This window comes from Calliopsis andreniformis, chromosome 9 (assembly GCF_051401765.1).
Source record: "Calliopsis andreniformis isolate RMS-2024a chromosome 9, iyCalAndr_principal, whole genome shotgun sequence".
In the NCBI taxonomy this organism is placed as follows: Eukaryota; Metazoa; Arthropoda; class Insecta; order Hymenoptera; family Andrenidae; genus Calliopsis; species Calliopsis andreniformis.
In genome coordinates, this window is record NC_135070.1 from 20,066,859 (window position 1) to 20,133,945 (window position 67,087).

At 46.4% G+C, this 67,087-nt stretch overlaps 3 protein-coding genes across 3 annotated transcripts; 2 read left to right on the plus strand and 1 right to left on the minus strand.

Moving 5' to 3' along the window:
- Positions 1–6,603: 6,603 nt before the first annotated feature.
- LOC143182840 (uncharacterized) lies at positions 6,604–58,541 on the minus strand. The gene is made up of 7 exons (XM_076384120.1): positions 58,156–58,541; positions 53,773–53,872; positions 50,654–50,816; positions 15,057–15,245; positions 8,310–8,499; positions 7,752–8,044; positions 6,604–7,673 (listed from the first exon to the last, which is right to left on the minus strand). The coding sequence occupies exons 1-7, from the start codon at positions 58,394–58,396 to the stop codon at positions 7,131–7,133; spliced, it is 1,719 nt and encodes a 572-aa protein (XP_076240235.1). The 5' UTR covers positions 58,397–58,541; the 3' UTR covers positions 6,604–7,130.
- Positions 45,271–50,224, plus strand: LOC143182841 (uncharacterized). The gene is made up of 3 exons (XM_076384121.1): positions 45,271–45,798; positions 47,741–48,170; positions 49,352–50,224. Exons 1-2 carry the CDS (start codon positions 45,681–45,683, stop codon positions 48,001–48,003), a joined length of 381 nt encoding a protein of 126 aa, XP_076240236.1. The 5' UTR covers positions 45,271–45,680; the 3' UTR covers positions 48,004–48,170; positions 49,352–50,224.
- On the plus strand, positions 54,357–56,455 carry LOC143184154 (uncharacterized). The gene is made up of 2 exons (XM_076386187.1): positions 54,357–54,740; positions 56,162–56,455. The coding sequence occupies exons 1-2, from the start codon at positions 54,357–54,359 to the stop codon at positions 56,453–56,455; spliced, it is 678 nt and encodes a 225-aa protein (XP_076242302.1).
- Positions 58,542–67,087: the final 8,546 nt, after the last annotated feature.

Here is a 67,087-nt window from a genome sequence, read left to right on the forward strand (position 1 = left end):
CACTTTTTCCCCTATTTTTTTTTAATCGTCTCTCCCTTTGGGATACTTTCTCTGTCGCGCATCGATCAAAATCCAGCTGACCGGATTAATCGATTTGGCCGCCGTGGCTCTCGTCCCAATTTACTCTCCGTTTCGACCGCTACAAATTGTATGATTCAGAGCTCCACTCGCACCGATTTCGGCCTCTGCCAGAGAACCGAACGAGGACCTTTTCAGACGAGACAGTTCACTGGCTGCCATCAGAGGTAATTTCACTTAGGGGAGGAGTGTTTTTGATGTCATTTCATCGTATCCTTCGGTTTTTAATCGACTAATTTGGAGAGGAAAGGCGATACCTGTACGAAAACATGATATAGGGATACATTGAAACCCTCGTTTTCTACAACTGTAGGAAAGCAGTCTCGATAAGTGTAAGAAGAAAGAGATGTTTTCAAATTCTAGCATGCCTGATTAGAATAGACCTAATGAACTCTGGTCGTGAATTTGAGAAAAGTGTTCTGTGTAACCAGAGAATTTCTACAGGGATTTTCTCGAGCGGTTCGAAGAGATAGAGCGCGATAAACAACCGCTGGTAACGTGTTCCGAGTATCAGCGGCTCGCGCGAAAAGGCCCCGGAGAGGCGTCCCGCGGCAGCGAAGCATCCAAAGCCGTCGACGAGGACGGATCGCGGCGTCAAAAGGCATTCTCGCGGCGATGCGAGCGAAACGCGTCGTGCCCGCGACGAGGCTGAGCAGCGGCGGTAACGGGTGCTCATCATACTTTTCACCCGGCTGAATCGTTCCTCCGGCACCCTCGCGGCCACCCCCGCGCCACCCTTTCCGTGGCCGTCCTCTTACGACGCCCCTCTGCCGATTTCCCGCCACCGACAGCGCCACACCGACCTCCCTCTTCACTCTTTCTCTCTTCTCTGCTCTCTCCTCTATGTTCCGGGATGCGAGCGTGCCGCCCCCACCGGCGGCCTCCCCACAATGCGATGGTGGTATTGATTTAAAAGTACATTCGTGTTTTCATAATGCCGTATCTGTACCGAGCTCACCCTCTCCCTCCGCCCCCTCCGCCCCCCGCGGCCCCTCCGCCCATCCGCCCCCGCGGCCCCCGACGCCCTTCCTTCTCTCGCGGCCGCGCCGTTCCGTCTCTTCCTTTCCCGTCTCCGCTGCTTCCTTCTCGCTCCCACTGTCGTTCACCCTTAACCTCCTCTTCAGCCCCGGCTCTCTCTCGTCACCCACGCGTAGATATCACGCTACCCGCCCTTCGCCACCCCCTTTTTCCCTTCTATTTTCCTATCTCCGCCGGTGCGCGTTTCCTTCCATCCTCGTCCACCGCGACTCGCAACCCCGCGCTCTGTCCTCCTTCGCAACGGCGGCGAGGACACGAGCGGGCGCGATTAAATCCGCGTTAATCGCCGCCGCCCGATAATTCGATTCCACGGGTAAAAATAATTGGCCAAGAGCGCGGTGGACGCGCGTCGGTGGGCCGTCCCCGTACGCTCCATTCGACGCGGCCGCGTGAAACTTCGCCTAGCGCGAGTTCGTCGCACCGCGCCACGGGGGATCGAGGGGGCGATTTTTCCGCGAGCACACGCCTAGTTGGACGAGGCCGCCGTGCCCCGAACGCCCGATTCTGCTCGGCCGATCATGGTCGGCGTGCCTGTTGCAGCCGCTTCTGCGTTTCATCTGGGGTCAGGGAATTAGCCGAGGAGCTGATTAAAATAAAACCGCTCCAAGAGTCTGTAGATGCGGCTATGCACTGTCGACGGTTTGGCGACGCGATCTGCACGCAGCACCTGCCCGGTTTTTGCAATCGTCTTTAATAAACCCCAATTACGTTCGCCTGCACAGCGTGCGGACCTCTGCTCACGAGCGGAATCTTTCGGGACGTAATTGGGCTTGGCTTGGAAAAATTGTCGGCTGCTTGTGCATCCACGCGATTCTGGAAGCCTTGAAACCTTTGGGGAATGATCTCGCTAATGTTCTCCGTGCTGTCGTTTGCAGGAGATTTGTGCCCCTTTCTCTCCTGCGGATTTCATGCCTGTCGTTGGGCTACTGCTGATTCATGCTTGAATGAGAGTGTATCGTGGTATTTTTTGGGGAGATGTCGATTGCTGGAGTAGCCACTCCATTTTTTGGCTTTGCAGATTTTCAGGAGGGGTCTCTTCCCTAATGTCTGTACTTGGAGTAGATTTCAGGCATTGATGCTTCTTGGGGCTCTGATAATTCAAGGCTGCGTGAGATTGCAGATGATTATTTCTTAAGACATATGTGGATTTTAAGTACTTCCACTCGGTTTTATAGGTTTGATATTGGCAAGGGAAAGACTGCCTATTATTGTTGTATTTTTGTTGAAAGTCGATTTGTTTTCTGCGACAATGCAGGTTAATGAATGTGGAGAATTATATGCAACATTGGATTCTAACGGTGCAAGAATATCAGTAACGCAGACTTCGATGTCTTTGTCAGGTTATAAATAGATTCAAATAAATTCACACAGAAAACTTTTTAGGTCAACCCAGTTATCTCTATATCGAATCCGTATTAGTTAAAAACAGTAATTAAAATGAATATTTAAAACCAAGCTTTACGAAAATATTCTGATAACGAACTGATCCAAGGGCTAAGTGATCTACTTACCGGAATATCTTAAAACGTGCAAGGAAATAAATCTAACATGCACTCGAAATCTCGCATAGAAAGGTAAAGATAGAACAGACCTTTTAAAGTACCTACAGGAATTCTTCAAAAGATAACTCCATTATCATATCTACAAAATTAGTTCAACGTAATAAAGCCTCCGTTAATAAAGCGCCTTTCATGCAACAAAAAAACATTTAGATATCATCAATAGTTGAAAAAATAATTGCGTTAGTTAATAACTGCATTATTATCGTCATTATTGCTGCCTTCATCGAATGTCTGCATTTCGTTCGCGCGATTCCCAGTCCCGTTCGACGTATTAGGGAAATAAAAAAAGCGGGGGGGAGAGCTCGAAATCCCCCGGGTCGATCGCGAAAATACAGAGTCGCCGTTTCGCGGCTCCTCCCATCGCGAGATCGCGAAGGGTTGCCAGCCAGTTTGGCATTGGTGAATCCGGAATAGCGGAAAAATGGTGGGGATATATTAGCGGTTTTTACTATTGATTACCGAATTAAAAACGCGCATGTATAATTCAGCGATATTTCGCGTTCCACTGGATCCGACGTTAGCGCCATCCACGCGCTTCCAACCCCTTCTGTGCCACCCCCATGACCCTTTACCGCAAGAGCTTCGTAGTATTATTCTCTATCGCGCCCTTATTTCTAGATGGCGTGCCTCGCCAATGGTTCGAGGGGTGGTTCAACCCCCTCTTTTGTCGATGGATATAGTTCTCGCGTGTTGGGGGTGTGTACCCTCGGAAAAACGATGGGGAAGTTACTGATCGAGTCGTATTACCGACACGGTTTTATCTTCGGTAGTTAATTGTGGAGAAATCTGAGGAAAATCAATGAAAATAAATTGCCAACGAAAGGGAATCGGAGTTGGTGAAGTGGAAGAAAATGAATAAGTTGGTATCGAGTAGAAAATGAACAGTCGTAGGGGTTTCGAGAATTCATGGGGACTCAGAGCTCGTGTCCAATAGTTTATTTTGCAAAATAAATTGACATATACAATGTGGTACCTTAGCGAAAATGAACGTCCACGCGTCTGTACGAAAAGAGTCGCAGCTATGACAGAGCGCGATGGACAAAGTTGCTTACTTTCGGACTTCGATTCGTTTCGACACAGCCCCCGAAGGAGGGAGCCGGTGGAGCAACAAAGGGAGGATATTTTGGAACTTAGACGAACGCGAAGGAAAACGTAATTCACAATGGAAAGCTCAATATATCGCCTCCAAGCCCAAGTTTATTCAACTGCACTCTCTCTCCCTCTCACCCTTTTGCTTAATCGCTACGATTCGAATTTAATTGATCATATGGAACGGTTGTGTGCCGGGATCCCCCGCTGAAGGGACCCGCTTAATCTTACTTCGACGAGTCTCTACGTGTAATTATCCCTAAAAGTGTCCTTACGTGAACTCGTGATGCGCGACGAGCTAGAATAGCGTTACGTCAAAGAACAGAGAATGGTTTCCTCTTACAAAGTGTAACACAACCTCTCGTCGATCTCGAGACGCTTCCCTCGTACGTGAGATCCCTTTCAAGAGCCTTCCCCTCCCTCCTATCAAGGATTTCCCTAATTCCTACGAGGCAGGCTGTGTTTCGAGCGCCCGAAATCGCCGCGAGGACGATCTAATTTCGGCCGATGGATCGACCGCTACGCAACCAGCTACTTGTGATGAGAATATCTCTAGAAATACGCAAGACACTCGTGTCATATAGAAAATTTACACCTGACCACAGTTAGACCCTCTAATATCGGCTAGCAACAGTCACACGAGAATCGCTAAACCTGAAAACTAGAATTACGCGTTTCTAGCTGCGTGAAAAGCGGGACTGGAACGTAGGGATGACTGAAATGAATATCGACGTCTGTGGATCGAGTGTACGACTAGATTCTTAAGGTGGTTACTTAAATCCTAGATGCGCTATTATCTATATTATCTTACGACGAATACTTTTCGATGAGTGTGCTGTGGTGATCGCTTTCGGCAGCTTTTGCCTCTATGGTGGTTCTTACGCGACATGTGCAACTTGAAAATAGCATCTTGTCGCTTCGTTGTAACCAAGGAATGTTTCAGATTTCCAGCCTGCACAAACTTATGTCCGTGTCTTAAGTTTCTTTAGACTCTGCGTGATCTCGCCAATTTTGCAGGAATTTCGCTTTACCCAAAGAATCGACAAGACTTATTTCCAAAATATGGCCAAATGGCTTTCATTCTCACCAAACTGGCATGTGGCGTGAAGAACGAGGACGCGGAGGAAAGGCCACGGGATCCATGGTCTGAGATATCGCGTCCTCATCCCCTTCGTACCCACACGCAATAGCACCATATCGATAACAACGTTCGCACTATTCAACGGAAGCGTATAAAATCTGAAATATTGGTAACGCAGCATCTGCCCGGAAACGTAATAATTAGAAGATCGTCGAGCACGACCTGCTCGACGCGAGTTCGTCGAGCCGCCCTCGAGAAACCTTAAGGAACTATTTTGGCACTAGAATCCACTTCGTAGCGTTATTAAACTTTTAAGCCGCCTCGAGTCGCGGATCTCGCGCTGTAATTACATCTGTTTCATTACGATTACTGTACGATAATCTAGGATCTGTTTACTGGTTCTGATTACCTGGAAGTTAAATCGTGGATCGAGCTGCTAGAACGATCGGTGACCCTCGAGACTCGAACCACGGCTCGGGTATCGAGGACCACCCTCGACGTCTTATATCTACCGGTGTTGGACACTTATATAGCGTTTTACGATGCTTAATTATCTGCTATTCCGTAGCTAAATTCTTGGGACAATAGAAAATTCTTAGTAAATCTGGTTCGTTTGTAAACCCGCTTCGATCGAGCGGCACCTGGCGCTATGGTTCCTAGAATCGCTTACAAAATTTGACATACGGATCTCGTCACGTATGCACATCGATGCTCCAACATACACGCTAAAAAGATTACAGATTCGCTCGAAGGCTCTTTCAATTGACCCTTCAGTCGAGCCAACTCTTTCGATGAATCCTTCTGGAAAAGTGTGCTTTCTCGTCTCAAATATCTTACGACAAAATTGTCTTACAAAACTCTTAGCGAAAGTTCCATCAGAGAAGGAGAAGACAAAAGATGCAACAAACAGCATCCGATTTATATAAGTACCATCAGTTTTGAAACATCTTGGTTGCATCTCTTGCATGAATGCGGGCTTTAGCAAATTTCAAGTGCAAATTACTCAGGTCATTGGCGACCGGGACGGCTTTGTCTCCAACAGTTTAAAAAGTACAAAGAATCTCCCATTTTCCAAAAGTGTCATGGCCAAAATCTGAAACTAGAGTAACTATCTTTAAAGCCACTTCTTTCTCATTATCTGTCCCTTTTTTTCTTCGTAAGATACTTTATCATCTAAATAATTCTTCAAAGTCCTCCACATCCTCATTCCAAAATGTCCATAACCAAGCAATCGCGTTTCCCATAACTTGCCCTTAATTCCCCACTTTCTATCCCCTTTTCTGTCTTACAAAAACGGTCTCCTGATGCTCGTTTCGCAGAACAGGGTTCCACATACACCAATTTGGCCCCTCTACTGTTCAGCTAACCAACTCCACGCGATTTCTTTGTCGCCATCTGTGTTCCGGCTCCCAAACAACCCCCACACTCTTTTTATATCGCGAAACAGAGGCCACACGGCATCAACCCCTTTCGTCGAACAATCGTGTTTCATCTCGCCACGGAATCCGCAACAACCCGCCGAGTTCGTTAGTCGACGATTGTTCTCCGCGGTTCGTGTAACCTCGCTTTGCTGAGTTTAGTCAGCGAACCAGCTAGCTGAAACACTGGAGGAGGAGGAGTCGTAAAGGGAGAGGGGAGCGCGGGAACTGGAGGTGAGTTAAGGGCTGGGAACCGCGGAGAGTCATTAGGATATATTGTCAATTCTGAGCGCTTTGAGGTTCTCCCCAACAACGAGCTACGAAGCTCGGCTTCCTCTAGATCCGTTCAATTTGTCCTGGCCACTACCACCTTCCATTGCTCGCTTCGATTTGCCCCGATTACTCCTCCCAGATGGCTTTATCATAGGCAAACCCCTCCACTTCTTATCCCCCCCATTTTGCGTGAGAGTTCTTCGAGCGATAGTGTCACAACGACGATGGGACAGCCTGTGAATTCAGCTGCTTCCCTGGTCGTCGTTACTGAAAAGCTTCAGCTGGAACTTTCGGGGTTGCTGATGAGATATCTACAATGAGTGTCGACTGTTCGTTAAGTAAAAACTGTTTCCAATAAGAATGGAGGTGACTCCCAACTAAGGACCGCTTCCAAAGCGACCCTCGGTTACGTCTATTTTGATTTGGCTCCGTTCAGAGGAGATACTCTTCACTGAACTTTTAGACTTCCATGGAAAATCGCCGCTGCGAGGTATATAGAGTCCTCCAAAGGGCGCCTCTCGATGTTTAAGACTCAATCATTCGATGTTCTTCGACCTGAGACGGATCACTGTCGACGACGGACCGTCTCGATTAACTTTCCTTCTCCTCGATGGGGCTCACTTCGTTCTGAAGCAGCTCGAACTTCGGACTCAGCCCAGGGATGATGCTCTTGGTGCTGGTCTTGATCTGGCTGTAAATGTCCAGCTTCTTTCGATCCAGCTCCAGCGTCTCCTCGATCAGTCGCGGGGGGATACTTCCGCTGCGCTTGTGGCTCGGCACGAAGGTGCTGCCTTCCGGTTTCTGCTCTTTCGACCTGTCCTCCTTGTGCTCAGGCGTCAGCGTCCCGTTGCCCAGCTTCCGCTGCTGCTCCTGAAAGGTGTCCTCCTGGACGTCGTCTTTCAGCAACGCCCCAGTTATCACTGGTCTGTTAGCCTCCGTTTTGCCAAAGTCGTTGCTCAAAGCCTTCTGCTCCATGATCTCCAGCTTGTTAGGGGTGGCGCCGTTCACCTGGAGGTTGGGATTCGAGCGCACCGTGTCTGTCGAGATGCTGGCGTCCGTCGAATCCTGCTGATCCATCGAGCCACCCGAGCCCTGGGACGCGTCCAGATTGTTCTGCTTCCCTGTCATGGACGGCTGGAAAGAATTGTCCTGGATTGAACAGAGATTCACCGAGATTTGGTTTTCGGGGTAATCCGAGGGGTCGTAACTTACGCTCTCCTCGCTGTCCTTCTCCATGCTCGGCGTTTTCGACACGTTCAGCAACGTCTTCTCAGTGTCTGGCGACTTATCGAATTCCACCCACTTGGAGCCACCTTCTAGCTTCCGGGACAGGGAATCGGACTCGTAACTGCCGCCGTACATCGGGTAACCCAGATGTCCAGCGTCGTACTCCACTTGATTTCCATAACGATAGCTGGGATTAACCGAGCCCTGGCTAGAGATCGAGAGGTCCGACTGCGACAGGCCTGTGTTCGTACTACCGAATAGCCTCGTGTTCTCGAAACCTACGACACAAGGTGGTATCTAGCAAATTGTCTGCTGACGGGGGATCGTTTATCCCTTGAGGCTGTGATAAGGGATTTACGCTGGGCATGGGAAAGAGAATTCTTTAGAGTGACTAAGAACTGTTTCTGCTAAATGTACAGATCTACTATTTTCTCACTGTAAACTTCATGTTATTTCTAGTATTTTTTGAAGCAGGTCACTCGTTCGAAAATTCTTTATACTGTGTAAAATTAAGTATTTTAATTTACTGAAATTCTTATGTACCTGGTGATCGATCCTCCGGTATTTCTTCTCTGTGAACCAGAGCCTGTTGATCAGTGACGCCAGCGGTCACATCGTCAGACGATCCTTTATTACCCTCCGTCTCCTCGTTCTGGTAGCTAGGCTGTACCTCCACAACGAACGAGCATCCGTTATCTTGGTACCTACGATTTTTATTATCCTCCATCGTCACCTGAAACACGGTAACCACCAAGCTTCGTTAGCTCCTTCTCACGATGCCTCCCAGCGAATGGCGACGATTTTATACGATGATAAAAAATGTTTATTAAGCCATAAAGAATCCGCAAAAGAAACATTAATCGACGCCTGTGCTGTTGAATTGTCTATAAAGTGAAAACGGTATAACTTGTATTAATCTTTATTCTTCTTGAATCCCTGTAGGTACTATCAAGTCAATAACAGTTTAAGTTTTATCTCAAATTTCAAATTTTCTATTTTTCCAGCATCAGTTCTACTTCTCGATCCCTACCTAATAACAAGGCAAAGTCACTGGGCGTTCATCTATCTCAGGTGTCAACTCGTACAAGGTACTCATCCATTACAAACAGAAATCAGAACTGGGAGAAGTAATCGTTCGACGAATGATCCTATTGTTGCCACCTTCACAGACAGAAATAATTACAAACCTCAGTTAAAGGGCTACAGCCCTTTCATACACAAGCTTTTTTCTCTATCCACTCAAAATTCTAAAGAAAACAGAGGAAAAGAAGGATCAAAGGACACTAACAGATATTAAGCGAAAACACTCTGTTTCACGCTACCTTTTACAAGCAATCGATGCGAAAATTCGCACAATTGTGCCTGAAGGTTCGACCCAAACGCCAGGAAGTTACAATGCGTTGGGATAGTCAAACATCCGCGTCCCAAGCTGTTGGAGCGCGTTCGATGCACAACAAAGCGCCGCGACGCTTACAGCCGTCGCTTCGAGACTAGGAAATTAATTTCTACTCTATGGATTTCTCAGTCGATGTTTCTAGTTTACCCGTGGCCCGATCCCTCTCCGCTCGGGGGTGTATAAATGCGACCGCGGTGGAAGTTACTCGACTCGACGGACCGCAGAATTAGTTCCCGCTATTGTTCCTCAGCTCTCCTATTCCAACGCATTTCTCTTCGTTTCGCGACATCCACTCTGCGCGAAACGCGTTTCCCTCGCGGCCACGTTGCTCGTTAGCCTAGAACCATGGGAAACCTGTGCGTAAAAGCGTGCTTCTTTTAAAGGACAAGGACTAGAAGCACTGCTAAACTCTTCTCAGTTAACAGGGAGTTATAAATAAATGCTGCGTTGGTGCAGCGACGACAAATCTGACAATTCGTCAGCTGTTGTCGAACGGGGTTGTTCCTGGAAACTGTGTTATTTCTGTTTACGTTGCTCGCCACCACGTCGAGAATGGCCCGCGATCGATACGTTTTACCCACAGCTCTGCATTCGATTCGAAGTCGGGTTAGGGATTCATCTATAAGACCGTTTCATAGAAACAGTTAGAAATACTGCTTTACTGAAAAGATCCTCACAGTTGATAGCAGAGAGTACGACTTTTAATCATATGTGCGACTCATTAACATAAATAGAAGACCGGTAGCATCGAACCGTAACGAGGAACCTTTCAGAGAGCGAATGTCGTCGCAGCTTCCCTGAGGCGTTCTTCGAGGAACTTCCGTAGAAACAGCAGTTCGCCATTCGGTAAAGAGAAGGAATCGAGCCAATAGCATCCCCTCTCTCTTTCTTCCCTCTCCTCGGAGTAGCAAAGAAACGGTAACGATAAGGGGGGACGTCGAGTGGCTTCTATTTCTCGCTTCCTCGTGGAAACTCTATCCCTGAGGCGTTGTATAAGCCGCGAGTCTGCAGTTTTTCACGAGTCGTCGCGAAGTGCCGACTCCATTCGGAAATCGGGCCCTCCGGCCGATCCCTCGATGGATCGAGAAACGAATCGGCCACTGGAGACGGTCCGTAGATTTTTCTATGACACGTGACACGGAAAAGCGTAAAGCGGTAACGAGAGAAAGGGAGGTAAAGGCGGCGAGTATCGGGGCGAAGCGTTTGAGGACGCGGAGAGGGCGTGTCGCGTGAAAAGGAAAATGGGACGACGTCGCCATTCGTTCCACTTTAGGGGTCTCGCTTGAAATCTCAGGTACGGTGGAGGAACTCGGGCGGTCGTGGCCGTTTTCGAAAAGCCAAGTCGCTGGAAACAGCCATAATTCAGGAACTCGCCCGCTTCCGTTTCCGAGTGGCTCACGAACACCAACTCCGACGGTAATTCGCTTCTCGCCGAGTTCCTGACCCACTGCAACTCTAGTCTTACCCTCTGCCTCGCGTCCAGTTCACCGACGATTATTAAAAATTCTAATTTACGAGCCTGCGCGACGACGTGCCGCTGTTTAGCGGGAAATTGGGGCGTGAGAAGGCACGGTTCCACGCTGGGGAATTTCGTCGAGGCTCTCAGTTAAGGATACTGGATGCTCTAACATTTAGCGTGTCTTTCCTTTAATCTAGAGTGACTTAAATCGAGATTGAAAAGTCTGTTAGATGTTGGATATAATTGAATTATTATTTTCTTTGGTGTCCTTATTGAAGTTGGAAAATTAGGTAAAAGTAACTAGGAAACTAAATTCAAATTCTAAAGTTTTGTGTTATCCTCTGATAGTTGGCGTCACGTATTTTAACACACTTTGTATACTTCGAGCATCGGAATATTTAATCGCTAAACGTTCTGCTATTATTCGATGAAAACCTAAGTTCAACATTCTTCGATTTTACTAGAACAATGTACGAGCCATTTAAGGTCGTCGGGTCAGGTGACTCACCCTGTGCTTCGTCGACGGTATTATCGCAATCGGCCGGTGCACGTATAAATATGTTTGCTTATCGGGATCACAGAGGGGGAACGCTTCGTCGAGAGTTTAATCTTCCACGTAATAAATTAATCGATGCATAATAGGGTGCGCGAGATTACTGATCACGCGTTACTGATCCCGGACGCTCTACTAAACGGGTGACGGCGCGATTCCTGTCCCCTTCTGATAGCCATTTATAGTCGACAACCTGACTTGTTAACAACCCTTTACAACCCGAATGTTTTTATAATCTCTAAACGTAATTACGAAATCCGCAACGTTAATTGCTATGTTTGCAGGCTAGATTCAATTAGCGATCCCAGGGAGTGCTCTCGAGGGAAATGTTATTCAAACAGGGTAACTGGAAATATATTTCAATGCGCGATAACAGTAACGTAGCTTTCGAACACAGCCGAAAACTTTAGGTACGATTGCAATTCGCGAAAACGCGCAACGTTACGGGACGATTCGTCGGTGTACGCGGCAATGTGTACGCCGAGAGGTAATTTGTCGAATGCAAAGGTGAAATAGCGCGTCGGCCTCGGCTCGCTGTGCACCGCGAGTCCTCTGGCCCTCTAATATGCATTTGCAATTCTCGACCAAGTCGGTGAAACGAAGCGTTTTCCCCTCGCGAAACAATTTTTGCGATGCACGTTGAAAAAATTGACCCACATCTAGAACGAGCTATTAAAGAGGAAAGAATACGATGTCAATTACCCTCGGCTTTGTTTGAGGATATTTCGACGAGGTTCTACGGTCTTATCGATCTTTTAAACAGGTAGTATTACAATACAATATAAATTTCGTTTGATACCATTTAAAATTGTTGCTCTCGACGATGAAGAGAATATCGAAACCGTAGAGGCAATTTCCCTCTTTTCACTCGGTTCAGCGAGGAAACAACCGATAGGAGGAAACGCCGGCGTTGGATGGCCTTCGAAGCGCACTTCATTCGAAAGAAGGCACTCGTGGCCCCGATAGTGCGAGTGTTTCTCGAATTCTGAGGGTATTCCACGTGACCGAGGGTGAACACCGCGACTTGGCGTCGAGCCAGCTATTACGTCGAGGCATCCCGAGCATCCATCCCTCGCGACCCCTCCCCTACCTTGTCCCCTTCCCGGCTGTTTGCCTCTTAAGCAAGAGAATCGCGCGGTTTTTGCATTCCCTCGTTGAGAGGACAGCGTGCTGAGACGCTTTGCATGGTTCAGCCGTTTACGAAGATAGGACATCATGAATTTGTTTATTTATTCTAGTGGGAATTTTCATGGAATGTAGGCTGCTAGTTCCAGGACTAAGAGAACAAACGTCTTGGAATATATGTCAGTATGCATGAGGCGACGCGTAGTTGTGTGCTAGACTGTCTGACCAGGGCGGGATGTTTCTACTTCGTGCTTACCGCCAGGTCATTTGTATAGAGGCCATTCATCAATAGATATTCTCACCAAAAACATTTATTCTGGCCTACTACCACAGACACGTTGCCAGTCTAGCCAATAGGATTGATTGGATGAAACCTGCAATTGATTCCAACCGTTTCCGAGTGCCCGCGATTAATTGAATGGCGATGAATCTGCGGTACTAGTGCAGGATATTTTTTCCTCGGAATAATCAATGCTAACAGATGGGAATACTAAAGAGGATGCCTCTCAATATGTTGATGTTATAGATAAAGTTGTGAAATATACATCAGTCATGCAGGCGGCTCCAATTTGGTAAATGTAACAGTCTGATTCCAGACAGACCACTTCTACTACTCCAGAAATCACGTCGCCCATAATAAATACTTTTAACTACTGCTACCTACTAATGAAAACGTATAAAGAATGAATAGAGTGAATGAATACATTCAGACGGTCTGACCTAAAAAGTCAGTTTCTACTGCGAGTTGATGGGACCAGAGCCTGAGGGCTCTCGTTGGAACCTGTTCACTCGCAACATCGGTTCACGATCTGGTAACTCGAGATTCTTACGGTGAAAATTGAACGAAGCCACATCGGTTTGTCGGCGATGATTCCCTCGAACAAGTTTCCCTGGACGATAGTACTCTCCTTCTTACTGACGATACCGTATCGCGTTTTATCTTTGCGGAACCAAGTCCGCTTCAACTTCCGCAGTGTATACAAGCAGTCTGAGCCTCGGTAAATTTCTCCCTCTCTTTACCCATCGATTAACAGACTTAGCTTCGGATTTAGATAGTCTTGGATCCACGCCCCTTTGTTGTCGAAACGTGTTTCAGAGTTTGGATGTGTATTCACGTTGACCGAGAGAAAAAAAAAGGAAGGAGAAGAAAAAAAGGAAACTAGATTAACAAGGCGTAAAAAGGTTTGATTATTACAAGTGATATCTAATAAATGCAATAGGGTGAAAACGTGATCTAAAAAGAAAATAGTTGACTTCAACAGCTAAAAGTGGTACGCCAATCCACGGATATTTCCCCTAATCCCCTTCTCTCCTCTAGTGCAATTTCTTAGGAGTATTTTCTTAACCTTGATACAACACCCTCGTAATTTCCTACGTCCAATCTGCGCAGCTCGCAATATTTATTCTTCAAAGCGCCGATTCAATCAAATGCTGACAAGATTCAGGTGAATAGAAGGGATGGGGAAGCGTTAACTCGGAGGATTTCGAAGATCCCCTACAAGATGAGTTTCCATGGATAAGCCTCGACGCGTAAGTAGGACGATAGGCGGAGACGAAATTGCTTGGTAACCTTCGACCTTACGGGGCCGTCCGAGTCCCGATAATTGCGAACCTGTTATCCCTGTCAAAGAGAACCAATGGCTGACCCAGCCCCGCGAATCTACAGACCATGGATCGATTTCACAATGTCCTTGCCGACCCACTCGAACAAAAGGAAATTCTAATCCCCCTTAGACGTCGTTCAGCGCGAAAGAGATGCGCGTCACGCGAAGGTGCTGACCTACATAATCGTGGGAGTTCAGGAGTACCGATTGGAACGATGACAATCGAGCTTGTCGCCACGAGAGCGCGAGAAGAGAAAATTGAATAGTTACAAAATTTATCGTGTGTGAGAGATAGGGTTAATCAGTCGCAGCGAGGAATCGTTTTCTCGTCTCGATTCGTCGATTCGTCGACCTTTCCGCACCTGTTGCGCCCTTATTGTGCCCTAGCACGCCGATTACTCCGACTTGCACGAATGCCACTTGGCGCGACCGCGATAGTTCCGATGCTTTCGTCCTGTGGGCTTCAGCCTGCCGAAAAGAATCGATCGATTTTTAGCCAACGATTGATTCACCGCGAGCAGACGCACCACCAGATAAAATAACAACCTTTGCTGAACTGTTTCAAACGATCGAGTCCGTTTTTCAGTCACTGTACTTCTCAGTCACGTTTGAAATGCTACCCAACGTCGGTCCTCTTTCGCCTCCACGACCAAGCTAATTAACCGCTCTTTTTGCCCCTGCTGCGGCAGGGCTCCATCTTCCAAACGGATTAACCGACATTTCAGTTATTACGCGGCACACGAAACGCTCCCTCCCCACTCGCCCCCTTTTCTACCCTACTATCGCACGGCTCGCTAATGAAGAGCGCTTCCAATTATCGACGAATTCCATTTAATTGGATCCCTCGCGGAAGATGTCCTTTGTCCGTCAACTAAATTCGATTCCTCACCCCCCTTTCGCTGCAGCGTGCAAATAGTTTACGTCCGTCAGGATAACTTCATGATTTAGGTTTTTTGTTGGAGTAACCTGATTAATTACATGGTCTACTATACTAATTAAAGTGAAATTCATTAGTGAATTAATAACATAGTCCAACCTCTTTTGGTATCCCCTCCATTTCATTCAACTATACCTACTTTATCTCACTAGTAAATTCTGGGAGCAGTAGAAGTGACTTTACACAGCCACCTAATTTTATTGAAATTATACTCACTGTTCGCTCCTCTGTCTCTACGATAAGGTGGTTATTCTTCAGGGTGAGAGTGATAATGTTCCCATTGGCGTTCTTGTTGGTGTGATTCGCAGGAGGAGTATACTCCACCGGAGCAGCGCTGGCTACGTTTACTTCCTCCATGACCTCAGTTTCACAGGTGCACCTAGGTCCATCGAGGCCGTTCACCAGCTGAAAACAGAAACAAGAAGGAACTCAGTACCCATTCCGAATGAATTTCCCTCTTCACAACTCTGCACTGCTTCTTAATCAAAAGTTCAAGAACGCATATAATTCTATTGAGAAGCCCAGTTCGCCTCTAAATTTTTCTCCACTCGCTTCCAACGAATTGCAAAGCTCATCGACCCATCGCAAACTAATTACCACAACAAGCCGCCCTCGAAACAGTAACAAAAACGAATTCCCTTGCGCATGAAGCGTTCCAAAACCACCTGACGCGAGTACAGCTAGCTGCAGGGAGTTGCAACTCGTTCAAAATTCTCCCAGCGTAATCTGGTGGGCAGCGAGTTAGAGAGTTCCACAGGCGACTGACTTTTACTGCAGCCGTCCGTCGCGATTAAAACTTTTTAATCTGGAAATTTACAGCGGAGCTGGTCCGCAATGTCGCGAACGATGCCGGTCAACTAATTTGCCTCGAGATTCAGCGCGTCCCGGAAAAATTCACGCGTTTTCTCACGCGGCTACATGACCTCCAGCTGCGCGAGGAGGTTCGATCGCTCGCGCGAGAAGTTCTTGCGAGAAACTGGGTCAACGATACGGGAGATCTTATCCACATCGAGGCAGTAGAAAGATACGTTCGTAACCCTTCTTGATGGATGCACGCGGGCCTCCGCTATCACCAGAGGCCTCGATTCCCAAGGGGAGGCAGCGAATAACGGAATAGCGGGGTTATCCGTCAAGGAAATTGACAGCGAAGCGGAACACGGCTCGGGCCGAACTTCGTTTCCTTGGGGCAACTGCCGAGCCAGAAATTCATTATTCCGTTTCTCGCATAGCTGCGCGCGAATCAACGAGAAAATTCGTCCATGCTCGTTGCATGTACCGAGCAGCTGCGTTCCTTCGTAGTCGATTCAATAACGTCGTGCTCGACGACAGTGCTCGATAATGGGTGACGCGGCAAGTACGACGCCCGATAACACCAGATAGTCGTGGATTGAAATATGAGAAGGCACGCAAGACCGCGTCGTCGCGGAACTGTCCATTATCGACGGATCGGAGGTAACGAGGAGTGCTTATCTTGCCTAATCTGTCTGCAAAGGGCAGATCGTCTTCGTAAGATATCGAGCATGCTTCAAGAACATTTTTTTACGGTATCCTCGAACGTTTTATTATTATTATTAAGGAGTCTAGGCTGATATATACAAAAGGACTACTCCTCTTTTCATTATGATTCCAGCTCTTTGAGTTAAACAATGTTTAAGTAATAGATAAATAGTGCGGAACAGGAGACATAATTTTATTCAATTTATTCATAAAAAGTATCCATTGTGTTGGTATTAATATCAGAAAGAGGAAAGGCAAGCACAAAGAATTATAATGAAATTATTACGGACAGGGAACAGTTATTATGAAGAAGTTAATGGAATTAGTCCTGGCTGTGGAATTGTTTCCCACAATGTCTTTCCCCTGATAAATTCTTACAATCAGGCTACAATTAAACAAGTTACTTCTACAAGGACTTCAGTTCACGTAGCATATTATCACCTTACTGCACAACGCAGTCTAAAAATTACAAACAAGCAACGATGAGTAGAGTGTTGTTTGTTAAGAAGCGTTGTAATGATAAAAAGCAAGTATTTTACGAGTGATATATCCTGTGTACTCAACAGCTCAACAACTTTAAAACTTGCGACACTGTTCTGTACTCCTTCGATCGAAGAGCTGATTGGTTCATTGCCTTTTCCCGATCCCCCATCGCCGATTCAGAAAGGGTAGAAGCATGCCAGGGGGAGGACTCGCTCGAGGGTTCGTTAAAGGGGCGACATCGAGAGGGAAATAATTTCCGGCATCTCGGTCCGCTCTTAACGACTCCTTTATTCCGATTACGAGGCTCGCGAAAGCGGCTAGCGAGCTGAAATTACCGCCCACGGGTTGGTCGATCGTTCTTTGGGAAACAGAAATATTCTCCTTATCGTTCGGTATTTCCAATTCCTCGAGCAGTCGAGCGGCTTCTTCGGAACCGACTCGCCCTGCTACGTCTGTAACTAATGTCGCCCCAGTGCGCCCAGAACGTGCGATATACGTTTCCGCCGTTCCCTGGGATTCTTATCGGTTTCCTTTATCGTGCCTTGCTTCGAGGTTCTCGGTACAGTTTACTGGAATATGGAAAGTCCCAGGGGGTTTGATGGGAACCATTTCCAAGAGTCCTTTCATTCGAATAGGTACTAGGTACTATTTAATAAAAACACTCAGCTCTCCCCTTGCATGAAGAAAGTAGTCCTATGGCACTTGGAAATCGGTCGATTTGTGACTTAAAGAAAGCCTCGGTTGACATATTAAATTCCAAAGAGAGCTCCTCGTATACGAGTTCATTTTTGTTCTCACTCATGATACATGAGATCGATCCCGATCTCTTGACCCCGAAGAGATCGATTTCGAGGATCGAAGGTAGGCAATCCCTCGTTACGGGCAGTGGCTACCTCCCTAATTACACTCTCCTGGAAGCGATGCATCTGCCGGTGGACGTGTACAACTATAAATACATACAAGTTAGCGCCTACGAGCCAGATACGTACTGGTCTCTCTCCTGAAGGAAAGTAGCCAGCAACCGACAATTTACTGGAAATTCTGGCTACGATATTTTTCAACGCGCAGCTTATCGATCGGCTCGCCATTACTGGACCCGCGTTCGCGGGAGAGAACTCGCGAGCTCTCACAGAATTCGGAGAACCCGAGTCGAATGTCTTCGAAAAGGCACGTACCATCTTAATTGCCACCGTGAACCAGGATCGGGGATTAATACGATTAAAGCTGATTATACGTTTCATTTCGACGACGAGGATGCTTCCTGCGATCCTTCGCTTTAATTGCCGGCAAATAGGTATCGATTCACCGTCCAGCTCGCAGAGGGGATAGGGGTTATTCAATTAAAAGGTTACGTATATAGAATGGGGCGCGATGAGGTAAAATGATATTAAATGATATTAAGTCGAGAAATAGCTAGCAGATTTGGCATACTATCGATACATATTACTATTGCACCAAGAGGAATTTCTTTGTCTGCTCTAACACCTACTCTACGCGTAATACAAAAGTTCCTCTCATCGAGTTAGAGCCATCGATACCGTGATTGATGCGATTCGTTAACTCAACAAACGGACAGAAATTTCTATTGACACGGTCCACTCTGAAAATCTTTCGTTTCTGCTCCAATCGCCACCGAATAGCTATCGATTTGCCAACCAGCGAATACATACTGTGCCATGCTGGTACATTCAGCGACATCGGAATTAGATTTAAATCGTAATTATGTAATAGGTGTCGAGCCGTATTAAATAGTAGGTCCCGCGATGCGCCGCAATTGCCAGCCCGATAATAATTAATTGGAAACGCAAGCGAGCGGTACAGAATGTCCTGGAAACGATAAACTTGCGATATATCGATTCCATGCGATTCGACGACGCGATGATGCTGTCGGCTCTTATTATTCGACCATCGAGTCGCTTTAACGGTACGGTTGGTTACATTTTCGCTATCGTATCTCTCCATTCGTAAAACGAGCATAACTGTTAAATGAGCGAAACTAGTCTTGAGAGATCTGCCATTTTGCTGAGATTTTCTATTCTCTTTTTTGCCTCGACAAGCTCCTATACGAGCTCAGTAGTTTTCGAGATAGCATCAGGGCTGAAATACAGCAGGGTATGTTACCCCATAAACTTCACTCCTATATAGAGGCAGCCAAAGATTCTCTTCGCTTAGTATCTCATAGATATACCCCCCATACTCCAAAAGGAGGAAGAACCAAAGATCGTCAAGAGGAGATACGATAGAAGGTCTTACAAGCGTCCCAATACCTTCACCAGCATAGGAGCCGTCGCGACCTCGACAAGAACGATAGAAAAAGCGATAGTCTAAGTCACGCTTGGCTCGACTAGACGCAGGCTAGACGTAGACTTCCTAGACCGGTTGGCCAAGGTTGTCTATTCAGGTGAACTAGCGTACCTGCTTGTCTAGCCGACGTCTGAATCACGAAAGAGTCGGTCCCTTTGACCAGCGGAAAACGGTAACCCGGAAGAGCAGGCTTACGATTACAATTTCAGATCGCGTCCAGGGGCTACAGCTGGCCGGAGCCAAAACGAAACCTAGGCGCTTCTTTGCATAACAAGATCGTTCGACCGTCTAAGTGGGACAGCGAGCGCTTTGGTCCTCGAAGAGGAAGATGGCCAAGAGCGTGCGACTTAGCTGAACGAGAGAACTTTTCGCGAATTTCGAGGGAGATAACGGAGGGAAATGGTCCTTTTGGGTGTTCGTTGGCTATCCTGGGCCAAACGCGCGCAGGTGTGCGTGTGCAGGCGAGCACGCGAATCACCGAACGGACCTCGGCCGTGTGCGTGCACGTACGTGCGTGGCTCTGCGGTTCGAGTGGCTTGTGCCAAAGGGTACTGACCCTGACCCAAGGGGCATTGCTCCTACGGTGTGCGTTTCGCCGTTCCTTTTCTGTTAGATCGCTCGCGCACCGGCGTAGCGACGGCTTAGTAACGATGTCCGAGCATCATCGGGAATCTTTTTTGCATGGATGCTGAACGGTTGGCGGACAGCTAGTCCGCTCGCGGTGAATCCGCTCGAGCGGAGGCCCAACGAGGAAGCGAGCCAACCGCTCTCCTGAGGACGCTCCTCGATTGCCAGCCAGTCGATACTTGGCAAATCTAATTCTTGCCATTGCTTTCGTTATGCGTTAAACATGAATTGGTCCACTATAACGACCAGAAGCATGATAGCTATCAAACTCCAAACCAAATATATTGGGTATACAGGTCGTTAGTGGTGAAACTATGTGATATAAATAGTGTAATAGAAGTATCGATCCCCAGAAATGTCAAAAGTTGTAACAAACACCTAGGATCTAGCAACGAAGCCAGTGTGCTTCTTGCTTCTAATATTACTCCTGTAGGTAGTTATTAATGTAAAATCAATAAGTACTCCTCTGATCGGAACTCCCACTGCTTTCTTCATCCTCCAACTAATCTGTTGTAAGACCTCCAAACTGTTTCCGGAAGAATCTTCGTGAAGAAACATTCACGAAACGTGAATTAATAAGCACGATACCGATGACGCAGCCTAGGAAGTGCCACGAAGAGGCCAGGCAACATCCAATCAGGGATCCTTCTAAACGGCGTATCCGGAAACATCCCGAACTGGTTGTAGCCGGTGTCGTGGTAGAATCGAGGACACGAGGGATCGGTCCTTCGCGATGATCCGTTGCCCATCCCATCTTTGTTAGAATACTCGAACGACGAAGCCGAAAAAAGAGCATAGTCAAGCGATTCGCGTTCCGATTTCTCGGTGGTCGTTCGCCTTCCCCATAAAAGGTTCGGCCTAAGACCACTCCCCGCCCCGCTGGGCCCCCTGGGCCACCTCTTCCACCGCGTCCCGCGGACGTACCATCAAGAAAAGGATACCACGTAGACGAGTTCTGGGGCCAGCCGGTGTCCCATATACCGGGCCTTTCACCTTTGGCGCGAATCGAGTCGAGTCGCGCGAGCCAGAGATCTCTCGGGACCGTGCGATTTTTTGCGGTCCGAGTCTCGCGGAGAAATTGCCGAATGGTCTTGCGGAGAGAGGGGGCCGGAAATCGCGCGGAACTTCTTCTCTCGATTCCATCTTACAGCAGATCCGCTCGCTGTTGCGTTTCCAGGATCCGAGCCTCCGCGATGGTTCCGCGCCGCCTCTGGATTCCGAGGAATCGAAGTCGTTCGAAGCGTTGCACTTCGCCTGCTCGTGATTTCTTTCAATGCCCCCCCTCCGACAGACCACCCAGAGGGTATTTCGTGTTTCATGAGCGTGAGCGCGCCCGCAACGCTCCACGCCGCGACTGTGGTTCGAAGAATGAAAATAGTCGAACCGAGGAATTCGACTGGGTGAATGAAGTCACGCGATAAACATGATCGCGTAGGCTGTAAACAGCGTGCTTTCGAGTATTCAGAAATTCTGCGGTTTCGCGTTACGCAACCGACCGCTCGATCGATCCATCGATCGCCGTCCTCTCTCCTATGGTCGTCAAATTGAGAATGGCAACTTTCAAGAATACTAAATTATATTTTTAGTTATGTTTGAACGTTAACGATTTACGTCGTCTTCTTCATCGTTATTGGACGGTACAAAAGTAGGTCTCTAATGAGAGATGAAATCGCAATTGGTCTGTTTATGATTTAAATTCCAAACTTTAATAGTCGAGTGTTTCGACCGAGGAGCCAGCTGCAACGAGCGACCCGGCTCGCAAAAATAGATTTCTTCAAGAGTGTTCGTTCCAACGACTGAAGTGTCGTCTCAATAGTCTCTGTTTTCGCTCGAAGACTTCGCCAACGGACTATACGTTCGCTCTAATTCGGCCTTGAGTCTAATCCTCGTCATTGACCGCTGGTCACAGACCCCAGCTAACGTCCGTTGCCAATCGTTCACATTCGACTCGGCTAAAAACTGTCGGCCAAGCGAGCTGCTCGAAAACCACGACCAAAAACTTTCAAACTTTCTAATTCCTCTGTCTCATCTCCACTTTCATTAATCAAGCTAATCTTCATGGGCAGAGATTTCGAGAAGATTGCAAATTTAAAATAACCAGAAAGCATCGACGTAGATATTTTGCAAATTCTGTCCTTTAATTTTCAACGATGCCATGAGAGGGAATGCATGGAATCTAGAGTTTTTTAACTCGATTATTCACAAATATGCATTAGTAATAAAGTGCATTCCGGTAAGAGGAAAATGGAAAATTTCTTTCGTAATTGAATCCCAGCTTCCCTCGATCTAACGAAGGAATCCTTCTCGAGGCCAAGTTCCAGCTCGAAGATTCCGCGCGTAACGCAGTGTCTATTCATAGAATAAGTGGTTTACGGGCATGCAGACGCACGCCAAGGTTCCCGATGCTAGTTCAAGGCTAACAGATATCAAACGGAAGTCTGGCCGTCCCCTGCTGTGTTTGGAATACCATTACGAATTAAACAAGGCCCAAAGCGCTCTTCCATTGGACGGGAGCGCGTTAGACGCGTCTTCCTGCCCGTTTTACGTGGTAACATAGGTTAGTGACACTGACGAAGGTCGTGCCTAGCCAGACCAAGCTGAGTCAAGCGTAGTCGAGAGGAATTGAGTCATAGATCGTGACGCGATCTAATGGCGTTTACGCCAGCAGGTTAAAAATATGCACCCAGTCAGTCAGTAATTTTATGGCTGCCCGAGGGAGAGTTGCAGACATTGCAGTTTGCGTGTCTCCTTTAAAATTTCTTGATTGTATTTCGTAAATTCTTTGATCGAATCCTTTGCTAAATTGCTGGTCAAATAATGGAAGAGTTAACAAATTTTCTTTAAATTACTGAAATAGAAAATAACAGTCAAAATTTTTTCAAATTGCTTGATCCATCAAACATTGAATAAACGACGACCATATTAAAGAACTTTTACTGTTTTATTAATGAATTCCTTTCGTAGTTCCACTCTGGTAACCCTCGGAGCAGAATTTTCGTCTGTTTTGGTCAAAGTGGATTAAGTGGAATTTTCCAGTGACTGATCAGGCGAGCTTAGGCGCTAAAGCAAACCGTTTCGAAGATTTCCTCGTCCCACGAGGCCTCGTAGGATTCCTTTTGCACTCTGCCGCGTTCCATCACTGCTACCGATATTAAATACGACTTAAGAAACAACATTTTCGTGGACATCGTGTTCCAATCCTGTTCGAAAGTTCACAGGAAATATTACGATCTCTGAGTCGTTCTATTTTATCGTCCTACATACCGAAGAAAGTATCAAATATTAAGACCTGACCCGCGTGATTTCACGAGAATCGTAAATTCGGTGGCCTAGATTCGACCAATCGCCGCTTAAGTGGCTTAATTTCTCGCGGCGTTTGACGTCCGCCTCGAACAATGAGCGGAGCCCAGGGAAAAATAGATTGACTCACGTTCCTCGTGACTCACTGGCTCCCAACGCTGCAGTTAATACGTTTCGACGAACGATCGAGCATGGAAATAACATAGCATCGTGGTCGTCGATTTGCTCCCGTGACCAAACAGCTCCATTTCGTCGGTTCGTTATCTCGGCTAGAAACGCGTTTCCGTTGTTCGCGGAAACGAGACTCTGATAAAATTCCCTGGAAATGACATGAATTATGAGCTCACGAGGTCACGCGATTAGACGTGGATGCTTAGTCTGCCATCTAGTGTTTACTCTACATCCATGAAAACACTTGACAGAACAACCCTTGGTCCGACCATGAACGGTCATTTTCCCTGAGACACATTATTCTACTTGTGACATGTTCAGGGTCTTTTACCTATGTGTAGGTCAGGGAAATTTAATATTTGGCCATGGTGTATTCTCTTCACTTCTGAAACAGTACTTTTCTGATGGATTGAACATAACTATCGACCCAAGGCACAGGAAACTTTTGTCTCTAATGCCTTTATAGACCTTCTCTAGTCTTTTTCCACTCTCTGACCGTGTCTCAATCCTCAGCGAGTAAAATTTGATAATTAATACGCTATATTACTGGCGCCAACTGTATAATGTACGCATCAATCTCTAAAAAATTCATGTTTTGATGTGAGTCAATAGTTCACTGTACGATCACATGTATCGTAGAAACTTAAATATTCATGTCATATCGAAAACCTGGAGTCGTCGTTCGGTGATGCAAATTCAAGCACCGAGGACTCTAACAACTCTGTTAATAAAAATTCTCCAAACTCACTCGACGACTTTTCGATTCGCTCTGCGCTGTTTCAAAAATACAAATTTGGAATACTCGAACTACCATCGATTTGTCACGAATAGCAACGCCAACAAATGTCAGGCTTCACCTGGGAAGCGTGTAAAACCCATGATAGAATTTTTTGCAAAAGATAAATTGAACGTGGCAGCGAGTGGATGGCTCTGGATGTGTGGGTGGATGTGTGCTCGACGACGCAACGTATCTCGCGGATCACGTTTATCGCGATCACATTAGCAGACGCTTGTCGAGAGTGCTCGCTCCCTTCCAGTGCGACTTGCTAGACACCCAAGGACAAGAATCGTTTGTTTAACGACTAGGTTTTTACCCATACCGTTAGAGGTTGCAGACGGTCAAGCGACTCTCGAGGTCGCTTGGAATTAGACGATGGTCTCCTAACAGCCAAGGCTGAGCAAAGATCCTTTCGGCTGGAAGTGATCGTGGATTTCCAACGCGGAACGATGAGACCGCCATTCAAGGATACGATTAGCACGTCGTTACGCGAGCCATTCGACCGATCGTTTCAGCGAGGCATAGACGAACGTTCGGTGGTAGTTGAACAGACTCAACAGAGAAAGACTGGTCATTATCGTGGACAAATAGTGGGCGAATCAAAGTCCTCGGTTTTTGTTAGCTACTGCTAAAGATTAGTAGCAGAATATGGTCTGTGATCTCCAGGGATACCGTTAGAGGTTCCAGACAGCCAAATCCCCTTTGAAGGGACCTTGGCTACGTTGTCAGTAGGCAACAGAGAAACCCGAGACTTTGATCGTGCTTTCTAATCGGAATCACGACCTCGTCACACGCAATTATATAATTGACCTGTTGTCCGACGGAATTCGGAGTGAGGCAATAAGAGCCAATTCTATCGAATGAGCAAACTGGGCTCGTTAACATAATTAGGGACGTGGAAAGTAAAACACTGAGATCCAGTGGTGTACGACAGTGACGGGAAAATTCGCGTTGGACTTTCCGCTGCGTCAGGGAGAGGAAAGGTCACGAGACGCGAGCTTCCATTAGCGCAGCTTCGCGGTAATAGACTGGCACAGAAAGCAGAATCAAGGCCGTCTCGGGAGGAAATAATCTTGATTGACTAGAATGAGCCGGCGGCCTTAACTTTTGCTTTCTAATGGCAGGGTCGCAGACGGTCGCTCGCAGCTAGGCTCGTTAGAACGATCAAGGATCCTTATTATTCCGGCTTAGTTGCGCAACGTGGCCGTAACGCTCGCTCGCACACCGGTTCTCAACGCTTATTATGTAACCGTCTAACTGCCTAGGCGGCTGCAAACGATGCCGAACTTTGAATACCAATTGGCGACGAGGGTTATTTCGCATCTACAATGATTGGTACTTGCGACTGTCCTCAAACGTCGATTTTCGGATCGTTACTTTCACAGAATACGTATCATCCCTTGGGAAAAGTTGGGCAGAATTTTTATATTTAGTTCTCTGTTCTTAAGCTTTGTACGCTCTTAATTGAGAACTTCGCAAACTCTTGTGCTAGTAATTTGATCTCAGCTCGAACAGATTCTAATTGCGTTTTCCTTTTTCTGAAAGAAATATTCGAGACATTCTCCACTATAAAAATCCCTGTACATTCTGTCAGCGACCCTTTCATTTTTCTCACCCTCGGTATCGGCTTCCGGTCACGTTCGTTCTGTCCCCGTGACACGTGAAATATGGAGGGCCCATTCTTTCACCAATTCATGGGCGTTCCGACATTTCTTTCCGTCAAACGAGAAAGAACCGAGTCTGAATTCCGCTCAACATCGCTTAATTAATCCAGCTTCATTTTTTTTCACATCTCGTATTAACGTGTCCCCATCGATTTAAATTTCGCTCCGCACGAGCTTCCAAGGACAAAGAAATGTTCAGAAATCAGGTTCGGCTCCAATCGAAGAGAGGAGACGATTCCCACAGACAAAAGAAATGTTGAAAACCTATTCAAATATTAATCACCATATGTACAGGGTGTTTCTTCACGATTATCGCATTTGTAGATTTTACTAAACTGCTTGGAGACTCTTTGCATATGTAACCCCCAAAATGTTACTGAATCTTGATAATGCTACTTTAAAAACATTCTGCATTTACCAGCATCGAGGACCGAGATCTTGAGAACTTCCGGTCAGATTTCAATTTTCAGTACACCAGGATTCCTCGTATTCCCCTCACGTTCTTCGATCAATTGGCGCATTTCCTCTAAACCGACTCGTGCTCCGACGAATTCGCTAAGAGGCTAAGCTCGCGAAGAGACTAGATAAGGCGAAGGAACAAAAGGCCGGCAGCCGTAGCTGGCTTTGAATTTTAAAACGCAGAGAAACGTCCGGCCGACCGACCGGTTTGCAGTCAGAAATAAAGAGGTAAACAAACGGACGGAAATAGCGGGCCGGCTTGTTCCCATTACCATTACTGTGAGAACGTAATTATTCATTTCGACGTTTCAAAGGCCGATTTATCCGTGGCATGAAAATAAAATTCCTGGGCCGCGCTGTAGAAATCGAATTTTCTCGCCGTCCACCAATTTCCACTTTCGACTAATTGCTCTCGATGCCAAGTACGAGTCCGTTATAAATATCACCTCTCAATCGGGCCAGATGTTGCACTTTCCGACACGAACTTCCGCCTTCAAATTTGCGTAGCCTTGTACATTTATAATCGAATTCAAAGGAAGCACTTCGAGCATTGTTCTATTGCTACTGAAGTGACTGCAGTGAAAAAAAAAATAGAAAATAGATTAGAACTTGTTATAGATCACTTTCATCATTTCTGTCACCTACATTTTTACTTATACTTGTGATCATATTTCATGAAACTCTCTATACATGCTCGTCCAAGTGTTTTGTCGCTTCACGGAAAAAAATTCTGAAAACCAGTGAAGATTATTCGATCAACGCATCGATAACCGGTTCCGGAGAATCTGAAAAATATCTTCCAGGCTGTTAAAAACAATTACTTGTTTCCGCAAAAAATACTCTCGCGAGAGGCTTGAAAAAACACTGCAACTCAAGTTTATCCTATTCCGTGTCGAAGCATGCGGACAAAGAAGTTAGAGGAATGGCACTTGGACTTTGAGAGTACAGACAACCCTGAAAAGGGAATCCAGCTGTGCAGACAATGAATTCTTCCCGAAGGACGCTTGTTTTAATGTCAGCAACACTTGGGCCCACGAAGCAGGAAGTGAAACAAGTCCGTCGCCTGTTAGACGCGAGTACTCGTACTTTCGGTTGATCTTGGCCGCGTTTTCCAAGCGTGTTCAAGGTCTCTGGGCTATTCTATTCCGGTTCTAACGCTCGTCTAAGTTAGAAACGCGACGATCGAGGTCACCATTCGAACTTGACCACGTTTTCAGGCCTCGTTCGCCACGGACGAAGGATGTCTAATAGTTTCTGTGGCCGACGACTAAACACTTCGAGGCCGTTTTCTAATGGCAGAATTCGGTGTGGTCATTACCAAGGTCTGAGTCGAGACAATGACCTCGCTGCGAAACAACCAAGGTTCTCGATGGCGCAGCTGGAACGGGATCTGTTCTTCTGGTACCCTCCCAGCCGCCATTATCACCTAACCTGAATTCCAGAGAGACTTGGAACGATCCCTCGACACGTTTGCGAGTGATCTCTGCTGTGAAAGTTGTAGGATTCTTTTATCTTGTGTTTTATCTGTGAATTATTGCATTCAAACTTTCGGGTAGATCAATCATTGAATTGGTGGAAGATATATTTTCAATCTAACCGTACCTATTCGCTATTCAACTCTTTTTCAAGTTCATTCACATTCTTTTAATACTACCGGAATTTTAAAAAGCTACAGTGACTTTTACGCGAGGCATTTAAGCATAATTTGAAATCCGCATGCATAATTTAGCTGTATTACTTCATGGTTCCTTCTTCAGGGTCAGGTTTAGTAGAAACGAACCTCTTTTTTTTTGAATTTCATTTTTTAAACATCTGTCAATCTTAATTACCTATATTCTGTGTTTCTGCATAACCATGTAGCTCACAAACATGTAAATAATTTAATTTGTAAAGATCGATTTGTCGGAATACTAGGGAACACCTTTTACTAAATATTTATCTATATTTAAATTCTTCTTTGAATCACTTGGAACTCTGAGCATTGGTCTCTAATTTTACTAGCGGGTTTTAGCGCGATAAAAAAGGAGCACATTACAACAGTTTCCGAGACCATTAGAATCTAAAGTTCCCTGATGGGGCGTTTGTGGCTTCCATGGCTCGAGGTAATACTACGTCAGGTTTCCAGGAGTAAACCTTGTTAAGTAGAATCAGATGTGTTAAAAATGATCCACAGTTTTAGAATATCGGCATCAGCGACTAAATAGTTCTCAGTACCAATTTTCATATCTTCAAATTTTCAAATATTCAAATATTCAAATTTTCAAATTTTCAAATTTTCAAATTTTCAAATATTCAAATTTTCAAATATTCAAATTTTTAAATCTTCAAATTTTCAACCTTCAAATATTTCACAAAAGTAAGGCACACAAAGCCGGTTTGATCGCGAAACTAACTTTTCTGAACTATTACTATGTCTCTAAGAAGGGGTATTGGCGTTTTCGACTCGACGAGTTCAACAACCTCGCAAAATCTCACTTAAAAGTGAGCGTTACACTTGTGGGTTATAGGCCTCTCCTCATAAGCAGAGTTCTCACAGCACACCACAACTAAACCTGTTCACATTCCTGTCATCTAAACATTTGTCTCAGAAACTAAACACTTTTAATCTAATATCCCGCTACTAAAATTCCAGCACCACCATCAGTGCCTCAGTACCACCAGCACCCTGTCCCTTTACCACCCAACACTACAGTAAACCCACCGCAACTGCACCGTCACAGGAATCCCATAGTATCCCTCTCAAAGGGCTCAATTTACCCCCAAAGCTCCTCGCAGTATCTCTCTCTGGCGCAAATCTTGTTCACTGCCAACATCCTGGTGGCAATTCGCAGCGCATGAATAATAACGAAAAGGGAAGAACGATTCGCTACAAGGAGACTGACCTATTCATCGCGTAAATGCTCAAAAACTTGTCCCATCATCGTTCTCGTTGGCTGACCATGTATTATTCTGTAGGAACTAGAGGCGCGCGAGTCCTCCGCGGGGCTAACGCTAAGCAACTTCGTCGATAAAACACACCGAGGCGAGTATGAATAATTAAGTCGTGACCTCATAGCAGAATTGTCAGAATGATCCATGGACCCGAGCCTCGCGTGTCTTTTTTTAGCGGACGCGCATCAAATCGTGATCTGGCTTTCACGGGGCCTCGTTAGCGTATAGGAACCGGCCGCGTTGCGAATAGAGGGAACTTAGTTCGGCCGTTTTAGTGGGCCGCAATAAACCAGTCGGCCGTTACACGACCAGTGTACTCGGCCGTATACCGTTAGTGCAGGAATAGTGGTAGCGCACGGGCAACGGCCAGGTAGCGCCAGAGTATTATGCCCACGTCTCTCGTATAATACCCAAAAGCAATCTGCGTCGGAGAGAGGTCACCGAGACAAAGAGCAAAGATGGCCCGTCGCGATACTCGACCGCCAGCTTTGCGCCATTATGCCCTCCTCCTCGCCCGCCGATTCTCCGATTCCTGCTCAGGGAGAACTGTTGTTGTTAACTCTCTCTCACCCTCCGACGTCCATCCCCTTGACATCTTCCTTATTGTCTCCCCTGTAATCGCGGTCCTCCTTTCCTCTGGATAGAAAATCTTTAGAACGTACTTCCTATCGCTGGACCATCTCCCACTGCAGGTCGAACTTTGTTGTTCTCGAGCTACCGAGGGTCCAGGCTATTTTTTCCGTGACTTTATCACGACCCTGTCGTAATTATTGCCAAGTGCGAGCAAGTTTTTCCACTCGATTTGAGAGACAGGAGCGGAAAATTGGAGCGGGGCGATGGCCTGCAGGAATGTATGCAGGAACTAATGGAAAATGGAGGAGCAGGCGGCAAGTAGAAACAGGAGCGCTAATCTGAGGATTGCAGCGTCAGAAAGGACGGTCGCCGCATCGAAATGAGTTTTTAAATTAAATTTTCAAACAGCGCTCGCGTAGCCCCTCGCCTACCAGTGGCTTTAATTAAATGACGCAGCGCTGACTTCCTTCAGCTCCCCTCGCTCGCGTTTTCCGCGGACGCCACGGATGACTTTCCGAGAAACCATATAAAACGCGTGGGAGAACAATGAACGGTCGAGTGACGAGGAACGAGTAGTCGATGATAATTCCAATTATCGAAACTAAGCGTGGAACAGGCTGTTGGCTCGCGAGCAATACGCTCGATAACGCGCGGCAAACACCGAGGCGGAGTGAATGGCGTCGTTGTAAACGCTTGCCTTCGGAGGCATGCAACCAGACGCCTCTGTAACGTAAACACGACTCTAACTGCAAAAAGTCAGGTCGTCCACGACGTTCGACGACGTCCACTTCTTTGCTTCGGCTGGAGAAATTTTTCGAATCGACACGACACGAGTGTTTGCACGCTGGAACGACCGACTAGAGGTTTGTTTTCGACAGAAAGATCGAACTGTCGCGTCGACTCTCTTAAACAGCCTCCACCGACTCTGCGCTGAGTTGAGTGTAATTCGGCAAAATGCTGGAGGGCACTCGACGCTTTTCACGCGTCGCTCCAAGAGTGCCCCGCTCTTTCACGCGCGTTCAACAGGAGATTGATATTCATCGAGGGTCCTTGAAAACGTATTAAGCCAGTCGCCACGCCGATTCGGGTCCAACTGGAAAGGAAATTGAAAAACGCCCGGAAACAAATGAGGCGCCGCATGGCTCCTGTCGAAATATCAATCGGCTAGCTTTGGCGGTTCGAGTTTCAGATTCAATTAAACGAATCTGTCATTCTGTCGAGTTATCGATGCCAGGGGCAACCGGTTAGTGCTCAAACCTATGATTTCGAGACTAATTGCTGGATAAACGACTAGGTATTTCATCTTTTATAGCCTCTGAGTGATACATTGAATCTTCAAGCTTGTGGGAAATGAATCACTTTGAGTAAACATTCTTGGAGACACGTGGTGTTGAACACACATGCTCTTAGGTACACATGTACTTGAGTACATATTTTTTTCGCGCTTTCTGAAGTGCGCATCACTGTGCATCATATTTAACTATGGATGACGACAATCTGGGATTGGTCTACACTTGATCTCTTGTGTATTATTTATGATTCTTAGTCACTGTCTCACATATGTTTGATCCAATTTTTAGCTATTATTTCTCACTAGAAGACCTCATGCTTTAACTTGCCTCAGCTTGCTCACTCTTAGCTTCTTCTGGCATCAGAGATAGTGTACCAAGCAGGCACGGGGATTGTCGCGAGCACCCCGCGAGAGTATCCATCTTCGTCAGAATTTTGCTGAGAACGCGTCGTCTGGTTTATGGAAAGGGAGAACAAGCAGGAGGAAGCGCGCATCGTCGAGCTATAATGAGTGTTGCTCACTGAATCCACTACTAGACTTATTTCGGGCCTGCTTTTATTATAAAGGTCAAGCGAATTCGCTCACGGCGAATCGGCGAATCTCTCGGCCGCTGTTTCCTCGAACCGCCGCCTCCCATAAATGTTGCATGAGTGTCCAAAGCAGCAACCAGGCATTAATAATTTAAGTCTCACGACGAAAGGAACGCGGACGCGCGCTCCGTTCGAAGCGCTCGTGAATGAAACTGCCTCTTTGATTCGTTGGTCCATCACCAGCCACCTGATTTTCTTTCGTCTCTCCAACCCTTCGACTCTCGACAGATCTCGAACGTTAAGGTCCATGCGTCGACGTCGTAGCTGTCTGTTCGTTGTCTACGAGAGACAAGATCCGACACAGACTAAAGCTCAGGCTTTGGGGCAAGAAGGGTTTGGTGTAATGGATCTCCAGGAAGTTGGACTCTAGAGTTCGAGTCCGTGTCAAGTCTAAAGTATATTGGGTTTCTCTGTGTTCTATAGATACCGAGGAAACAGTGGTTATATTGGTAACGTGCAAGCCACACTCTGGAGAACTAGTTCCTAGGAAGCACCATTTTTCTCAGAGTTCTGGAGACCTAGTTTGGTGACTCGAAGGTGTATTACTAATTAATGTACCTCGTATATAATCCCATGACTAGTTTTGAAGAACTATATTTGGAGTCGGAGTACTCCGAGCTAAGGAAACTTGCAAACTTGGGTTAAGCAGAAATCGCCGAGGACTAATATCGTTGGTAACCTGACTTCTCGATCAGATGCGTCGCAGTGCCAAAGGTTCGCGGCACTGTTTGCACGAGGCCGGTCATTGAAATAATATTGACATAGAACTGGCGAACGGACAGAGACTTCCTTGTGGCTCGTAGTCGAGATAACTGCTAATCTCTATCATAGTCTGGAACGCCTCGCGAGCGCACAGCAAACAAACGACCTTATCGCTTCGCCGTGGCCCGTACGTCACGCGATAAGTCAGATCCGCGCCATTTCGTACTGAAAACCTAAATCCGCGAACGGATAGTTCGCGAGCCATTGCTTCTGCAGCTGTGGCCGAAAAGGGCGCAGCGCGGATCGATAGCATCGCTTTCCATTCTCTACGAGGAAAAGAATTATTACTGTCTCCCTTCCCATGTCCCTCCGCTATGCAATTGGAATCGCTAAATCCTTCGACCTGGACAGGCCAGATTAGTTGGAGCACAATCGATTCGATGGATTCTACAATTGACAGTTAGTTGAGAACTCGAGCGAGAAAATCGCGGAGGAAGTATTAGGTTGTCCAAGAGGCTCAGAGATTATTCGACAAAGTGACAATTACAGTACTGATCCAAATGAGCCACAGTTAAACATATTTGATGTTGAATTTCTAGGAACATTTTGGGTAACCTACATTACATAGTCTAATTGTGAGTTAAGAGATCTCTAAAGTTACCGTAACTCAGATTACAGAGGTTTCAGCTTAAATGTTTGTTCAATTAAGCAATTGACCAATTAACAGTCTGGGTGATACTAAATCATCTGTGACGTGAGCACTGTTAAAATATGTAATCATTGCTTACTCGGCTCACAACTGTATCTGTGTGTTAACCGAGATTTAACGAAGCTAGCTGCAATGTTTGTCAAACTTTAGAATTATTATTCTAAAAAATGTACCTCACACTCCAAATTCTAATTTGAATTTGTATAAAGCCTCAATTAAATTAGAGTCTTAGTTAAATTTTCTCCTGGTTTCTCTTTTAAAGTCCCACTGTTTGGCAAGTCCATCAGGAGCGCGTGAAATGGGAATCGCGAGGGAGCATGGAGCGAAACGACGCCGCAATAAAACACGGGAGGGCTATAATCACGATTGCACGAAGATACCTAGCGACTCCTTGGAGCGGCAACGCTTGCTCGCACGAACACACCGCCGAAAACTTTTTCCACCGCCCTTCCCCTCAGCCCCCGGTCGAGTTGCTGGCCGATGCCCCCTCCCCCCGACCGAGGCAGATTTCTTCCCTCTCTCGTTTCCATTCTATGCGCTTCCTCCTTTCTCTTCCTCCCCTGCGGAGAGAACTTTTTGTCTTGGCCCGGCTTTCGTGCCACCGCTGCACGACCGCGCTGCATTTCCGTCATGCACGCTTCGTGAATCCCGTCGAAAACAGCGTGATTTCCTTGGGCCTTTTTTTCTCCTCGCCCCGCGTCTCCATTTCTTCGCTTCTCGCCGAGAAGGCATTGACTCCTGCCAGGAGTATCACGAAACCGAACCGCGCCGTGATCTAGAAGTCGTTGCATCTGCCCTCTGGCTGCTTTTGTTGCACCTCGTCTGCTCGCTTCGTTCCTCTTTCTTCGGTGAACCCAGAAATCAGCTGGGTGAGAAAACTAGTCTCGATAGGTTTAAGCAAATAGCTTCATTCGCGAGTTAGAGAAACATCTCAAGGATGATTGAGGCAAGGAGTAACGAAACAGACTGTGGACACAACAGCTACGGAATCATAATTTCCACGAGATCGCGCGAAGAGATAGTCGAATCGCATGCGATGCTTATCGCGAGTCCCCTGTCAAAGGCAAAAAGAACGGAGGGAAAAGGAGGATTCCTCATTCCACGACATCGGGGTTGGCATCGCTGGCGAGCGGCAGCAACGGCAGCAACATCACCCGGCATTACCGCAAGCCCCATCCTCTCCCGAATCTCCTCTTTCCTCCGCTCCCGCCTCCTCCTCCTCCTCCTCCTCCTCCTCCTTCTCCTCCCCCGTTCATCTATCCCTCTTCTTCCCTCCCCGGCGACCGAGCCGACTCGTTCTATCGTGACTCTCATCCCTTTGCAGCAAGGCGAACGAAGAAGTTGTCTCTCGGTTCCCAAGTCGAGTTATGCCTACAAGAGAGGGAACAACTACCGCGAAATAACCGACTATCCGAAAGGGCCGACGGTAAATAACTATAATTTCTTTTGGACCTGGCTACGGGGGCTCGGGGGTTGAGTAGACTGGCGAACGTGCACGTATGGACGACACGAAACGAGGAGAGGGGTACACCATCGAATAGCCGAACCGCGTAGTCGAACCTGGCAAGAAGAGGAAGAAGAAGGGAAGGAAGAACGGTCTAAAGAAGACCGAGAGGAAAAAGCGACGCGAGGAACAGAGGATCAGGGGGGTGGGAGTGGGTACGCGATGGGGAAGGGGGCAGGAGAGAAAGAGACAAGGCAGGGAGGAAGAAGGAGGAGGAAGAGGCGAGCAGAGGAGCAGAAGAGCGGTTAGGTCCCGCGAGGCTGACCAGAAGAACCAGAGGACCTGGGGAGGGGATGAAAGCAGGCCCAACCGAGTGCAACGACCCCTTCTGCTAGGTCAGCCACCCCGCGGACGAAGCAACGCGAGCGGACCGGACGAGAAGCGACGGACGGGTGGTCGGCCGGACATACGGATGGACAGATGTACAGACGGATGGACAGACCGATGGACGAACTTGGAGAATCGTGTAATCGCGCGTCGAGAGCAACCGCGAACGCGTTCCTTCGCGAGGCGACTCCAGACGGAGCTTGCTTGGATCAATTCGACCTACGCGATGAAGCATTGAAACTATTCCCTGGAATGGAACTATCTTTATAATTCCCTAAGCTTCCAGAACACTTCGATGTTTCAGCGTTCGCATAGCATGGAGGTTATATATGTTTTCTGTTCGCTATGCTGTTAGAAGTGATCGGAAACAAATTTGTTTCGATGTTTCTCCCCGGTTTCGCGAAAAAGCGAAGCAAAGCAAAGGCACGGAGAGCGGCGAACCTCGAAGAAAGCTGGTGTATCGAGTTACAGGGCTTTCCCGGGTCCATGTTTCAAGATCGAAATGGAATTTCGTGTGCACGCGTGTGGGACAAAGAAGCCGATGAGAGAGTGCCCTTCTTTCTGATGCACTTATTGGTTTCCGCTCGACAGAAGTCGAAGGCACAAAGCTCGGCTATGATATTGGAAACGAAGGAGAAACCTACTGAGAATAGGAAACACAATACACAGAGAGACTGGTGGGCTGCGAGCGATAGTATCGCGAAACCTGGCCACGAACATGATCTAAAAGATCGATCGACTCGCATTTGCCTACGAGTCTCGTTTTGCACAGTGGAATCGGAAAGCGTTGTCTGACCAGTTCGATACGTGAGGTACAAGCTACTTGCGACTCTGCAGTCGCTCTCCAGTCTGGAGGGGAACTTGGAAAATTCGATGTTGATGGTGCTATTCGATCTGTGGTCGATCGCCCAATGCATTCATCGTAAATCGAAGGTAACTTGTAGATACGGTCTTGGTACACAGAGAAATTGTATCAGTTTTATTGAACCAAGATGTTCTGCAAAATGTGAATATATCGGGAGAGACTAATGTGTTCTTTCTGTCACAATCACTTTGATATTTCTATAATTTTTTTTAACTAGAATAGAGGATTATTAGAAATTTGATAATTAGACGTACGCTACTTTCATTAAACTAATTCCATTTCCATCCAACGTTCTCATCCTCCTTATCAGTAATTTATCTATCGCAATTTAATCCGAACCTTATCTCGGTCTGAAATTAAAAAAGACGTACTCTAGAGATACTCAAGCGTTAGATACTCTATCTCTAAAAACCGAAAAGACAAAATATTCAGTGACCTCACGGAACAGCGTCGAAATCATAACTTCCAGCTAGCGTATTCTAATTACGCTGTAAGAACAATGGGCGAACCGTGAGGAATTTTGTCTGGCCTGGCCATAACTTTCCTCGTGAATCACGGCGACGATTCAAAGCAGGGGCGCGTGCCTTGAAAGATGCAAGGCCACCTGGCGCTTTCCTCGCAAGTGTGTCATATAATTTAAAAAAAAAGAATGGTCGAGAAAGGTCGAGCAAACGCTGTAGAAATCGCTAGAGTTGTTCGAACCGCGTGCATATTCTCCCGTGATGCATCGATGCACTCGAAAGACAGACGAGATGGGACGGAAAAACGTGTTGATTCTTTCGCGATGTACCCGCCCTTTCGACGTAACTCTCTCGCCGACCGATGCACGCCACGTTAAATCCTTTTAATATCAACGTGCTCGCGCGCCGCACCCATGTAAACAGGTGTACGGAACGGCGGCAGCCCGCGCGAGTAGCATCCTTCCGAAAGAGAGCAGCGCAACGTGCACGGCCAATGTGCACGGCAATTTGCACGGGTCTACCTTATGTATCGCGGCATGTTGCGCGGACCGAGCAATCGACGAGTGCATCCTCCGCCTGCATCGATCCAAACTCTCTCCATGCAACGTCGATATTGCTCCTAAAGTTTCTTCGACGATCAAGTCACATTCTAGTCTCCAATATTACTCCCAAGGATTTTACTTCTTTTTGTGAGTACAAAAATCGTGGATACTTTAAATTGGATTCCATAACTCTAAGTTTAAACCACAGTGCTAATTGTGCAAAGTGCTAAGTGGATGTTGGCCAGACGAATTTCACGCCGTGAAGGTCAATGAAATCAACAATTCAGTTGAAACAGAGTAAAGATAGTACTCCGCAAAAAGGGAAAATATATATTATGTAACAACGTCCCGTGCAGCCACACAAATAACTCGTCTGCGTCGGACATAAGCTGCATGTGGCACGTCATAAGGTTCCTGCAACCTGCTGTCACGCTTTGTCGAATGCGTTGAGCATGTTCATACCAATCGGCTCATTATAGCGCGAAAATCGATTAGCCATAATCGACAAGATCCATCCACTTTTTCATCCCGAACTGTTCCTTTCCTCGTTTTCTCGCCGATTCGGACTGCTCTCTCATTCTCGCAATCTTGACCCCGCAAAAAAAGTGTATCCCTTAAGAAGATCACGAGGGGACCTCCAACAACGTCCCAGCTGAAACGGGAAGACTTTTTCGCTTGTCCTTCATCCATTCCCTTATGATACGTGCTAATGCCTACCCTCTTTACAATTGTCCTCGTCGTCTCATCGTCGACCTACCAAGTCTCAAGGTTCTTTTCAATTATCATAATTCCCTTTCGTCTGACTACATACTCTCACAATGTACTTAGCATTTAAACGCGAGACTAGATCTTTTATTAAGCAACATCTTAACTAACTTCTCTTAATTCTCTCATCTTGTCTTGTTCTATTTTCCCTTCTCTTCGTAAAGTAACTCTCAACTTAAACTTAGCTTCAGCCTTTTGGCTGCTCCCTCTGGAATTTATGTGGAAGTCACTGAGAAGATATGCAGTAACGAGCATTCAAATGAATTGCTTAGGAAATTACTTGTATTGTGTAACAATTTCTTTCAGATCTAAGCAAGTAAATTTTGGTAAAAGAAATATCTGCATAAAAAACAGGTCTATTTAAAAATAGAAATTTCTACTAAATATCATATGCTAGTCACAGCCTATCTATAAAATTTCGACCTAAAATTCTTCAACACCTTCTACGCTACTTTTTAGTTAATGCGATAAAGACATAATAGTAATTTCGGAAAGCGTCGGTGTACAGACATAAACTAACGTAGCAGCAAGACACGAAGACGTGCTGGCACCGTGTCGGTCGCGATCAACGTGCCATGCAGTTGCAACGAGGAGCAGCTTCGAGGAGAGAAAGAGAAGACCGATGGCAAGGCGCCAGATAAGAGAACTCGCCGGATGAAAAAGTTATAAATAAGCGTCGCGTTCAACGACGTATTCGTTGCTAATGCAAATACAGAAACTGACGCGGATCTCCTGACACCAATCGTGGGATCAATTAATGACCCCTTCCGCCATCGGGGACCATCGAATTCCCGACTCACGTTTGAGAATCAAATCGAGCATTCCCTGATTGGTTCCTGTCGAGGTACAGATCGATGTTTCCCCAACGGTTCAACGCCGTTTTAAGGGGTATTCCCATTTGGAGTGTTGCCATTCTGGGTGTGAAGAAAATGGCAATGTTTTCCTAAAATAGATCTATATGGAAATTTTCAAACCTCTTATTCTACAATAGTTGACAAAATTCCAACAAATTCCCTCTATCATGTGATCTTCAAAAGAGACTTTCCCTTATTTGAATGATCAAATCTGCCTTAGAAAGGAGATGAAGAGGCTTGAAAAATCGCAGATTCAACTAGCGTCGACGCGTCGAGGTTGCAGTTTTATTTTTGGGGGAGTTTATGCCGTGCTCGAGGATTTTAATAATAGTCACCGCTACTACCAGCGGTCTCGAGCGAAATAGTGCAGCCCACTTGTATACCAACCGCGTTTCTCGCTCGAAATAGTGAGCGAGCGAGTATAGAGTCGCGAAACGCGGCCGATGTCGCGTTATCGCCGATCAAACACGAGCCTGCAAACCTCCACGCTGATAACAGTCCACTCGACGTGGAAAGTTTTCGTCTAGCTAGGCGCGTAGAAGCGATTTTTGCATCGAAGTTCTCTGGAGACGATTCAAGACGGCAAAGACTGGAAAACGAAAAGTTTCACGGAGCCCCGTGGAGAGGTTTAAAAGACCGACGAAACAATAATAAAAGCGGGCACGGAGATTCGCAAACGGAAATAGCTTTCCCGTATTCGATCCGAAAACAGTTCCTCCGAATTCTATTTCCGTCTCGGCTCAGCCGCGTTTATCTATCGATCGTGATCGCTCTCCTTGCTTCGCATCGGCCCGATCTGGTAGCCAAATATTTCTCGAGACGACGTCCAAACATCGGAGAACGACGCGTCTATGGGCCACGGTGCAGAGGTTAAGAGGGAAAAAGGAGCGGAGCGGAGCGGCGAGAGAGCGGAGAACCGTCGAGCGATTCTTAGGTCGCGGCGAGGCGCGCGGCGGAACGCCAGCCGGAATGAGGAGAAATTGGGACACTTAGGCTGGAGCGGCCGATTAAGGTCTAAAGCAATTGCAGCACGGCTGCAACGCGACGCAATTCGAGTCGATGTCGGATAGACAGATGATTTATAGGCCTCGGACAATATTCCTCAAGGATGTGCAGTGGTTGTCAGAAGACACTTTGCGATTAAATATGAGCTGTCGTAATTCAACATTAGGATACGCTACGTCTGCTTGCTTTAACAAAACATAGATATTAGTTGACTTATCTCACGTCTGTCTGCATAGATTTATCGACCCTGTGCGGCGTTCTGCAAGCCACAGAATAATAAAAATTTCAAACAGCCGTACGATGATAATAACGTGTACCACAATAATGATAACAGGAATAATATAAGAGCGACTGATATAGAGATCCAAGGACACTAGGTGATTACTAAGAGAAACTCTAGATTCCATGACAAGCGCTGAAACAATATCATGCGCAGGTTACACCGTCTAATAATTAACACAGTGCCTCCAAATTTATGACTCCAAAATCAGTGTCTCCAAATTTAATTCTCCAAGCGATTCGAGGAATATTCATACATCCCTAGCTATCGTTTCACAGAGAAATCGTTGAAATAACAGAGGCAACAGGCACTAAGATAACATTTTTCTATCGGGCAAAGGCAGAAGCTCGGAGACGGAGTCGAACTCGCGAGCAAAGACGAAGTCGCCTAGCAGGGGCTAAGCAGTCTGGACGAGGGGGTGCAGCGGAGGGGGAAGGGGGCAAGAAACTGTCGGTGGGCGGTGTGGCAGCGGGCGACGGCGACTGCCAGAGCTCCCGAGGGGCAAGGAGAGACCGCCAATGACGGCAGCATAGGGGCAATGGAGGGCAACGCACCCAGTCAGCCTTGGCATGAATTGAGTCTAGCAATGCGAAAGTAAGGTTAGCAGGCGCATTAGCGCCGCGTCCAGCTAGTTCTCCCCGCTTGCAGCCGAGTGCATCTCTCCCTCCACGGCCGTTTCGCCGTGCCGCAGGATTTTATCTCTCGTGGGGACCTCGAATCGCCGACTCGGCCCCGGAGGACCGATCGGCCCACGGTTCTCCGCGTCGATGCCGAGGAAGCGGCTCAGAGAACGCCGAAAGTCGTTTCTTCGGGACGAGGAATGGTTATCCTGAGGAACTGAGCGAGTCAGCATTTGCAGACTTCTCGAAGAGGCTTCAAAGACCCTTGCATTGACAAGCAACACGTTTCTTGGCTTGACAAGTGCTTTTTTGCGGAGGCCAATCGATCTGACCTTAAAGTAGACAGCGGTCCCGTCAAGCTTCCGGTTCAATCTAGCGTAATAACTAGTCTGGATCGAGCAGCGATTAGCTGGCACCGTAATTTTCACGCAACAATTCCCAAGCGTTCGCAGATGTGTCGTCCGTTTCTATAAAACGCTCGCGTGACTTATTCGCGGAAACGTAGTTGGGTAGCGGAAATAATTACCCCTATTTGCCTGACAGCCACTCGGGCTGGTACAGGCGTACCTCGCTGAAGCAGCATCTTCCGTCAAACTTCACCGAAATTACAGCGCTAAAGGGCCGAAAATCGCGGCTGCCGTGGCAGAGCGAACTTCTCTAGCAACTTTCTTGACGGAGGAACCTGTCCTAATGATAGAGCAGCGAGGCATCCGTGTTGATTCGCCGCGCAGCATCGCGGGGCCACGATAAAGTCATCGCGTTTGTCTCTGGGAAACTTCTGAAAGGCCAAACTCGAGGTGTACGCGAGATTTCGCGGTGCACAGAAGGAGCCTTGAGTAATCAGCGAAGGCGTTGCAACGGAGCAAGAAACCAATCGCTCGCTCTTGCGACATCGTTGCCTCGCCTGGCGAGCTAGGACATAAATTATTCATGCTCGTAAAGTACTCGACCTTGCAATTCCACGCGAGATCTGGTCGGCAATAAGGCACCTATGCGTGTCGTCAATTTTGACCGAAAATGCCGTGTTGTCGATGCAGGTCATGGAAATTCGATTGGGATAGGAAACTCGATTGAAATCCGCCGAGTCGTAAAGGTCGAGGCTCGAGACGCTGGGATAGTCGAGCTGGTGCAGCCGGTGCAGGCGATCGCGGCGGAAAAAGAGCTAGAGGCATGCAACGAGCGGCGAGGGGCCGAGAGGGGAACGTGGAACGTCATCGCGTAGAGAGGTGGTGGAACGAAGCGAGCGAGAAGGGCGAGAGGAAAGGGAGCGGGATAGACGAAGATAAACAGAGACGAGCGAATCGCGACGCGAACGAGCGAGCTGGAACGATAGAGGAGAAACCGCGAATCAAACGAGGAACAGAGTGCACCGTACGCTGGTGGGGGCAACGACTGGCGGTGGTGGGGGCGACGCGCCGCTTTTGAAAAAACCGCAAAGCTTTAAGAAGGCGCGCGCCAACCCCCCACCCTCGAGTACTACGCGAGCAACTAGCGGCCGACATAGACAAGCCTCGCGCTTACTATTGCTGAAAATAGTACGGACTTCGCCGCCGACGTTCGCGTCGGAAAATCGTCGGAAAATCGATCCGTGAAAGTGCTCCAGCGATCGCGGAACGGTCCAATTTTGGCCGACCACATTTCGGCAACCGATTCGGAAGATTAGATTTTGGATCGTCGAATCGGTTTTGTTGCCGTCGGAAAAGCTAGAAATCGGTGCGTCGGAAAACTTCGATCTCGTCGAAAATTCGAACGTGGAAATTGTCGCCAGGATTTTCCCTCTTCCCTAAACAGAATTTGAGAATACTGTAAACACCAGTGGGATTATTTAGGATCGATACCTCGACAAGAAGGAATTTTGTCGCGATTTCCAGGACCAGCTTTCGATGTGGACGAAATCAAGAGACAGCGCAGAGGAAACACGACTTTCGATTAAGCTCGATCAAAAGTGGCGATTGAGAACGTGGCGTTCTGAGCGTCGTCATCGTGACTCCACCCCCTGCGGTCCTTCTTGCGATCGGATTTCGTAGAAATTCAATTACCATCTCCGGGATGGGGCACGCACCATTGACGCTCGGAAAACGGCAAGAAAGTCGTCCTCCTATGGCCAGTCACCGGAAGGAAATTGAATTCGCTGTATCTCCGTCGCCCCCTCATCGATCTTTGCATCGCTTTCGGAAAAGCCAGATAGCGATCCGCAGGGGCCACTGTGTTTCATTGACAAAGTGCGCGTCGCTGACCGTCCCGATAATCCGCTAAAATACTTATCGATCGGCGAATTAATTTTTCCAACGATTACCCGGCCCGCGATTTATTGGATCCAGAGTTTGGTTACTCGCGTAGAAATTGCTCGCGAATCGTTTGAAGCGAGATTTACGGGTTCGTTGCGCGCGCTCAGCAACCATTTAACAGACCTGTATGATTTATCGCGAGAGCCTCGCCGCATTATAATTCCGGGGGTTGAAAGAGGCAGGGGCGCGCGTTCGATTGACGGGTAATTTATCGCGCGACCGAGCATCCCAGCAGTGCGCTCTCCTCGCGGACACAGTGTCCAGAGAACGCTTCCTCCTCGCCACGGTGCGGTGTTCCACTTCGATCGGTGATATTTCGCTTCCTCCCTGCCCGACGCTCTCTCGCCCGCACTTGGAGAGGTCGTTTCCCTTCCGTCAATCCTTGTAAAGTCCATCTGGTTCATAGCAATCCTCGCGCACGGTCAATATTCTCCCGAGGCTGAAACGCGACCGACGACGCTGGATCGTATCTCCAACTGGCCAGTCGTGGACCAGCTTTGCAATGCCTGGGAACTGTCCCCGACACTATCGTAAAATTATTCAACGGCGTCGGTGCAGCGCGCGAGCCGCAATTGCATTTGGACAGGTGGCCAGCCTATGACATGCCCGTAAACCGCTTACGCCGTCGGCGATACGCTACCGGAGCACGTGGAAAATTGGATCGCGACTGTACGTATGCGTGCATTGTTAGCATAACTCGCACGTGTGCCGTGTTGGTACGCGTATGTCGCGCACGTAGTTTGAATCAGCCGACGGTGTCTCGCTCGCAGCGACGGCCATGGTCGGTCCACCCAAAGGCGAGGGAGTTATGTTCTCTGAGCCGCCTCTAATCAGCGAGTCTGTAGTTTCGGGAAATATTAACTTTATCATTACCTCTGTTCTCTGACAAAATGCAGATACGATCTCGTGATTATATTCATTAGGATTAATTAGCTTTTAGGTTTTTCATTTCTTGAAGCGCATTGGAAAAAGAGAAATTGTATTTACTCTGGGTAGTTGCAGGCACTAAAAAGTTAGAGAGTTCGCGATGAATTTTGCAGGCATAAGTACATAAAAATCGCTTAGAGTAAAGAGAGTCAAGGAGGACAACAAAATTAAATTTTCAGGAAGAGTCTTCTTACTCAAACACAGAAGCATCTTCAAATATTAAATTGAAGCATCTTCCCTGTTTAACAAGTTAAACGTCCTTAAATTTCTAAACTCTGCAGATTTCATCCTACTCCCTCGACCTCCTCCAAAATTCAATCCGCTCGAGCGACATTTCAGTTTCCCTTGGCCATGCGAGGAATCGTTTCACTTAGAATGCTCGTCGCGATAAACAAGTCGAAAGGCCCCGAGAGCGGTGTTCTTTATGCGGGATCCTCGAGCCGAAGGAAGAGGGTAGCGAACCGTGTCCTCGCATCATTTGCGAGATTAAAGTGCAGTCTCGAACACCTCCAAGCCGTGCACGTCCGACAGATCTAATCTTTTATCGCAGCACGTCCCGAAATCTCGGTAATCGCGCCATTCCCTCCCCTGGCGCCCCACTGTGCTCAGGAAACGGACCCAGCCACTCGCCCTGTCATCGAGGATTGCTCTACCAGCGCCTCGTGGATTTTGCAGCAAGATTTCAAATGGAAAACTAGAAAATAATCTAGGGTGCTCCAAATGTGGATACCCTCAGTGCATCCTATAACATCTGCACGTGGATTACTGTGGAATTAACGTGATCGTCATCTGAATTGTGAGAGTGACCTGCGTTTTAAGAGTGGTAGCGTGGTAGAAAAAGTGACAAGGGCTTGAAAGGGGTGAAATCAGTTTGTGGCTACTATGGGCTACGTAAATCTGCTATAACCACGCTTTATCGAGTAAAATATGGAACGAGGTAAGGCACGGCTGGAACATAAAGAGTTCAGGTTGAGAGATAGAACGCGAACGACCACGAACAAAAAGTATCGTCGATTTAGAGGAGTCCTCATCGGTCGAGTGGCGCGCAGATATGCTATCGCGGTCGCTCGCCTGCACTGAATGAACCTTCATGTACTCCAAACTATGGATTAGCGTTTTCAAGGTAGAACTAGGTCGAAGTGGGTGAAGAACGACACAGGTGAGGTCGTGATTAAACTATCAAACCGGTGCTTAATGGCCTCCATGCATCAACAGAAGCATTCTCCAGCATGCTAAGTTGGACACATTGTCCCAGAACCCGAATCTCCTCGATCTATCGCGAGTTCGTGGAGCTCGCGTTAATGCGAGCATGAATCTATTCTGGCAATCCGAAGATCCCGTTAATTCCTTTCGTGGAGTAAAATCGCCTGATTTCCCTCGCGAACTGCATTTTCCTGGCGCGCGATTTCGCTTTAAGGATTATCTTGAAGTACCATCGATAGACTCAGGTATTCTACTTTGGAAAATATATTACGTAGAATCGAAATCTTGATAGCAAAATCGTCGTGTCGATAGAAACCTAGAGATGACGGTATTTCGTAGATGTCGAGGCTAAAAGGATCCTCAAATGTGATTCGTTGCAAAATCGACCTAGCGACCGCGAGCTCGAGGACAGACAGACTTCTATATATCTACTGTGACTCCTAGGATATGGAAATCCTTCTAAGAAAATTTTCAGGCGAAAAACTATCTTCTATTTCTTGCCTCAGCCCAGTAGAAAAACGTCTTCAAAACAATTCAATTTAGGGGTGAGAAATCTTCACCTGGGTAAAAGTCTAAGTTATGTAGCTAATCTTTAAAGAGGTTCTAGAGTCTACTATCCGTAAATGTAATTGTTCATCGCCAATTCGACAGATGATCTAACAAGATACGAATACCCCGTAATCGATCTCCACCACAACGGTATTCGCACATCTAGCATGCAAATCAAATTGGAGACTGAGTCAAGCGTGCCAGGCGAGGAAAGCTCTGAGCTCCCAAACCGACCGACACGTTGGGGAAATCAGAACATTGCGGCCAGCAAATCTGCTCATTGGACTTCTCCGCGTCTGTATCGATAACAATTCATAGCTATTAACAGCAGTCCCCAAAATTTATGAAGTAATCTTGGAAGCGCAGGTTCGAAGAGTCGAGTGGACAACGTGGAAGGTTAAGGGACGACGGAATCCGCGCTGGGAGTCGCGTTTAACGAGCATTTGCTGGCATTAAAGCGAGTCCAGGGATTATCGGGCTGCACGGTTCACGGACAATTATACGTAGCGGTACGACGGACGAAATCCGACGACAAAGGCCGGACGAATTAGCGAGAGCGCCGCGGCGGCCGATGGACATGACTCGTGCAATTTACCTCGAGCGCTGTGCACCGGGTCGATCGTGGCGAACGCGCACCGTGTCTCTTGCACGCGATCGTGTCAGCCTTAGTCTCGTGTTACAAAGAAAAAGTAGAGCCACCTTTGGTATAGATAATGAGCGTACAAGCTGGCTACTTAGTAACTCGAGCACTCGAGCTCCGCGTTCGAGAATAGGGTTGGGCCTACGCCTCGACATCTGGCATGCATCCTCCGCAACCATACCGTGGACACGTCCCTGCTCGCGCTTGCATTGTGCACTTTGTGCTAAAGCTTAAGTATAGTTTCGCCATCTGAAAGAGGATCTGCGGTCGCGAGCACCGGTTCGCGGCGAGCAGCCTCGGGACCGTTCGGTCCGCCAGAGTCACGATAATGCCACCAAACACGATGCGGTTTATTCTCCCTTTGCGGGTTTAGAAAGAACGAATTCTGATCGTTTACCGAGCGAACGCGAAGTACTGGAGCAAATATTGGCACAGACCGCGCCGACAAAGAGACTTCGAACATGGGCTCGCTTGCATCACAGGTCAGAGAGATTTGCGAGCGACGCCAATGCACTGGCCGCCTTGTGCCCTAAGGGCTTCCGCTGGGCGGGCGAACGGTGGCAAAGGGGGCGGACAAAGCACTTCTCGTTGCCCCTGAACCTTTACTGCTCGCCAGCAATCGTGAACGATGTCTTTCCTCGCGGTTAAAGGGTTTCTAAGGAACAACCATCGCGAGAACCTACCTTTACCACTTCTCGTAGCTTTTGCATTTCTATTGCTTCCCTCTTGCGTTTTGACTCCTTGGGTACCGATAAATGATACCTCAGCGCACAAATTATATAGCCAGCCTTAGAATGCAGCAAGACCTGCAGCAAGACTAGTCACTCCCGCGATTATTAATAGTATCTATTATATTTAAGGTTGATTACACGCCATTAAATTAAGCAAAAAGCTCCCTCTAACCGTAAAGTGTTTTGAAAAAAGTTCGTAGGTTACATCAATAAAATCCAGAGCTGATAAGCCTGTATCGCTCTCCTTCCCGGCAGGATGTCAAAAAGATAAACGCAACTGGACGCCCTAATGACGGCAATAAAGTCCATGCGATAAAGAGACCGAGCGTCATTGCCGGTCTGGTTTCTTAACGATCCAAGTATTTTTTTTCGCGCTCGATCGACCAAAGGGTTACCAAGCCCCGAATATACCCGTCAAATCGTCCGATCGCACTGCGTAGTGTCGCGGACGCGATGCGCGATAAAGGCTGCAGAAATTTTCGTGTGCGAGCGTGGGGTGTCGAGTGGCTGTCGGAACCGTTTATCGCGAGCGATCACAGCTACGAGCTGGACGAACCGGAGCGTGAACGTTGAAAGGAGAGGACGAGTCGAGAGGGACAGCAGGCTAAATTAATGCCGCCGCCTCGAAATGCACCTTTTCGGGGCCGCATAGCGCCTCTCGCCCCCTCTGATCCTCGGTAATGTCATTTCCTTCAAAAACCCTCCCTCGTTTAAACGAGACACCTCTCGACCGAGAACCCTTCCTCTTTTCCCTCGATGGCCCGCGGCGCTGCGCCGTTCCCGTTGCTCGTCCAGCTGCGCTCGTAAAATGCGAGGGAGAGCGCTCGAAGCTCGCGAAAAACCGGTGTCTCCAGTCGTTTCGTCCAGAGGACCGCATTTTCCTTGACCCCGGACCACGTACCGCCATGCGTCCACGTCCACTGTATGCTAAATAATGTGAAAAAGCAAGAATGCCAAGCGAGACTCGCGTCTCGTTAGACACGCTTTTTCCTCGGATTTGCATACACCGTTTTTCCTCCGCTCCGCTGAACTACTTTGCTTCGCGAAATTGCGAGCTTTATGCAAATTCCCTTGTTATTTTTGTTGGCGTTAGTTTGAGAACCGATGGCTTCTCAAATTTTAATGCTTATCGAGTAGCTAGAGCTCTATTAACCCCGACTCGGTAAATGTTCAATTTCTGCGTTTAAATATTCTATAAATGTATGCTAAGTTTGAATTTCTCAATATTTTATTATACCTGTCTATCATCTCAACTTCCAGTTTTCATGAGTCCAGAAAAGGAAAATTCTCGGCTATATCGTCCGTATCACCACGGAACGACGAAAACTCGTTTTAGTTTCCGGTCGAGGAAACTGTGGCCATCAAAACACGGGCAGAATTCCGCCGGGCGGAGAAGGTGCTCTCGGTGGAATCCTCTAAGCGCGCGGTGGCTGCTATCGAGCACGCGTGAAATTAAAATCAGGTCACTGCCGCTGACTACCGTCGGAACGACCGCTCGTCTCCTCTCGGTATTTTCAGCCTGACTTGAACGTCCTAGGTTCGCGTGCGCGAAACAGTGCACCGTGTCACACAACGATCGATGGAATTAATGGATCCGCCCGTGCAACTGTAAACGAGCCTTTTTGCGGAAAACCACCAACGTTAACGCGCGCACCGTCACTGACTGGTTGTCCTACCATTTGGAATAATGGTACTAGAGTTTCCAGTTTGCAGTTCTGACGTCACTCTAGCTTTTTAGTGACACTAAATATAGTAAGAACCTTCAACCCCAGAACCGCGACTATTTAAAAAATATAGTTAATCAGTAGGAGTACTTCAATCACCCACATATGCTTCGTAACGTTCTCCATTGTTGCGTTAAAGCTGAAAGTCAACTCAAAGCAGAAGTGTTTAGGGACAAACAAGCGTGCAGATCTCTAGCAGCGATTCCCCTAAGCGAGACACGTTGATGACTCCAGATTTAAAGATCTACGCTTTGACGAAGGTATCTGGATCACGGCCGAAAGAGAAAAATGCATAAGCAGGGCGGGCGCGGGCATGAATGTTTGAAATCGCGGGACAAGGGGGCAGGAGACTGAGGAGTCATCGTAAAAGGGCGGAACACGGTCGTAAAGTTGAACTCGCGCCGGGTGTTCACCGAGGCCCGTGCCCGCGAGTCGTTTGACCTACATTGTTCCGACTGAAGTCGACGCGGGCGTTTGCAACAGAGCAACACGCTCGGAGGCGAGCTAAAAACCGAACGTGCACCGTAGATTTCGGGCCACGATCGCGCGCGTCCCCGCTTCGCTTTTGCATATTCGATCGGTACCCGATAGGAGCTCGCCTCATTCGAAACGAACACGAACGGAGCTCGTGTCAGCTGCAGTCGATAGATGGTGGCGCATTCCTCTCTCTCTCTCCTGTTACACGCACCATCGGTTCACCGATACTTGCCACAGCCGCGCTCTTAACGGTGCTTTCAAATTGCAATCACGACCGTTTGCATTTTAATTTGCCCCTCGACAATACCAGAGAAATTATTTTAATTTTTATTGCCCTTTTGAGGGGTTGAAGACCACTTTTACGAATTTTTGAGGCCTATTCTGGCGAGGGAAAAATTTTACTGCTGATATAGTAGTAACTACAATAGAATGATAGATATTTTCCATTATATAATAGAGAACATAGCGAAAGAGTAGTTTAGCATTTTTTATGACAAAAACTACAGAATTTGGTGACAACCTATTTCAATAGATAGATTAATGTTCCTTCTTCCCAGTTATGCAAACATATTCTCGTATAAAAGTAAATAGATATATCTGCCAATCACTTCTAGAACTGTTTAAAAAATTTTTTAAGCAGTCTCTTAATAGTCCATATTCTATCTTTCAGAAAGACATTTGAATTAGCCCGCCAGAGACGCCTGAAGAACGTAAACCAGCGAGCGGAAGAGTAGAAATGAATAGCTGAGTATGGGCGCAAGGGAACATAAGGCCTACTTTAGTTCAGACGATTCCCATGTTCTCGTGAAAAATTTAACTGCTTTAACCGTGGCTTTTTATGAAACGATCTCGCGTCGGCAAAGGTCCAAGCAAATAAAATAAAAGTCCCCCTTTAGCCGCTGTTAATGCCACATAATGGAAAAACAGTGTCCGAGGGTGCATTGTTGCAGCGTGTCGCATTCGTCCGTCAGACAACCGATTCGAGGGGGTTGCCCATTATCTTTTTTCCCTCCACTCACCCTCAGCCTACGCTCTCCCATCCCCCTTCGTTATTTCCAGGAGGACGTGTTTGGAAAAGAGCGAACTCGCCACTTTCCCGACACATAAAAATAGCCCTTGGACAGTCCCGACAACTTAAGGCAGGGGAAAGAATTGTGATTCGTGAAAATAAGAGGATTAAAAGCTAGACGATGCAACAGAATTGCAATACTACAGAAGACTTACTGTTGGCGTGCAAGAGAATTTTTCAACGAATACGGTTTTCTTTCTCTGTGTCGGCTTTTTGAGTGAACCTACAGAGTCTTTGAACGATTTAACGCTGAATTTGTTGCAATTTCAACCGAGAAAATAGACATACTGACGTAGAAACGATTTACTCGTTGTTACACAGGAAACTTCAGAATACCTTTGACTGTTCCATTTTGTACCATAGATTCAAGCCAAAGCATCCTACTTTTCAATCAAATATTTACAACTCATACCCTATTCAATACACCTGTGTATCATGTAACTTCTGCACGATTCAATAAAAATATTTATAACATTTTCACGATTTTTACTTTCCATGTATCTACGCATATTTTTTGAAGGTCATCATCTCCCCGCACTTCGATCTGCATTAACACCCCAGCGAACACTCGTTTTGTTGTCGAATTATATGAAGTAGAATGAGCTCAAAGTCATGATCTAGCTAAGCTGAGATTCAGGGCAATTGGGGCGCGAGAATTCCGTTTTCCACGCTAGAGAACGCGCCTCGATTTTCGAACGGGCGTTTTATTTATGCATAACGCCTGTCTGAATTAACCACCGTCGAATTATCGACGAGGTATCGATTTTCGAATATGGTAGGGGCACCTGTTCGGTGACCTAAACCCTGAAGAGTCTCCGATACGCGCATTTTTTCGCCGTCTATAAAGAACTCGTCATGCGACTATTTATAGTCTAGCTTTCCAGTAGAAAAATATGTACTTACGTCTTGGGCCGAAAGGATCCTCGTGGCGGCTTGAATAGTAGTGCTTCCCGAACGGGGACGATAATGCAAAGATTCGGCGGTATTGTCTCGCGAACAGACACTCCTGTACCAGGGCAATCCACTCGAGCTGTCTCGTCTGTTCCGATATTTCCTCCACACGTGCCTGTGGAACAGAACAAAACGCCGTCGACTCTTTGAATATTCGATAAACGTCCGTTCTGTCTCGAGGCTGCAGTAAAATCGACCTCTTCCACACAAGATGAAGCGCTACTTTCATCAGGTAAGTGTTGCGGCACAAGATTGATCTTTCCCACATTGTAGCATACGTGGAGCTTTCATGGATAGCTATTTCTTTTGACAGATTGAATAGGCGAATGTCGTCTTGAATTTTTTATTGTCGCTTTCTAATATGTTGATAATATATATTTGTCACTTATAGTAGGAGTATCTATAAATCTGTTGATATTCGATACATTGTTTTAATAATAAAGTTAATCTAATCATGATAAACTGCTTTGGTGGATCTCTTGATATCTTAAAAACAACAACCTGCACTCAACTGATATTTAACTTTACAGTACAAGTGTGGAGTATCACAGTTCTCTTTTGCAAAGTACCACGTATCATTCTTCAAACATCAGCAATCACACTCATTGCACTACACTTTTGTGATATGAATTTATCAAAGGATAGTAATATAATTTAAGACACATCGTCTCATGCAGCAACAAGTAAACACAAAGACTCAGGTAAAAACGAATACTGAATATGCATGAACATTAATGTATAAGGCAAGACTGAATATACATATACGATAAGAAACGAAATCTCACGTTTGAATACTGAATGGACACTGGATGGAAGCTATGCACGAACTGAATAATACCAGGTAGGTGTATCTGTTTTGGAATCGGGATGGGGTGAAACTTGCTGATTGGTTAATTGCAAAGACTGTGACTTTGGAAAGCGTGATGATCATAGGACATAATTAGTAGTGTTTATCATAGCAATACGACTCCCGTAATTCAACGCGTTCCTCTCTCAGGTAGAAACCTTTAAATGACCTATATCGACAGAATCCAAGGATCGTCGAAATTATAAATTTACAGGCCACTTAGCTCCACTAAAACTGACACGTAAAGCAAAAGATACTTTGTGAAAACGGGTTCGCAAAAAGTCTGATTTCCAAACCAGCAGACGCTCCTTTTGACTCTATAAATATTCGCGCCATAATATTACTAACCCTGAATGCTCTGAGTTCTTTACCCCCTTGTGCCGTGTACTGTATGCTACTTGAGTCCACCGCGACCCTTTCAGCTTTTACGAAGTATTCTTACAATCGCAAAAGTAGCGTTGATAGAAAGTTCACTGAGTCCGAAGACATGTACAGGATATAAAGGATTAGGAAACATTCGTTACATTCGTCGTGGTTTTCTTTATGATTTCCCCAAAAGAAACGTTGCAGTGAAAAAGTCAACGTCCGCAAAGGGTGAACTTGTACCTACGTATCATGAAAAAAACAAAAAAAAAACAGAAAATGAAACAGCGGGAAAATTGTTCCATTACAAAGGACGATTCTTCGCAGTGGTTTTTGTGCGCGTTGAAACGCCTCAAAATTGAAATAGTTAAAAATGAGTCTACCCCCACCGTGGTGGCTTTTAATGAATCAGCGACTGGCCAACGTTTTAATTAGTAACAATTTCTGCATGCACGCGACCACGCACGCTCGTAGTCCAACGCATAAGCATTTCGAGACTCCACAGAACAACGTCGACGATTGTTTCAAACATGAAATCTCGAAATCACTGAGGATCGTATAATTTCGACGCGGTACAACTCGTTCCTCGGTAATAACTTCGATTCACGTTCGCAAGCATTTGAACAACCATCGAATAAATTGCCCCTGCCTGTTCTCTCGAATGGACCGACGTAATCCTCTTCCCGGCGTCGCAATTTCTGCAATAACGCGGGATTACTCGATGCACTCTTGGTTACAGCGAAAATTTGCGAGTTTCCGGGATACTCAGGGCTATCGGTTTTTATTGTAAGGCCGGCATTAACGGGCCGCCGGCTTAGGCCGAGGTTAATTTTTTGGGATCAAGGGATCGGACGGAGCCTGAATTTTATATACGAGGTAGTCGGTTCCGTGAAAACTGAAGGGAAATATTACCTCCCAGGTCATTACACCATTTAAGTAGACACTAGCATGATGGTTTTACGAAAAGGAAAAATCGAAAAACTCATGAACGACATAAAAATTCAGCGCAACAGTCTATACATTATCAAAGCCAATTCTTGCAAATTTAATAGTTCCGATTTCTAAGCCGAGTGATTCAGTGGAGATTGTAGCTTCACGATAGAAACGATCCCTTGACGACTGCAACTCTTCAGTATCAGTAGTAGAAAGGGTTAAGCACGGATTCGGTGATCGATACCTTGTAAAGGAGAAGAGAACGCGATAGCCAGTCGAGGGGATCGATCGATCACGCGAACTTCCAGGCAAAGGTGAGTGTTACGATCGCAAGTAGATTCGACAGTGATCGAGTCGTGCGTGTCGCTGACTTAGTCTTTAATTGCTCCCATTAATCAACGTCGGGGCTTTCGCTTTCATGAAGCAACCACGAGCGTGTCGTCTTGTTCACGGTTATAACGCGACCATAGCCAGTACCGTTAACTTATTCGCTGACTTAACGGTCTTCCGAGCTGGTTTCGCGAGGATAGAGGCGAATCTTGTTCCTGTCCTTTGATGGTAACTTCACCTGCTGTCAGGGTTTAGGATTTATTTGGGAGGTGCAGGTGAACGACCTCAACATCGTGTAAGAGGAGTAAATAATGAGACATTTATAAGAGTATGAGATGCAAGACCTGTTCTGATGATAAAATTATCTCAATTGTCACATATACTTTCGAAATTTGAAATAAAAAAAAAGAGTATACGTTTAAAAAAAAGGAGAAGAATATATTTAAATAATGCTGCAAAAATTAAGTATCCTTTCTGTTCCTTTTTTGAAAGAATCTACAGCTGTTGGCATGATACAAGATGTTACAGAATAAAGAAGAAGCGTGAGGAAGGGAAAGTTTGAAGCATATTTCGGAATAAAGTAACCATGTTCCCTTACCTGACGCCGAAGGCAATTCCCAGCGCAACGATCAGCGGCAGCAACGTGGAGATACACGCTAGAAAAACTGTCTGTATATCTGAGAAACCGGCGAGTATACCTGTAAAACGTGGCAGCGTTACTTTTAACATTTACAGACTGTAAAGAATCATTGCTAGAAAAGTAACGTATTAATAATAAGTTTTACGAATGAAGGGTCTGAAGTCATCTGACAGAGTACCACCCGGGCCATGGCCACTTCGATGTCGCCAATTAAAATATACGAGCAGTGCAAACGAACATAATGAACAAACACGCGTCCCTCTTAGGAGGGAGGCACATGCTTGTCTACTTTCCACGACGAATGCTTCAAGGAGATTGCAATATGACATCCATTTAAAAGTAACTAGACAAAACCTACTATTTTTCCAATCTTCCATCTAGAATTCATACTTTGTTCATAAAAGAATCAATAACAATTGTTCAAGATTCTAACCCTAATCTTCGAGTCCAACTATCTCCATCAATAATGGAAAACCTATCGACAAGTCGATTTCCATTGACTAAAAGGGGTATGGCTAACAGACAACCTCAATACCAATAAAATGAGCGAATGTTTTGCGGAAGGGTTGACCATGAGAGCCATGGAGGAGGAAGATAGGTGGATGTACTGTTATTTCCAAAAGCTGGCGTCACTGTACCGGAAGACACCTTGTTTGTGGAAGAAGGACAACAAGCATTATCTCGATATCGATCACAGACACCGCGCCTACGACCGTATTCACAAAGAAATAGCCTTGCCTGGAGTGACTGTCGTTGAAATTGTTCTAAGAATCCGCCAAATGAGACGACTATACGTGGAGGAGCTGAAGAGGCTGCTGGAGGCCAAGTCGAGCGGCTATTGCTACAGAATCTCGTTCCCCTGGTTTTACGATCTGCATCGATTCCTCTATCCCTACCTGGATTATGACGAGGCGGTCGAACTACATGTTCGTATCGATAAGTTCGTTATTCACAATTAGCATAGATGGTTTTCGCTGGTAACCCAGCCGTAGCTTCTCGTTACGCGGTTCTAGGTGATTCATGGAATGCTCTTAATTCTCCGATTACAACGGTGCCCTCAGTCATGGGGTAACGAGGTTAATATTGACAGAAACCTCAAATACTTTTCCAATGGTAGAGAAGGAGATAATTCTATGACATGCAAATTTATAGAATTCTTCTAGTTGGTAGTAGCGTTCAAACTCTACTACTTTCATCTATATCTATTATATAATAACAAAGATCCAACTCCCACTAAATAAATCATCGATTCCAAAATCCGTTCCCAAGTACTCTACAAAGTCAATGCAACATTTTTATAATCTCTGTTGAGTCTAGTCCATCCCACGATAAGTACATTTCGCGTGGGCTCGTAAAGCGCGTCTGGGAGAGGAAAGAATTTTCAAAACTAATAAACGACCGTCGAAATGGCGATATACGAACGATTTTGGCGCAGAGCCCCGCGTATAAAGCGACCGACCGTAAATATTTAAAAATAGATTTCCTATTCCGTACAATTTCCGCGCTATTATCCCCCGCCGTCGTGAAATTTACGAGTTGCAGTTAAGATTCGATTCCACGCAATTTCTAGAACCTGGGAGCCATTGGCGAGCCAGGGGAAACAGACGAGGAGAATCTTCCTCGAAATCCACGAAACTGCCGCTGCGACGGTTGCCCCCTACGAAGCAGAGAAGCCGACGACGATCGTTTCTTGCCGTCTGCCCGAGCTTTCGGCACCCTCGGTACAACCAGTTTCCCCGCTGTCTCGTTGCCAGAGGTCAGGATTCGCCCTCGAACTTGCCCTGGCTCCTGCAGCAGGATTATCAGCGCGAGAAGCCAGCCCAGCGGACCTTCTTTTCGCAGCGTTTGCACTACCATCAATGGTTCGAGTTCCTACCACGAAAAGCTGGGACGCCGTGGGACAGGGAGAAACGGCGAATTAACTGCGACCAGACAGGTTGATCGATGATGCAAGGAGGGTGAATCAACCCTTTTGGTCCCGATTTAATCACCAGTTATTCGGGGAATTTCGATGGTCACTGGTGGTTCGTTAGTTGGGCGAGACTAAAGGGATGTTTCATAGAATATGGATGTAATTCTACGGGTATATTTAATGGAAACGGGAGTAGATAAGAGAATTGATGAACTGATACATAGATAAATGGATAAACGGCTCTGAGAGTATATAGATAGCTAGACGAATAAATAGAGATGTAGGTAGATAATTAGATGAATCAGAGGTAAATGTTAACTGGTAACGTTATTGTGTTATTTGACATTTAATAGGTACTGCAACTATCAAAGCACTATTGAATACCTTTAATTAATTTACAAAGAAATAATAGTCCTATTATCGTCACTAAAACAGGAAAACTGTCACGAATTCACAATCTGTGGATTACGCGAGTCATCGACCAGCGATTCTTGTGGAACCAATTCGGACCATTACGGGGCCTTCTCAACAGCTATCACTCATTGTTTGCGGAAATTGGATAAACCTCTAGCCCTCAAGGCGCAAGCGGAAATCCAGAGAATCTTGACAAGCCACGTGGATGAGTCGAAAGTACTGTTTGAAATACTGTTACTCCTCCAATTAACAACCTCCTCAACAGTTCTTTCATATTATTTCATAGATCAAAAGAAGGGCACCACCGTAACCTAACAATGCTCCTCCAACAAAATCTTGAGATGTCCAAATTAATGAAACACCTTGAGAATACGAAATCGCCTAAAGAGGTGAGCTTCCCGATTGATTCAATGGACATTTGCTTAAAAATAACGCGCTCGAATCTTGCCATTCCAGCGTCAAGACATCGAACTATTCTCGAACCGTGTCGTACGGTTTAAAAAAGCCCCGTGGTCGATCACGGATACCGTTTTCACCCTCATCCCTGCGCACACAGACACCCGAAGCTCTCATAAATATTGCAAAAAAGGCCTGGCGGTGTGAGTGGCTCGCGAAGAGCATGAATATCTAACGACAAAAAGCTTCAATCGGCGACTGAGTTTCGTCGTATATCACGGGTGTAGCGGCCGCGGATGGTATCGATCCGACTTCAGTAGACCGCAGCGTTACGATTAGTATTCCGGCTGTGTCGCAGTCGACCGGTCGGACAAGGATGAGCATGGCAAGATTTGCTCGGCTGGAAGCCCCTGCTGCTCCTGATAACGGGTTATCCTTCGATCGAAAGATATCCCGTAAAAAGCGCACGTTCGAGACGTTATTAGTGAGAGGCTCGAACACGATCCCTCAGCAACGCGTTGATACCTAACGCCTCTGCGATGGAATAAAATCACATCCGGCAAACTAATCTCCAATGCTTCTTGTGTAATGGAAACCGTAGATTAAACACGAGAAACGATTTTATTGGACAGTGTCGACAAGAAGTTCGCAGAAAACGAATAACGAATTGCAAAATTTTTATAGTTGATTTATCTCTTTTTTTTTTCAAAATTTGTAAGGTGATAAGTCTCTGAAGTTTTTTTTGGCAATATTTCGAGGGTGAAAGCGCTTCAAGTGTTTCTCAAGTAAAAGCAATTTCCCAAATTCCTTCAATCTGAAAACGGAGCAACCTGTGTGTAACGAAGCCTGACCCAGAAAGGAGTTTCACACAATTTTAGAACAAAGTCTCCTGGTTCGATCCTCGGGAGCAGCCGATGAACCTCGAACTCTTTGATACCCCAATTTCCTGCAAAATCCAAGAAGTGGATGTCGACTAACACAGCCATCGAGGGCGATATTCGTCCAATTGGGAAATAAGTCGACGAAGCAGTAATAAATTCAGGAAACGAAGAGAACATCATAACTCTATCTACCATAAGAGATGGAAACCGAGAAGAGATCTCGAGATCCGTGGTTGGAGGTACAAAGGTAATCCTCTTTACACCCCAAAAGATTCGACCTTCGAATAACTCGAAATCTAGAGTATCCCAAGTTTTCGTCTCTCGCAAAACCACCAACTAGTTGGTGACTGAAAAAGAGCAATGCAGTGAAAACCGAACAGCGTAAGTTCCATTTGATAGCGTGAACATTTAATCCAATGGAAGCTAGTCATCGGTCAAAACCGAGGCAACAGTTACCGAGTGAACAAAGCGCGATCGAAGGGCGCCGAATACCCAGCACGACTGGAAAGGCAATTTTTGTCGAAGGGACATCAAAGTGATTCCATTGGCGAGCCAGGGGGATGATAAAAAGGACGATCGGCGAGAGGGAATTGAAAAGAGCGGCGCTGTGACGCGAATAGAACGAAGGGAGTCGCGATGATACGTTCCCAGAGCGACAGCGGCCTAATGCAGTCCCATTAGGCCCGGCTTTGACCATGTAACACGCGCTAACCGTATTCACAGGCTCTTATTACTTACTGTGATCGAGCTCGTCGTGTTCCGCGAGGTATCCCGTTACATTGTAGATGTGATGGTCGGGTTTAGCGGTGCTGGTGACCGCAGCTCCACCCGCTACTGTCGTGGACGGATTAGTAGGGATCGCTGTGCCTGCGCTAATCGCAGCGGCAACCGCGCTGGGTGGCGACGAGGATATCGTCGATACCAAATTCATCGTGGTGGTCGAGTTCTCGGCCTTCGTCGCATTCATCTCGCTCGTCATCCTCGGCTTATGCTGGCATACCACCTCTGTCCAGGACGCGCGGCTTCGAGCAGCCTCGTTCTTATCTCCGTCGGACGGCACTAGTTACGACTCATCGATCCAACGTCCAATTCGCGATCACTGTTCAGTTACGCTTCACGGAACACCGATTAAATCCACTGTGCGACAAACTTCTCACAATGGATGCAAAAGACCTTGGGACCGGTTCGGGGAACCTGAAATGGAATTGACAGGGATCCAGGACTCTGGGCTTTGCATTTCTTCCAGAAGCACTCATGGCCCCACGCGATTTATCAGCAAATTGTGAACACGATTTACTGACACTTCCCGTGGGACCGTTTCATCGAACGAATAAGGTGCCAGCGATAGTCAAATTCCGAGACGAATCGAACGAATCTTTCATAATTCCTGACCAACCTGTGATTCTTCACCCTTAGCCAAGGTTTTGCTAGTGGATGAAGACGGCACGGGAGAAGAAATCCCTGCGAGGGTCGGAGATCCTTGTTTGCTCTTGTCTTTCTCGCGGTTTTCCTCTTTCTGTAGTCACCACGGTCCTCGGTTCAATTTCGCCGACGTAGAAGGCGATCCTGCTGACGTCCGTTAGCGGCCGAACGAATTTTGCTCATTCTCGCTGCGTTCCTCCCCGGAGAGAAGCGTTTCTGCAACAGAAAAAGGAAGCCCGTGCCTCTGGAGTGGCCGTGTAATTTCATTTCCTGCCGGGGAATTCATCGACCGCCGCGAGATTACTCCCGTCGCGGTTACCAGAGGGTTGGAGGACGTTAACGGGAGGAATCGCGCGATTTCGAGCGGTTTGTGTCCTCGGTCGCGACGTCTCACTCGATCATTATCGTCGTTAACTGCGCTGTTCTCGAGAGAAATCTTTTTCAAGGTCGTTTAACCTTGCCTCTTCGTCCCTACTGTCTTTCTTTCGTTTCGAGCGTAAGACTCCCCTGAGACCTCGTGTCCCTACGTTTCACGTTAGCAGTAATTCTCTATCCTTATCTAAACATACACTTGTCAATCTCTTCTATCTTCTTTTCTCTCCCTCACGATGAAGGAATGAGGAAGGACGAACTTCTCCTAGGGATGAATTAAGGATTAGGATATATGTATCATGAAGAAAGCATTAGAAGCAAATACCAAAAAAGTATTTTCTGCGGTAAGACGAATACCAGTGATTGACTTGTCTGTCACCCACGAAGACCACTGATAAATTCGAATGTCAAACTTCTAATGTGCTTCACTCTTCCCAAGAGTCCAGTTCCACTCTACCCAAGTTTATCTTTGACCTTTCTATACCCGTATCTTTCTTTCTTCCGTCAAATGGCCCCCACTTTTGTAGGAACCTATCTATTTAACTTTTTGTCCAAAATGTACTCACATGACCCAGAATCAATTGGAACACTCTCGAATGTAGAAGCTATCATCGAATTGAGCCAGTGATCCGTGTCAGTACGAGACTGATTTTCCCATTTCCACGAGCCTCCTGTCGTGTCGACTACGTGAGCGACACTGATTAGCAATAGATCTAGATCGAATTCAGGTTAGCAACGGGCAGGCAATTTCGGAATGGACCGTGTCCTGTACTCGCAACAGCGGTTTGCGAGGCGTGCACGCTCGATAATTAAACTTGCCCGATAGTTAACGTGGCATTGTTCCGCTAACAGTTTTCCGGGCAACGGAGTAATTATTCATAAGCGTAAGTTCGTAATGAACGTGTACACGCGTGCTGCAGGACCGACTAGAAATCTGGCTCCCGTTGACCAGCCCGCTTACCCTTGCGCTCTCCAATTCTCTCTCGGAAAATTCTGTCCTCGCTCTTGCCGAGCTGCATATAAATTCTAACTCAACCCACCGAGCGTAATGAACCCACGAATGGAACATTTCGGAATAGAAATATCACGAGTACGTAAAAATAGCACCGCGAAAAATAGAATACGAAAATAATAATTGAGAACAATATTGTAGTATGTGGAAGAACGTGAGTGTACTACAAACACATCAGAGGCTGTGGAGTTGAATGAGTATCCTACAAGTATGGTTTGGATGTTGTCCAATAGCATGTTGGAAAGTGGGTAGTAGAGATTGAGCATTTAGATTTAAGTATCAATTGAAAATGAAAAACAATTCTGGATACGACTCTAGGACATACATGATGGCCCCTGGTAAGACTGTGTCGCGAATATGAAATATTTAAGCGTGTAATTTATAAAATGAATGGTCCTTTAATCTCACTGTAAGGCGTATGTTATTATTAGCAGTAGTAATACTCTTAAGTGAATGTCGTAAATATTTAAGCCAGCCTTTTATCCTCCATTTTACAATACTTCATAGGCATTCACACATAATTCCAACAATACGCCATTGCAAAACGGGGTTAGTCGAATCTAGCCCAATTGAAGAAAGTTTAAAAGCCATAAAAAGCTTTCGCAACGGCGCGCGTGATTTTGCCGAAGCTTTAATACCGATAATTGGCACTCGACGTCGGCCATCGTTAACACGGGCCATCTGTAGTTCGAACACGACTTCGCATTAATTGGCACGGGCGTATTGAAATTGCAACTGCACTGCGGCTGCCTCGGGGACATTCCCCGGCAGTGCATCGCAGGATGCATCAGCACCTGACGTCGTATAATGAACTCGAATCAACTCGAGACGCTAGCGTAACAAGCAGACGAAATTATTAATCAGATTAAAAAGCGATTCGACGAGTTCCACCGACTAGAGACCTTTCCTCGACGACGGAATGCACTGGGACACGGTTCTGAGTTAATTCATTAAACTTTTGCGACAGAAGTTGGCCAATTGAACATGCACAAGGGAGCAACAACGATTTCGTGTCACTCACAGTCCTCTGAAAGCTCCTTTACTCTTGTTCGTCGTTCACATCGCAAGGTAGAGGTTCCAGAAAATATTTAATGAGCGTGACACCATTGTCCTAAGTATCCTATAGGATATTCTTTCAGCAGGATCTGTTTCCGTCGAATTCCTTTAGAAACTGCCCCTTGAAAAGGACTGTGAGAGATTTGTCACTCAACGGGGCAAGTTCCCTTAACGATGCCCGTTGTTAGTTGCAAGATCATTGCTTGTTTAAATGCATTATCTTCTAAATACCCCATTTGCTGAACAAACGAACGGAAGAAGTGGAAAATGCCGGTTCAGCCGCAAACACGGGAAGCAAAGATTCCTCGAGTTCCCTATGTTCGTGTAATCAACGAAGTGCCGCGCGGCGAGGCGCAATCACCGTCGAAATCGCGGGACCACAGGAACGTGGGTACCTTCACGCCGAGATTTTAATGAAAATTTACATTCCCATCTGCCCCGCCGTGGCTGGATATTCGTCAGGTCCGTGACGCATCTTCGTTCGAGAATATCCGTTTAACACGATGCCTGGGCGTAGGAGAAGAAGAAGGACAGCTTCGAAGCCGATCCTTCCGACCGATAGAGCCTGCCTGTTATGGTTCTAGTAACTGTTACGTAACGGGGCTCCACGAAGATCGCGGCGTCGATTTGCATAATCGAACTCTGGCTGCTTCGGCTCTTCCGAGCCGCTGGCTGCGCCAGTTAAACGCGATTGCGGCATCTGCGGCGTTAATAAGAAACTTTCCCAACATTAATTCCGTTAGGTTCGTTAAACTGGCGCCTTTCGTTTAGCTTCCGCGCCTTATAGCAGCCGAAAAATGCCCATTGGCTCTTGTGGTAGCGAGAACGCTAATTTCCTGTGGAAGTAACCAACGAGAGGAGCCAGCAGGTCGATGGCGTAGGTCGCTATTAGTTAATTAAGCGGTTAATTAATTTACTCGATGCACGCCGCAACTATACACAGTTACGCGGAATAAATTTCGCGGGGGCAACCCGCTGGAAAGATGGCGAACATTTTCGACTTTGATCCTCGATACCGGCTGCAAGCGCTTTATAATTAACTTTTGCCGGCTTGGGCCTTTTGCCCCTCGACTTTCAACGGGCAGGGAACGCCACTGGCACTGATTAAGCATTTCCTCGTCGATACCGCTCCTCGATTCCACTTTCAAGAGACGAAATACGAGAACAAGGATCCATGAGATGATGGAAAGGAAGAAAGTGGTATGGGCGTGGTGAGTTCTCAAGATTTCTGAATTCCTTTGATCATTTAAATAAGTAATGTTTCTAGATCTGTAGATAAATAATCTTATTTTTGAATTCTGAATTGGATCGTTGTGGAAATACCTAAAAATTCAGCTATTTCCACTTGTACCACTAATTAAATGATGAGGGAATATAGAGCATTTCACTAGGATGGGGAACCCAATTTAGAAGAAATATGAGCGAAGTGCCTAATCAATCATTCAGGTATATTAAGGTATATCAGATTATTAATAATAATGTCATACTGGAATGGTAATATTAGTTGAATGTTTAATCCAGAGAAGCTATTGTAAGCTATTTCAAGAGAAAATGATGAACGGTAACCAGTGAACGCGAATAGTTTACTGCCATTTCGACGATCTATTTTCAACAACCATCGATCGCTTACGAGTAGAGCACGAAGCACGCGCGAAATAATGAATGACCAATTCAATTACCGCAACCTTTTCGGGTTTAACAGCGCTAATTACGAGCCCAACGAACTCATTGTGTTCGCCTTGTATAACGCGAATTATGCTCGTCCGTTTGAGGCACAGCAGCCTCTCCCTCATGAATTTCGTTGTTTAACACGTTTACTGCCCACCGAGTTTTCCATCTTACCATCTACGTCGTAAACGTGCTACGCAGTAAACTTTTCATTAACGTAGTTAAATTACTTTATATCGGTATGCCTGAAGCATTCATCTCGCTTTCGCTTGAAACCGACTCAATGCATTTAATTTCGACCATTTTTTACTGACATTCTACTAAACCCTCTATTTCTCTAATAAACTATGCTCTTCAGAAAGAAATGAACACTCTAGCGTGTATTTAAAAATATTTCCTCCTGAAAGAGAAACTCGTTGAAAAACTCGGAATTATCTTCCGTTAGAATCATCAGTCACAAAGGTATGCGGGCTCGAGGTCTTCGCGATTTATCCAGTAACATGTAAATCTGCGAAGAGCAATGCACCGTGCTCCAGAATGAATGTCGACAGGGAAGAGGAATCCGAGTCAGCCGTGGATCGAGAAAGACGTCGATGAACAAAGGATTCGTCATCTAGCCCGGGGTATTAACTCTCGCTCAGGGCAATTCCTGTTCAGCTCGAGCAAATGACGCGGAAACTTAGAGAGCGACACGGGATAGGTCCTCCTTGAAAAACTCGCCTCGAAATGGGGGCAATTTGCGAGCAACTAATTTGCGGGTGACAAATCTTATTTACGTAATAGGTCGAAGATAGGGAACAATGGCTGAGTAGCAGGTGAACGTCGATCTTGATAAAATGTTCACTGTTGTATTCAAGGTGTCCCGTAAATGATCCTACTGTTGGAGGCAGATTAATTTTAGAACACTATTACGTTAAAAGAATGCTTAAAAATGCTGCAAAAGGTGATCTGAAATAATCGTTAAAAAATGACACCGTTTCCTGGAGCAAAAGATCCAACCTTTTTCTTGTTCCATAGTCTTCTATAAAATATCACTGTACGAGTCCCGAATGAAGAAGCTGTAATACTTTGGAGATAAGAAAAAGCTGGGAAACGATTTCCCACCGAAAGAGGACAAAGTTCGACGGTCCCGGTTGGCCAGACTTCCAAGTCCTCCATAATTAATAGCCTCCGTCAGGGTCCATCTATCGTGAGAGTCGACTGGCCACTAAAAGGCTGAAAGTTTCCGTGAAAATGCGAAGGGACTTTCAACGCACGGTTGATCCCGCGAAACGTCGCTCCGAAGTTTCCGCTCGTTCGATCGGTCAATTGACCGCTATAACTCTACTTGCTGAGGGTTTGTCGCGTTTTGCGCGCCTAACGTATTCCATCAGTACATAAACCGCGTTTACGACGCTGGAAAATTCTCTAGGGTAATATTCCAGCAGGATGTTTCGCCAGACTGCATCGCCCGTGGCGCAGAATCCGGTCGAATCGCGCAGCCTGTGATTCATGGATGCACTCGGTCAAAGGACAAACGAACTGTTTACCGGGCTGAGAATTTATGTAACTGTCGCGCAGAATCTGCTTCAATTGCATCGATTAGAGGAGAATTTTCTATAGCGCGTAATAAAATGTTGATCACTTCTCTACTTCGCCTTACTGAAAAGTTAAAAGATTATATTTAGAAACACTATCTTGCAAAGATAGGAAACAGTTGAGGAATCTAAAGAATATAAAAGGTAATACAAGTCCAGATTACGATGTGAAAATCACCAAGCCATAGTAGAGCAAGGTAGTAATAGGAAGAAATGAAATTCTCAGTAGAAAAGGAACGTCTCTGTACGGCCAGTCGCACCTATATTTCGGTACGCACAGTATCTCACATTTTCGATCCTTTTTTAACATTTCTGTCGTGGAGAGCGAATGCCGTAATTCCGTAGAAATCATTCCAGAAGGCCAACAAGCACGGACAAAGGGTCCAAGGCAAACAAAACCATCCGGCGATTCGATTAAGGTTCGCGCGAAAATTTTCAAGCAGAATAGAGGTTTGCCTGACGCGTTAGATCGAGCCAGCATTCCAACGAACCGAGAGGGCCTTGAAAATCCACGTTCCCCTCGAACTAGCTAGATCCCTATCGAAATTCCACGTTAGGAGCGCAACAATGCCGTAACGTTTTCTCATAGAGGGACAATAAACGCTTTATGGAGGAAACACAGTAACGTTGGCGAGCAGAAGGTGAAACGGCAGCGTAGAAAAAAAGAAGCTTGTCGCATCGAGTGACGATTTTTCACGAGGAAATGAGATTTCGAGGCTGTTCAAGGTCCTGAATGTACCCATTTCCCTGGGCCCTTCTACATTTTCCCAACGTTGAGGAACACGCAAGACACCGTCGAACGTGTAAAACGCACAGGCGCAGATGCGAAGACGGCTAGGAAGAGTTACCAATGGGAAGTCGAAACGCGCACGATTGCACCGAATATCGATCATGGAATGCAGCGACGGGATTACAATAGAGTTTCGTCGGAACGACTTTCGGAACTTCGGCTCGGCATAAATTCCTGAAAAACATACATTCGAAGTTGGAGCCAGTGGAAGTCCAACTATGGTTTAATTACATCGCGCTCGTCTGCCGAGCATCTCCACTGCGTTCGCGATTAAACACGGTCTGTCGAGCAACCAGAGTGCGGGAGGGACCGTCCCTTTTTCGAATCCAGACTCTTTCGACCTTCTGCCCGGCAGAACCTCCCCCGTTCGATCGCTCGCTCAACCCTGAAGGGCTGGCCCGAAGCTGCGAACGTGTCGCGCCTCGCTAACGCGTTCTTCGTTCAAACCCTAGCTCCCCTGCCGCGTTTATCGTCTCCTTTTGAATTGGGACAAGAATATTGCGCGCTGCAATATCGCGGAGACGAGAATTTTCTGAGAATGGAGGAGTATTCGGGACACTGTGAATAGGTTCAACTGTTTGCTTACTGAAAGGTCTAACTAAAAAGTGGGATATTGAATGAAACATATATTTGATCCTCTATATAATACTGTTTGTAGAAGTTGTAAGGAGGAGAAGAGTGAATTGTCAATAGTTTAACAGTTGGAAGGAAATTTAAAGCCTCAATTATTACTGAAAAATGAAGCTGAAAATGCGAACAAGTACCAAGACAAACAATCAAATGGTTTCAATCTGAAACTCGACTATTTTCTAATTTCATTCATACATTTCGCGTTACTTAAAACGATGTTCAACCTCCGTGAAATCATCTTCAATCGCTTGATCGAAAATTCAAGGAGTGAATTTCACGCGAGGCAAAGTGAACAAGAAAGCTAAGCAAATTTCGTCACGAGCTGTCGAAACCAATTAAACAGTTCTAATAAGATTCCCGAACATATCGAATTACGGTTATCAAGAGGGAATCGAATCTAATTGATAGAAATCTATGTATCAGTAACACGGCTACACGCTGTTCGGCCAGAAATTAGTTTCGATTAATTCCGTGGCACGTACCGTTAGATGTTATCAGAGAAATTAGCACATGGAATTCGTTAGGTAGAAGAGACCGAAACTCTGAAAGATCTAGATACACAAGAATTATAATAGAAAAATGATTCTAATGAATTCCTATAATGTTGAAAAATTGTTATTTTTTAAAAAATGGATAAAGCAGCCGTGAAATAAATTTTCCAAGTACCGTCTCAATTTGCAAATATTTCCCGGAAGTGCTCAAGGAATTTGTGAAGGAAATTTCATCAAACGTTTTCCACAGACCACGACGTGGCGCCCCTAGAAGCTTCGCCCGCCTAATGAAATGAAAGACAGCGCGCTTTGTGCTCGACGGACGTTTCCGTGGAGCATCGCGATTCGATTGGACCCGGGAACGGAGTTTCCTGTTCCGATTCTGAAAACGACGCGCGGCTGAGTCTCTCCGCCGGGAAATTCGCCAAGGTTCGTTAGCCCCGGTCAATTTTGACGGAAGCCCCTCGAAGGCGTAGCCGCCGTGACCGCTCGTTACAATAGCCCACGCTCGATATCGCTCATCGCTACTCTTTGTGCAGGAACCTGACCGTAGGCGGTGCTTCCAAGGCTCACGCGTTGTTCGAAAAATCGCTATCCCTCCTCCAAAACGAAGAAATCGTTATCGCGATAAGGGAACACTTGCCAACCCGCG

Bases quoted from the DNA above. Each gene is read 5' to 3' on its own strand.
- LOC143182841 (XM_076384121.1), top strand. From the start codon at position 45,681: ATGGACATGACTCGTGCAATTTACCTCGAGCGCTGTGCACCGGGTCGA. The intron at 45,799-47,740 runs GTAGAGCCACCT...CTCAACTTCCAG, and splicing joins TCTCGTGTTACAAAGAAAAA to TTTTCATGAGTCCAGAAAAG.
- LOC143184154 (XM_076386187.1), top strand. From the start codon at position 54,357: ATGAGCGAATGTTTTGCGGAAGGGTTGACCATGAGAGCCATGGAGGAG. The intron at 54,741-56,161 runs GTTCGTATCGAT...TCACTAAAACAG, and splicing joins ACGAGGCGGTCGAACTACAT to GAAAACTGTCACGAATTCAC.
- LOC143182840 (XM_076384120.1), bottom strand. From the start codon at position 58,396: ATGACGAGCGAGATGAATGCGACGAAGGCCGAGAACTCGACCACCACG. The intron at 53,873-58,155 runs GTAAGTAATAAG...CACGTTTTACAG, and splicing joins ACACGACGAGCTCGATCACA to GTATACTCGCCGGTTTCTCA. The intron at 7,674-7,751 runs GTAAGTTACGAC...AATTCTTTCCAG, and splicing joins AGAAGGACAGCGAGGAGAGC to CCGTCCATGACAGGGAAGCA.